This window comes from Psittacula echo, assembly GCF_963264785.1.
Source record: "Psittacula echo genome assembly, chromosome: 1".
Taxonomy (NCBI): Eukaryota; Metazoa; Chordata; class Aves; order Psittaciformes; family Psittacidae; genus Psittacula; species Psittacula echo.
Genome location: NC_137735.1, coordinates 130329081 through 130401169, shown reverse-complemented (window position 1 = coordinate 130401169; position 72089 = coordinate 130329081). Strand labels below are relative to the sequence as shown.

Here is a 72089-nt window from a genome sequence, read left to right as displayed (position 1 = left end):
AAGGGGAATCAAAACCCTTTGCCAACTATGTCAAGTGAATTGCTCACCCCCTGAGGGGAAAATTTACCACATAACAAAGCAGTAATTGATATCGATGGTGAATGTTGTTCACATTTCATTTTTTTAGACACTTGTTTTCAGGGTTGTGAGAAGCCAGGTTACAGTGATCAAAGGTCGAAGTCTTAAGTTTCCTGTAAAACAACTTCCCCGGGGCTATGCCTAATGTAGGAAGAAATTAGTGGTGAGATTTATACAAGTCACGTACCCAAGCTAAAAAAGACCAAAGATGCTAAACTAGAAGAGTGAGGTTTTCTTCTTATTTACATCCCCGTGAGTTGTAAGCAACTGGTCTGATGCTGAAGAAATTACCTCCTCACCATTTTTAGTTGGAGTAGGAAGTGTTTGGTCCATAGCAAATGCAGCAGAACTCTTATGTTCACACTTTAGATGAACTTCCTACTTCTCTCTCCTCCAGCTGTGCTCTTCTTGACCTTGTCATGAAAGAAATATTTTGCAGAAAAAAAAAACCACAAAATTACTACTGTACAGTCACAGAGAAGTGTTTGGGGGTTTGTGGTGGGGTTTTATTCCTGTTCCAGGAAAATGTTTTCTGTCAGCTCATTATAGGGAAAGGGAAAGGGAAAAGGGGAAGATCCATACAATCCATGAAATCATGTTTTTATAGCTTGGGATAAACAAACCTCAGATAGTGAGAAACTGGAAAACTAGGGTTGCACCTTTATAATTCAGAAGCCATAAGGATGGTTCAGTTATATGTATAGCTGGACTCCAGGGTCTTAGTGTTAAGCAGTGCAAGTCTTCAAATATTCCTGCTGCTGCCAGTACTCTCAGCTGCCCTCCCTCAGTGACCACTTAACCCCTATAACTTATGTAAGGAAGTCACTGCTGAGGTGGGTAAAGGTTACACCATCCAAATGTATTCTTGCAGATTAAGTTCCTACTCAATGTAATCACAGTAATGACTTAAGACACTGTGAAAGAGTATTCTACAGTCTGCTCAGAATTGACACCTTTCCATTCAGTAACAACACAGGTTTAGAAAAATCACTGCAAGTCACTGCAGAAGCCTTCACACTGAAAGTACACAGCTGTATGTTCAGTGATGCAAGTGATTCATTGTCTTGCTCATTAGCAGCTACCTTTTAAAAAAGGTCATCATTAAACCACTGTTAGGCATGAGAAAACAGAAGTAATAAAGAAGTGCTTTGCTCAGGACATCAAGGCCAATAACAGAATTGGGAGCGGAGCTTGAAGCACTCACACATCCCATCCTCAAGCCATCCCTTATGTTACATTGCTTCCTGATTTAGTGTCCTAACTGGTCTGTCCATGCTCAGTACTTCTTAGCACTCTCAACAGTTTGCTCTCATGTCATTTTGTAGCACCCAGATTGGTAAAGGAAATGCTTCTAACTCTTGCTATGAGTCTTTTTCCCAGAAATTCAATGCATAGACCTGAAATTTTAGACTACTCCTTGAAATCAGCACTTGAGGCCCTGATTGCCTCCATCACCCACCCCATGGTGGCCCAACATGCCAGACACGCAACTGCACCAGGGGACTTCCCTCCAGGGGCCGCAGGCCAGATGACAAAGAGCCAGGAGAGGAGGTTTATAGCTGAATACCTTTGCCCAAGGGAAAGCAGGCCAAAGAATACAAAATGTCAGCAAAGGGCATGTTGCCCTTGATTGAGTGGAGAAGGGCCCCCGCTGGCTGGAAACCCAGAACTAACAACAACAACAACAACAACAAGAAAATTAGTAAGGCTTGCCAGCTGGGGAAAGACACCTGGCTTGTGATCAGAGGGGCCTGTGAGTCAATTAATCCATCTCCAAGCTGGATTAGCACATTGAAATGCGCTTCCCTTCACTGCTGCAGAGGGACCTGTTGAATGAGCTGTAAAGATGAATGGAACTAAAGAAATTTCATTTAGATGAAGAAAAATGGCTCTGAAGTAGTGGGTGGGTGTTTTTTACATGCCTTATGTGCTGGAAGGATTAAGCACAACTCAGAGAATTTAGGTCATGAAGAAGCCATTTGGATACAAAAGCTTTTGAATTTGAGATCTGATGGATTTAAAATTTGTACCTAGATATTTGCCTATTTATTTATCATGCTTATAGACTAGCTGGGATGAAAGATACTGCAAATAAAGTCATAAATAAGCTCTTTTCATCCATTCTTCGCTAGCTGTATTATAACAAGTTACTGTATGTGTGTATCCACAGAAGCTGTTCCTGGGCTCTTTTGCTATTATATGGAATGGCAGGACTGTTGCTCAGGGATATCATCCTGCATTTAACTCTGGAGACTGAGACTCAGTCTCCACCTTCTCTGTCATTTCAGATCAATGGGACGTGGTCTCCTTAGATTCTTTTCAGATCATCAAAGATAGGACTTGAATGTAACTCTTTGAACACTGAGTTCAGCTCCTGCTGTTATGAGCCATCAGGTCATATAATCATTTCTAGGGATTTCTTAAGCTCCCTCTTCAGTTTTGATTTTTTAGCCGCTATTCCTGCTCTTGGTAGGTTTTTCCAAAACTCCATTTTTCTGTTGTTTAGAAACTTTTTTATGATTTCCAATGTCCGTTTATTGAGGACCATGTTACAGTCATCTGTTCTTGTGCCAGAAATGTCTTTTTGTCTCCTCCCCTCTGAATACCGTTAGGTGTCTATGGATAGCTGTCAAAAACTTCAGCTTTCCTTTTACTCAGCTAAATAAGGGAAGCCACACTGCTCTCCTCCCTTAAAATAGGCTCACCAGTCCCCCAGTTATTGCAGTATTGCAGTAGTCCTTTTCTGCTTGGAAGTCAGTACATAGTGGGGATCATCCACCATATGCAATTTCAATGTGGGCACCTTGGTTTAGAGGCTGAGAGAGGTTAGCTGCATAGGAGCATCACACTGTGGGCCTAATGTTCTCATTGCTTAAGAATGGTCCCACATAAATTCAATTTATGAGACTAGACATGGCTATTGACACTAGTGTACAGCTCCTCTTCTGAAGGAGTGCGTACACTTCTGATCATCAGTATTCATGACACAGGAACTCAGAGCTTGCAGCTACAGCTCCTGAATAGTCACAGACACCAGAATATAATCATCCATATCACTTAGTTGTAAACACAACTAAGATTTGGCCAAGATAACTCTCCCAAAGCAACTCCTGGGAAGAGACTGGAGACTGTCTCAGCACCAGATGCATCCACAACAGCCCCATGGGATGTGACAATCCATTCCTGGAGTGACAGAGATTTTAGCTATAAGAATGCAGCTGTGCCAGGTGGCATCCACACCAGAGAGTGGTCCATGACCCATCCTATTTGCTACAATAATTGCAGCCAAACTGCAATTTTAGCTATTTGGGTGATCAAAGGAATGCAGAATTAACTCTATGAGAGCAGGTAAAAGAGATTTTCAATGCTTTTGAAAAATCCCGTTTATACTGAAAGAGAGTTTTATGTACAAGAACTGTCCACAGCCCCTGGGAATTTGTTCCTCAATTCCTTTAACTGGAGCATCCTAAATGATTTCAGCTGTCACATGTCATGTCTGAGAGACAGTGAGCTTTGACACAATATGTACCTTCAAACAGATGCAACCCTTCTCTGGGGGGCAATGACAATTGCTGAGCATGATTTTCTTCTGAATAAATATGACAACTCCACAGGCAGCAGTCAAAAGAAATTAACTCTCCTTTAAGAAATTTCATATGAATCCCCTTCTTCCCTCTTGTCCCCTTGCTATCTTTCTCTTCTCTCAAGGAAAGTGACAAAGTAGATAAATTCAGGGTTTATGGCTCTGAAAAACAGTGTGGCCTAGAGTAATGTAAGCCCAACCTATGAACATCTGTACAGAACTAGGGTCACATCAGGTCTGCAGATATCTAGTCCCTATTGCTACTATGTCACTCAGTGTCTATTGCCAGCTATTACTCCTATCCATCACAGACAGTATCAGAGATAAAGAGGGAAGGACTCTCTCTTGGCATGTGTATGGAGCCTACTTTAGTGAGTATTTTGCCTTGTTGGGACTCCTAATTATACTGACACAACGGTTAAACTACGATATTTGTCACAAATTCAGGTATCTCACCTGATGAACCAGGGAGGCAATGAGAAGTGTGTATCTGCTTTTTTCTTCAAGTCCAAAGGAAAGACTCAAACCTGGTCCCAGTTTGGGGCATGTTTAGACCCCATGCCAAACACTTTTTGACTGGAGACCACCATCAGTTCTTCTTCCTTTGATAGTGTCTGAGAAGAAACAAGAGACTTACATGTAAGCTTTATGGGGAGGAGAGAATACGTGCAGAGAGGGACCAATGCCATGGACTGCAAGGAGGCAGAAGCACCTTCATCCACTTCCCTACAGGTCTGAAGAAGGCATCTCAGGACCAACCCAGCTGGCACCTTGTCCCTCCCCACTAGCTTTTTGCACCCCCTGCTCAGTACGCTGTCAGTCTGGCTTCACTTCTAGGACTCCTGTTTTTTGCTCTGCACATGAACAGTGATGCATTGAGCACTATGAACCAAGAGCCTGTGGCATAGGACTTTTGTTACACTTGCTTCTACACATATTTATCCATTCATTTCCTTTCTTGCACGCCAATTAGCAGCCAAATGCCTCTAATTTTTATAGTTTTGAGATATCTATATAGTCCTCCATTCATTTCACAGTTCTGTTCTAAGCAATATATCTTCTAGAACCTTTTTATCCATAAATCAGAAAGTAATTTAATGAAACAAATGGTCATAAATAGATACATATGCTTGAAAATAACAATTTTAACATGAAATGCAAGTAAAAAAATATCTTAATTTATGGACTTTATAAATACACCTGAGCTTACTCTCACAGCCCATCAGTGTGATGAAAGGACTCCAACTTGTCTTATCACCAGCAGTGAATATGCAACTTATAGGGATGGAGAAATGTGCCTACAGCCACACTTGACACAGAACTGTGAATTCAGTTGAGATTTCCTGATCATCAACTCATAAGTTAATCAAGATAAGAGAAAAGAGTCAATTAGGCCAGCTCTAGGAGCATGAAATAGCTCTAAATATCCCTTTATAGCTATTAAGCTATGTTCCTTCAATATGGCACAGCAAGAGACAGAGAGGAAAGGCCAAGGAAAGACAAGTGTGGTCAAGGTGATTGTCACCAACTTAATCTCAGTCAGCTTCATCTTATAGGTGTTTGCTGCCAGCAAATACAAACCACCAGCAGTGGCTGTCTGAGAAGCAAGCAGGCCCTCATTCAAGAAGGAAAAGCAAATGCATGTTTTAAACCTACTTTCAAGCTGCCTTGACCTTACACTTGTGTAAAAGGGAGCCTATGTATTATAGAAAGAAAGTGCTGTTTAAAAAGAGATTATTAGCTTGTTTAAGAGCATGTCTAACAGAAACTCTGGGAATAGTAAGGCAGTGTTTAAAACAGATTGCCTACTTCATTCAAATGCGTCAAGGAGCTGATCCAAAGACACTCAGGAACTTTTAAAGGCACTGGAGCAGGCCCATCAATTTCTAGTACTAATAGGAGCTGAGCTGTTAGCACTTTTGTATGACATCCTGTAAGAAAAAGCACTGGCATTTGGCTTGATCAGGAGAGATTGCACCATCTGTTATTGTACAGACCAAATAATGATATAAAAAACAAACAAACAAACAAACAAATAAATGAAAAACCCTGACATTCTGTCACCATCTCAGATTTAGTGAGGTCTTAAAATATTCCTGCACAGGTAGAGAATTTTGCTGGAAGAGAATCAACACAGTAACAGGCTCAATTACACCCAAATTTCTTGCGTAAGATCTGCCAAGCAACTCCTATCATCACGATTGTGAGAGCAACGGGTTTTATTCAAATTCATGTGGTATTTACTATCTACACCCAGACAGATAATGGACAGACAGCAGAACAATGATCAGCAAGTGTCTACCACTTAATTCTTGCTTTATTCTGCAGCTTGCCTGCCTTCATCTGTCTTCTCTTCTGAAGGGAATCACATTCTTTCTCTCTCAGATGGAAATGGCCTATTATAAATTCATTGCAAGTTTTCCATTTTCCATTCAAAATCATGCCAGTGCTGAAAAAAACAAAATCCCATCATACTTGTTTGTAAAATCATTCAGCTCTCTGCATATATGTTAAGCTTTCTACACTTGGATTTCTTACCCTCAGACTGTCAACAACTGCAGTTTCTAAGTAGCAAACAGAAAAGTCTATTTGCCTTACCAAAACCAATAGGTACTAAATATGGTGATGTCCTGGGTTCAGCAGTAGCAGTCATTTTTTCTCCTTCTTAGTAGCTGGTGGTTTTGATTTTTGGCCTGGGGACAGTACTGATTAAACAGATGTTGTCAGTTGCTGGTCAGAATGTTTAGACTGACCAAGGACTTTGTGAGTCTCATGCTCTGCCAGGGAGAAGGGGAAGCTGGGAGGAAGCAGGGACAGGACACCTGACCCAAACTAGCCAAAGAGGTATTCCATACCACAGCACGTCATGCCTGGGATGTAACTGGGAGTTACTCGGAAGGTCACTCTCTGCTCGGTCGGGCTCGTTTTTTCGGTGGGTGGTATCAAATTCTCTTCCCTTGTTATTTCCCTTATCGTTATTATTATTGGTGGCAGCAGCAGTGATTTGTGTTATACCTTAGTTACTGAACTGCTCTTATCTCAACCCGTGGGAGTTATATTCTTTCAATTCTCCTCCCCATCCTTCCGGGAGGGGTGGGGGGAGTAGAAACTGTGTGGCTGACTTGCCGACTGGCTTAAACCCTGACAGGTGATAAGGGCAGAGCATCCTTAGAAATATTGCATTAAACTATTGACTTGCTGCAGTTCTATTGATTTCAGTAACACAAAGAGAATATGCTGAACAAGAGAAAAAAAAAAAAAACACTAAGTAGCATCACGTGAAAGCGGTAGTAAAACATCCTACATACTCTCATCACTGTGAGCTTCCTGCAGGAACAAAGTATGTGTTCAGCCCTGAAAACTACCTCCTTTCAATACGAGTATTGGTACGCATTCATTTGCTCTAGCTATCTGAATTCCTTCGGGTTTAGTGAAGCTGTCAAAACCTTACCAGTGCGAATGCTGTTGTGTAAGTAAAATTAATGACTCCTTTTCTGCTTCCCATATTTTAAAGCCTTAAATGAGTCTTATTGCTAGGGGAAAGGGGAGGAGGAGTGGAAGGGCTGTCAAAATGGAATTGTAAATCTTTTGGCGTTTAAAATCTTAGACCTGATTGACCTCATGACGGTGCTTCAAACAGGCATTTATCTTGGTGTTGTAAAGCAAGCAAGCTATCTTTACCCAGGCATGAATCTCCCTTTGCAATCTGTTGTAACTAACTGTGTTATGAGGCTCAAGTGAAACGCTCCAGTCAAGCAAGTAAACATTGAAAAACAAACAAAGGCGTTTGCATTTATGGAAGTATTAAATGCATTTATAGTCTGTCCTTTGTGTGTGTAAGTGTGGGAGTGTAATGTGAACATAGTTGTGAGCCAATTATTAAATAAAATTGGAATAGAAGAATAATTAATGCCTATAATGGCTGGTGCTTGCCAGACTGGTGTGTGCTGAGGTTTTAGTTGATGCTTGCTGTGATATGGGGTCATGGATTAAGGGTTGTTTCTGGAGAGGGCTTTCCAGATCCCATAGCACATTGTGGGCTGCACCCTGAGATATAGGATGGCTATTTTCGGTACAACAAGGAAGGCTTCCAACAACACCCTGCTTACAGCTGCAAGATGAAGGCTGTCTCCAGAAAGCAGTGTTAGCTTGCCAAGCACCACTGCCTCCATTCTGTCTGTCTACACCAGTGGCTCAGTCACAGAGTAATTTAGGCTCAACTCAATAAAGGTTATTGACACCCTCATATTTCAGCCAGCTGCCCTACACTCCCCTACGGTCATCAGAAAGTCTCTCTCTCTAGAAAGCACTTTGGAGCAGGAGCCAGACCTAGATAATCTGAAAATCACATAGGATTTTCCTAAGGAACTTGAATGTGCCCAGAAAGAAGAGGAAGCCCTGGGAAGATGGCTAGGTTATGACATTTTCTCTACATGCTAGCAACAGAGATGACCTCACATGCTTAGTTTAATTGTTCTTCCATCAATCCCTTCAGAGTGTACAGGTGTTGTAATTCTCTGGAGAGGCTCTAAACAAAAGTTTAAAAAACAAAGTTTTTTTTAAAAAAACAAAGGTTTACTAGCTTGTGTGTGCCTAGTTCTTGCTCAACCTATTGACATACTCTCACAACTCATCTTTCTTTGCAAAATATGTCACAATATTGAAGTTAGGTCTGAGGCATGTTGCCAGCTGAATGAAATCTGGCTGAAGCCTGGAGAAGACAGGATTCATGTCACTATCCAGTGGGGCCAAGTTTCTGCTGCCATCAGAGGCATACCTAATTTACCTCCATGAAAAGAAGAACAGAGTGTACTCAATTACTAGAGTACCATTCACTGGAAGAGTGTGTAGCACATTAAAAGCATTAATTCTTAGGGCACAACTGCAAGGTCAGAAAGTAACATTATTCCTATTTTATATGGGTGCAAAGAGTCAAAGACAGAGGTGACACTGGAACCAAGCTTCAGTATACTGTTTTACTCACAAGACTAAAGCCCTTCCAATAACAAGAAGGTGATTTTGTATATTGTATTTTTAGCCTAATAAAAAAATATCTCATGGGTTTTGATAAGCTGGATGTGGGAAATTTGGGGTGCACATGAGTTTTCCTAAGAGATTTGATGAATTCAGCCTGTAAATTAGAGATTTTCATGTCAGAAAGTGCTGACGAACACCTTCATAGCAAATACCAGGATTTTCTCCTCAAACAAAACAGTTTATATTCAGGGCATTTTGACTGATTCTGACCTCAAAAGCTCTTTTCTCTTAGTTCTGCCACTGGCTATGCAGTCACTTCCCCATTGAAATTCATCACCTTTCTGGACAAAGAGCTTTGTAAAGGTTTAGTGTGTCTAGTTTAAGTGAGACAACATTTGTAAAGAGAAATGGGAAATCAATTAGCGTTTTTGAGGAGAAACAAATAAGTAACGAAGACATGAAAAAGGTTTTTGATACTCTAAATGGTGTCTACTTTTTGCAGCCATATTAGTCTTACAACAGGAACCATTTCTTCTTGTGTATAGACTGAGGTGTTTGGAAGGCAATACCCCACTGCCTCTAGCTTCTTGTTCTCTTCATCATTCTTAGACACGAATGATCTCTGAGAGTCAGATCCTGGCACTGGGAAAGAAGTGATCTTTGCTTCTTCTGCCATTGATTCACACCATAATTTGTTTTCTCCATAGCTTCTCATTGATTAAATACAAGGATGGCGCTTCTCCCTAGTCATAAAGAGACTTCTGAGCGGTGGAGAAGTACAAAATAGTCTTGCTTATCAGTTCGGGTAGTGAAAAAGAGCTGTTCACATCACCATGAAAAAAATGTTCATGAGTATAAGGGTTAGGTGTTCAAAACAGAGAAGTAACCAAAAAAAAAAAAAACCAAAACAAATGAGGTTTGCTGCAGTTTTACACCCCTGTTGCCTTGCTGAGCCATCCAGGATACCAACAGTCCCCAAGTGAAGATCATGCCATTACTCTAGAGTCACAGCATGCACTGAAGCACAGCTAATGCTCCCCTGTAATTGTTGCCTGAATGCTGAAAGCAGCCAGAAAGCCCACATGCATGCACACATATATATGCTCATTGCTACTCTTAGGCTGATGGAAATTTTATAAATGGCTAACCCTGTCTGGAACTGTATTGCTTCCAACTAAACATCAGCACATTGATTGGAGCTGCAGATCTAGTTGAAAATGGGCTCTCTGAAACAGCAGGCTTAACAGCTGAAAGCATCAGAGCTCCAAGCCTCCATGCTGGCCAGCTGATAAGTTTTTCATATCTTTTCTGTGGCTCCCAAAATGCTACAGATAAACAGGAGCAAATTCTTGTTAGTCCTGTTGACCTTTAGGTATCAATGGAGAAAGTTTTCGCCTTCTATCAGAAATGAAAATACTCAATTGATGCATTTAGACGGACCTTTAGTAGTCGTGTTAATATGGTCCATGTACTCATTTTGCAGATCTGTTTGTTCCTTTACTCAATACATTTCAATGAGAATCTTCCCACACTTGCAGCAGTCATTCAGGGGCACCGGCATACGTCTGGTACAATTGATTATTTCACTTGCATATGTGTCAGATAAACTGCTGCCCCAGACAGTAAGTGTGTCTGTGTACTCGAGGACAAGATCCAGCTCTACACCCCGGGCAGATATCTGTTAATTCTCTCTGGCTTCCTTACTACTCCTATTCAAATTCCATGTTTTTTTTAAGAGATCCATCAAATAAGAGAGGGAATGAAGGAGGAATTTACTTTTCCCATTTGAAAAATTATGGATCTTTCATTTCTATACCTTCCTACATTGCACTCACATTTAATTTCAGATCTTAAAGGATTCTAAATGAACTCCTAAAATTCAGTTTAAGCACAAAATATTCAATCAATCAGGATGAATGAATAATTCTGGAAGTTGGAGCAAGAGAAGAAAAAGGTTGCAATGTTGACAATGGGCCAGATCCACCAATGATATAACTGTGATTGGCACAAGCAAAGTCTCTTTCACTGGAACTTAATTTGCCCATTGCATTGTACAGTGTTTTATTCCTTATGCTTTCAGTCCTAGCTTAAAACAGTATATTAGTACAAAAGAACTTCTAGTTCACATCTGGGGAAGGCCTCTTCATTAGGGACTGTAGTGATAGGACAAGGAGTGATGCGTTCAGACTTGAACAGGGGATGTATAGATTGGATATAAGAAGTTCTTTACTGTGAGAATGGTGAGGCACTGGAATGGGTTGCCCAAGGAAGCTGCAAACGCTTCATCCCTGGCAATGTTCAAGGCCAGGTTGGATGGAGTCTTGGGTGACATGGTTTAGAGCAAGGTGCCTCTGCCCATGGCAGAAGGGTTGTAACTAGATGATCTTAAGGTCCTTTCCAACCCTAACTATTCTATGATTCTATGACTCAATGAACCAGTGGAGTCAGTCAAAGGTCTAATGTTGACTCTAATGGATGTTGATTTAGCACTGACAAGAATTCTTGAATTTAGCTTGAAAATGAGTTTTGTCTCAGTGTAAGAGGCTCTTTCAGTGGTGCCTGCTGCTAAATTCATCAAGCATTTGCCATCATGTGTCTCTCTCGAGCTGTAGTAGAATGGAAATGTAGGGTGTGCTGTCCTCAAGGCTCAGCTTAAAGTAAATTGGGAGTTGCCTGAGCATGAGAAAGTTACAGACAGGAGTCATGTAAGAAATACAAGTGGAGATGGAAGGACTGCTGCAAAGCCATATAAAAAATTTCTAGCATTTTCTTTGAAAAGCAACTGTAGTTGCATATGCTTTGAGGCAGGACACTGAGAGTGAGGAAAAGAATCATTTGATCAAGATTTTTGTTAAACCTCTGAGAATATCCCGAACCTGGGCTGTTACTTGCCCTTCAGCATAATCGCTGCTTACACAGACCCAGGAAAACCTTCTTAAGAGTCCAGTAGTTGAAGCCTTTAAAGAGCCTGTCTTTGATGAAAACACTTGAGCCTGTCAGCTCTTCTAGTGCCCTCCAGAGTAATCCCACACAATGGAGCAGAAGGCTGCATGGCTTCACTTTGCCTGCTTGGGACCATCTTATCCATGCAAAGAAGGACCAAAGCACAGAAGCTGGGGTTTTACTGCAATTTCTGTTCTTAGCAGCCAGCCTTGGCAGGGCTGACCACCAGAAGAGTCTCTTTTCTGTTGTCAGCTCAGTGGGTCTGATTGCTGCTGAGGGACTGAGCTGAGCAGTGATCAGTAAAGGGAACAGATCACAGACTGAAGAAATGGAACTCCTAGCATTTGCAATCCTACTGTAAAAAGCAAACTCCTACATGCAGGCACTCTAACTGCGGAGTGCCAAGTTAACTCACCAAATTCATGCTGACTAACTGGGGCATGTTGTAAAGATAAGAAGAGCATTTTTCTGTCATGAATGCAAGCTTATAGATCGATAGATCATTTGATATGTATGACTGTATCATGGATTTGACATTAGCTTTCATCTTTAGCCATGCTGACAGAATCAAAAAACATATTTATTACACTCGGTGGGTTTTAATCGACTTTGCATTCCCCTGTGTGTAGAGTTAGAACACAAATAATCTGCAAAAGACACCGACAATCTTCCAGTTTGTTCTGGTTCATTCCTATTAGAAAATAAATAAATAAATAAATAAACCAAGCAAAGAGCATATCACAGATGTATTCTTCTGTAAAAGCTTTACATAAGATTTGAAGGAGCATAAGCTAGCATTAGCCATTAGAAGAGAAAGATACAGAGCGAATGAAAAAGCCTATCCTCTGGGGTTGATGAAGAAAACAGCTCGAAGGCAGCAAATCAATGATCCCAAAATGAAACTGAAACACTGCCCATAGACAGAATGGATTTGCAAAATGTGAGTTCTTCCTGTTTCATGTGGTATTGCTTCTACTCACACAGGAGTTTTTTAGTACTAAGGCCCAAGGTCTGATAACTTACAAATAATCTGACAGAGGAATCAGTTCTTAGCCATATTATAAAGCTAAGAGTGCATGAAGGGGAATCCATCTTATCTAGACATCTCTGCTGCAGCTGTCCACATGTGAAATAACTGACTTAACGTGAGTTTCATCAATGTAGTCAATAGAGTGTAGGATGTGATATAGCCTAAAATAGAAGTCCCCTTTGGTGAAATGAACTGCATGCCAACCTCTTTTGCCTGCACTGACCTCATTGACTAAATGGGAGTGTAAGGAGTTCACTCGATGCAGAAAACTCTACTGTCCTGCTCCACAGGCTTTATTCACTGTCAGAGGAGAAAAATAGGTATAGTTGGATGCAATTTATTTCATCCTATTCCAATATCTAAAATATATTAGATTAATGACATCCTATAATTGACTAATTCCAGGAGTAAACTCTGCTCTTGGCTTACATAACAATAGACAAGGTTTAAACTTTAGAGCTTTGAACATTGCAGGGATGGAGGAGTGTTCATAACATGCTCTGGTCTTTTGAAGGCTGATTTCCTAAGGAAATAGGGCTTATGCAATTACATTAACTGTCCATTCCAATAAAGCTTGAATGCTAGCCAATTTCAACAAAACTGTACAAAATACAGACCTTAAAGACTTTATTTTGTTAAAGTTTTCCTTTGGAGGAAAGGAAAGTGGCTGAGTAAAGGAATGAAGAACAAGATTAAAATCTCACTGAAAAAGAAAGGCTGAAAAGTGAGCTTAGCCACAGTAAAAAACACCTGAGAATCCTCCCTGAAGAAAACCACAGGAAAAGAGACTTTCCATAAGGTCCTTTGCTTGGATAGGCTGTGTCAGTATTGTAGCCTATCTTACATCAGCTGGAAACTGCCAGAAAATGCATCTATCTAACAAAAAAATAATGTCCTGACCTTATACAACGTCAGAAAGAAAATACCCAAGTTGGGATTCAAGTGTCATCTGTCATGTGCCAAGCTTGTGTTTGGGTGAAATCAGTGGAAGTTGGGCTTTGAATTCACTAAACCCCAATTTCACCTCTTGCAGCCTTGTTTTAGGGAGAAAAGCCACAGGTAGGGCACTCTAAAAGCACTGAGTAGCTTCTCCAAGCCAGCAAGAAAACCTTAACTCAGAATACCTGACCATCTCTGACACCTGTGTCTCACTGCATGAGATACCTTCAATTGCAGATGAAGGTGTCTCTTCTGCGATCCTCTAGGACTTAGTGAAAACATACAGCCTATGATAAAATGTAAGCTGTTACTCAGGTATTGTCTTCATTTTACATTGGACAGAAGTTATACCATTTACCCTTTGAAATATTCTCACTTGCTTTCCCAGGACTTCCCTCTTTTTCATACATGTCTTTCATTATTGTGTGTGATTGGAAAAGACATAGGATTTTGAACACACTGATTTTGTTTTCCTGAGAAAAAATGTTCTAGCACACTCCATAGCCAGGCTTTTGGGCCTAAGCTCTGAAGGGAAGGTATTTTGTTGCTTGTTGCCATACTGAGTGTGAAAGTTCAAAAGGTCATTTACTTTAAATCTCTGTGAACAGCAGTTCTTTTCCCCTGCAAACCATTGTGTAGCGTGAAGGTCTAGGATTTTGTCAAAGATGCCATTCTGTCCCAGAAAACAAATTCAGAAATTTATCCTCAGAGTTCCTTCATGTTTCCATGCTTCCTCTCTTTCCACAATTCCGCTTTGCACAAGCACTGTCAGTGAGACCCCCAGAATTTGTCCCCAGGCTCAGCAATGCCCTGAAGCACCGCTGAGCTGCCACTGGAGCAGAGCCACTTCCAGGACTGATGTTTGCTTCCTCATTTTAATCCTTGCTTGAAGGCACATCACCTGTGATGTAGGGGTCTGCTCCTCTCAGAGCCATGGGGCTGGCATGGGGAGGTAACACCACAGTCCAAGCTTCCCCCACCACTGCATCTGCATGATCGGAAGAACAGATCCCTCCTCTCCATCATCTTCCTGCCCAGTGAAATAAGCCATGAAGCTGGAAAAAAATGCCCTAGAGGGGAATGCAGCCTGGATCACAATCTGGCATGTACAATTCCTAACCTACTTTCTTCACATGCACCTGGTCTTGTAGTTTCTCAGCTTACATTTCCCAGTCACTGTTAGAAAGGAGCATTTGGGGTGATTATCACAAAGCACCATTCATTGTGTTCCCACTGCTGCATGGATGGTTCTGCTGCTGGTATTCTTGTGGTCAGTAGAAATGTTGGCAGACACGGACCTTCTTCTGATCAAAGCCAGAAAGTACAAGCAAAACAATGAAATCCTCAGCTCTGGTTCAGTTTTGTTAACAAATACAAGCAGTGACTCTTGGCCAGTTTCTGAATTCTTTAATGTGATTATTATTCATTCATGCTGTCCTCAGTGAAATTTAGGATACCAGTATTAATCTTAAGTTGTGATGAGAATTGTCATAACAACAAAGCTTGTTATTACAAGGCACACAGGCCACACAGAAAGAATATTCAGCCCTGGCTCTCCCAAAATAAATCAGATCTAATTCCTCCTGCAGTGAGACAGGAGAACAAACTTAATGTGAACTGGTCTTTCCAAGAAATAATGAATCTCTATACAAACAGCCATGTAAAACAGCTTTAACTCTTCCTTGACCAAAACTCTGTCTGCCTCCAGTAAAGGACAAAAAGAGCACAGTTAAGACCTAGATTCATCCTGGTTACCTTTAGGCCTTTGAGGCATTGAAGTCAGGTTATAATCAGTGACTATGAGGTATAGAGATCTTAAATTGCTGTCCCACATCTTGTAGCAGTCCATGGGGATACAGCAAGCCAGGATTGCAACCTATGCCAAGACTGAACTCACAGCCTGCTTTCCCAAGGCAGGTAGTTCCTTGGGAAGACATGTAGTCTTCACACTTTCTAGTCCAGGTTGTATTTCTCCCTCATGAACTTTTCCATGATCCTAAGCCTATGCAGACATATAGCATTCGCATTGGCCATCAGCAACAGTGGAGCTGTTGAGATCCTTTTGAGCATGAAACCTCCTGCCTACCTGTGTGCTCCCTCCTTCCCTCCTTCTGTAGCAGAGGAGACAGTGCCTAGTCACCGCCCACACCCTGCCTATGTCCACCATGAAAACACATTATCTGCAGAATAGCTTTCATCTCTTGCCAACCAGCAAACCAATGGTTCACATCTGCGTGCCTGCCTTCTTGTCATTGTGGTTTTTATCCTGGATTAGGGAGCCATCTTACTGATTTCCTCTTAGATGCAAGTTTGCTTTCTTCATTCCCAGGTTACATCTTCTTGTGCCAATAACAGGAACCAAAACAAATACAGCTTCCACTTTTCCAAGAGTAAATTCACTCCTGGATGCTCAGCAGCAAACAGAACCTTTTTCTATATTACTGCCCACTGCCCACTCTCCCAGCCTGTTTTAGGTCTTAGTAGGCTTGGCATTCTTGTAAAGAAGTTGACTGACTGGACACTGGGAAAGGGTTTCCCAAGAACTTTTTATGAAGAATGAGCTTAGTGGCCAAAATGTCTCTCTCTGAATAGTTTTTAGCAATTAGTGTGTTTCATCCAAACTAAAGAAAGATTAGGATACTTTCGTCTTGCCTTATATAAGATGTGGCCATATGTAAGAACAAAGGACACAGCTTGCACAGGTTTAGAAAGACATGAATCTCCTACATTCACTGGGAATTGTTGGGATTATTCATGTTAGCTCTTCCTGTATCATGTCTGAGATTTGGCACCACGGAGTGACTCCTTGCAAGAAGCAACACAGATGTGGTGTGCTTTGTCTTACAACTCAGCTAAGCCCTTCATCTGCCTCCAGGCATGCTGATGCAGAACATTAGTACCTTTCAAGAGACTCTAAATAGGGCCTGTGTCTTTCTTTACTTTCATTAGCAAGGAATTGCCTCCTTGTGCTATCAGACCAGTAAGTATTCTGGCAAAGGTATTGAAGACCACTCTGGGCAGCCTGCAAATTCAGTTCTGTGTCTCACTGGTGGCTGAAATACCATTTACTGTCAGCACAGAAAAGACTAAAGACAAAACCAGTGTTAGAGAAATCTATTTCCTCCACCACACTGAACAGAAGGTGCCAGACCACATGTGGCAAGATCCCCAGGGTGTCCTGGATCAACCAGTGACTGGAGCCACGTTGGGCTTTCAAACTGTGGCTTTACGCAGAGAGCTGTCGCATCTCTTCTTCTATAATTTGTGCTAAGTGCCTCTTTAAATTTTGAATTAAGCAGTTGTTGCCATAGTAATAGCCATTTAGAGAAAGAGAAAGCAGTGAATGTGTTTGGGATGTGAGGTTCTGGCTTGTCACATAAAAATATGTATATGCATGCATACATGCTCCTGCGGAGCTGCATGAAAGGAGCCAAGCAAAGAGTTTGCACCAGGTCTGAGGGATGGGCTGGTAGCATGGACAAAGGAGTAATGTTTGTTCCAGGGTGCACCTTCATCTACACTGAGCTGAGTCCTAAACAGAAAACAGCCCGAGTGGTGACTGACTTGTACTCCATTTCATAGAATATACGAAGTAGAAAGTAGAAGTCATTCCCTTGGTCAGGACAAGACATGTTTGTTACTGCCTTCATAGGATATGACTTTGCCAAAACAGGAAAAATCTGCTTTAATGTGTTTATTTGTATTAAAAATAACCCTTACTGTTAGCTCTCTAACGGGAAATGCTTTCCAGCAATCTACTCCCAATATTTATACAAATTCATTTGCCAGCGCACAGGTTGCCAAAAATAAGGAACATAGGTATTGTGTTATTTCATTTTAGACCCACTTGTAAAATTTTTTGGCATTCCTAGAGCTAGTATGTCTGATGGTCATAGCAAGACAGATTCTTAACTCTTGGGCTTTATTCCTCACTTTATGCCACCTCACTGTGGGGTGAGAAACCTGTATGAGCTAAAATACCTACAGCAAAGGCAAGATCCTGCCCACATTTCCAAATATATTTCCCTGGGGACTTTGGCAGAGTTTAGTCTTCCTTTAATTAAATTTGCTGAATGAGTTAGGTGTCACCTTGATCAGCAAATGCAGGCAGTGCCTGAAGTTAAATGCTTTGGGAATTTTCATCCCGAGAGTGAGTTTTAGGTCTCTATAGCACTAACTGATGCAGAAGAGCAGGCAGTTTGCATTACTCGCAGGGACCTGAATTCTGTCAAGGCCCCCAGATTAGGCTGATTGTGAATGGCCTTTTTAAAGGCCATAAATCCATAGCAGGGTATCCAAGTTTGAAAAATTTAGCCATAAACGTGCTGTGGCATACCTTGTCCATCTGTGAGCTGAGACAAGGTCATGGGTCAGAATTAAACATTACTGGGTTCCTGTAAAAATGCATGATTTGCGGTTTGAAAATAATTCTGGGCCCAAAAGAGGGACATAAATGTGTTTTCTAAGTATAGCTCTGTGTTGTTGGTTGTTTCAAAGTGAATAGAAACCACCAGCTCCTGTTCCTTGTTGGTTATATTTCCTGCTTCTAAGGGCAAGCCAAGTGAATGGCAGGTCTGAAAGACTGAGGACATTTCTTCCATCAAGCTTCCAGTTGTACTTTCTGGCTGAGGCAAGGCAGTCTTACACATTTCTTTGCCAACTGGAAAAGAAAAACACAAAAAGGATCTCTCTAAGTCAGCAGAACCCATAGGTTTCACTAGTTTACTGATTTACAACAGTGGCAAATCATGTTCAGTAGAATTTTTAGAACAATCCAGTTCCTGTAGATAGCTGAGGCCAGCTTTTGTTTCCAGTAAACTTCTGTGACATTAGTGATTAAAACTATAAAGGCAGTAAGCACAATTCACAATCAATTATGTTTTATTAATGGTTTTTTAATACACGCCACGGCCCAGTAAGCATGAAGCTGTTCAACAGCATTGTTCTAAAATCAGCTAATAGCAGGATGTAATTTGCAGCCATCTCTGCTCGCTTACCAAACACTTGCTCCGTTAATTGTGATTTCACACTCTACTGAATGCTGTAGCCTGGAGGTAACATTCATGTGATGGAAGTTGCCAATTTGGGCTCTGATGGGGGGAAAGGATCATTTCAGAAGAGGCTATTGCATTAAGTTTTTAATCCTTTTATGTTAAAAAAAACCAAACCAACTCAACAGCAAAAAACTACAACCCACTGCTAAACAAGGCTTTCTTTTCCTTAAAAACCTGAAGAGTTTTTCCTTCCTTTTATCCCTTCCTATTGCTCTCTGTTGTTATCAAGAACATAAAAAACCATAGGACCAGTAGGTGAAACTCTGTGTAGTTGTGCACCTACCTTGATCACATACTGTAGATGCTAGGTGAACTATTCTCCCTAAAGCAAGTGCCTATGGTTTCATTAGAAAGATTTTTGTGCCTTTGGAGATCTCCAGAAACACCCTGTGTCTTTTTTAAGTAAGAATAGGCAGGAGATTCTCCTGGAGAAGGTCAAAAAGATCCTGAAATATTGTCATATGTTAAGTATGCAAGTTAGGCATATTGAATCTCATCAGTAAATGGTCAGTGATGATGAGACAAGAGTTCAGCTCTGAACAGCCATAGACAAGGCAACATCTCCTGCTTGGGGGCGTTTGCAGTGCATGTATCAGAGGGAGAAATGCTGCCTCATTTGACAAATAAGAAGAACCAATTTAACTTTGAAAATTCCCAGCTGAATGTTTGGTACTGCTGGGAGCCACGGCTCAGACTAGACAGGGATGGGAGAACCAGTCTGGGAAGGTTTTTATTTGGCTTATGACTAACAGATATAGGGGTAAGAAGGAGTCGTGGAGGGGGCTTTGCCCTCTGCTGATAATCACTTTTGCCATTCCACTTTCTCCTATCCTGACCAGTGATTTCAGGAGGCACCTGGCCAGGTTTGAATGCCCCTACTCTGGGGTCCAGGCCAGGACCGGCTCTCATTACAGTAGACTGGATGGCAGCAGAAGTCATCCCACATACAAATGAAGAGGAGAAAACACACTTAGCTGCTTTGCAAGGCCTGTATGACTCTAAGGCTGGCAGCCAGATTGACTCTCAACAGAAACAGCAGTGAGAAAGGACTCTCTGCCCTCCACATATGCAGAGGCTCAGCCATATTCTGGCCACGTTGCTGCACTGTGAAGGAAATGTCTTGGCAGAGGAGTGATGAGAGTGAGATCTGGCAGCTTGCACTGATGCCATTTGGAGGGAGCCAAGAATGCACAGGCAGAGCACCTCACGTGGAGCATAAACAGAAAGTCATGGAGAGATCTGGGCCCTATAGATGTGGCAGAGAGCTGAAAAGTGGTTATGACCGCAAGACAGAAATGATCCCTGTCTTTTAATGAGGGCATTAAAAAACATGTCTAAGAATCAAGAAGGAAAAGCTAAATACTTGTCCATTACCTCTTTCAGCCAGCCTTTGACATTGCTGACTTTAGCACAGCAGTGACTTCCCTGCACCACCTAGCAGGAGTAATTGCTGTGACACCCACAGGCCACAGAAGCCAGCTGCTCCTTTGTCCCCAAAGTCTTTACATGCCCACTTTTTTTCTTCCATGTCTCTCTGGGACCACACAGGAAGACTGACACTAAAGTCGACTAACACACAATCAATAAGCAGACAGCACTTGCCTGTTTGTTGCTGTCTCTGCTGGTGTGCTTTCAGCTGTCACCAATGCCTGGAAGAAATAAGCAGATGGATAAAAAGCAGTAGGATTCAGCTTAATCCAAAGAAGGCAGACGGGGAGATGGTGGGACTTTCAAAGGTCTAACCTTGCATTACATCAAGATCATTACACCACAAATAGTCCAGATGGTACAAAGCCTCAGGCTCATGGCTGGACTTCTCAATACTCTTGAATATACTTATTGGCAAAGTAGAGCAGAAAATCTAACGAGTTTGGAGACTGCATAGCCTGACCCAGATCTTTAGGTCTGGAGGTCTGCTCATTGCAGCTCCCTCTCCTGAGAGCAAACTCACGTTAGAAGGACTCAGCCAGTGCCAGATGCACTCATATAATTTATAAAAGAGCAAAGACCCATGTTTCTGCACCACATTAATGTCCAGTAACTTCCAGGGGCTCTTTGTTCCTCACCATGCTAAATTAATAGGACTTGCTCTAATCTGTAGGGTCCTTTAATATCTAGAAACTTCAAGAGTATCACATCAGAGACATCTGTTTTCCTGTGTGATTAATATTTTAAATTCTTTTTCTGAAACACGATGAATATATTATAGATCTCTGAGGAAAGGGCTGGGCATCTGTTGTATGTTGACATTGTAGAAAACATAAAGCATCACTTGTTGGTGCTAGCACAGTACAAACAGTAATGCAGTGTTCTGGGGTTTTTTCTACTCATTCCAAAAGAAGAGAACATAAGTTTGTATTTTAAGAGGAATGGTCTCCTTCTACAGGAACATATTATCTCTTGCTTTATATGTCATTCTTTATATTGAAATTTCACCTAAATTTTAAGTTTTCCAAACTCTTCTACCATATGCTGGGAATAGGATGAACTTTTATAGCTATGCTACTGGCAGTGGTAATTGCATTAATTAACGTTTGTCATAAATGAATTTTCAAGTTTCAATGAAAGGCACAAAAACACCTAGCTGTAAAGTTATTTTCGTCATTTCTCACAAGGAAAGGAATTAAAAAAACCTGAGATATAACAGCCAGCAATTGAAATTTAAATCACTTAGATTCATTTTCAGCAAATTTATGTGTCAGCACCTGATTAGCATTTTATGAAGGAATTTTTTCCATTTCCATGGAAGAAATTTACTTATTTTCTCTATCTTGCCATGTTTTCTGCAACTTTTTTACTTTATTTTTTTACCTCCTGATTTAAGCTATCAGATTTCAGCCAGCCAGAAACAGAACGTGAGCACTTTGTGTACCTGACACATATCTGCCACTGTAGAGGTTGAGTGCCTTTACAAATGTTTTTCTTCCAGAGGTGACAGCATCTCTAATTATAATTGGTAAGGGGGCTCAAGCTTGTCCGTCACTTTCTTCTGACAAAGTAAGACATCTTTCAGTGCAGTTCTCATCAGGCAATAAGGTCAAGCACTGGCAGAGCACATATAAACGTGCCAAATGTGTTGGATGAGCAATGCTGCTCTGCAAGTTATCCATGATATCTAAGAGAAAGAAATCATTACATTTAACTTGTGTTGGTCTTGAAATATGCACCAGAATTTTGAGCCAAAATTGGAATTGTTTTAGAAATATGCTTCCCTTGGATAAGATTTTTAGGGCACAGCAAGAGTTCAGGGGAAGGTGTCTCTCTGATGGGGTCTCCCGGAGACAGATCTGTTGATGATAGAATCAACTTCAAAGTTGTAATATGCCACATGAGCACAGGTATGGGGAACCTCCCCTGTGATCTTCCACTGAGCACACTCTTTTTCCAAAGGAAGTTTTCTAAAGGTGGTAGGTGATACCAAGTTGCCATATGGCTCCTGGCACCACAGTACCACATTATAGTCCTGAATAATGCAGCAAAACTCCATGACTGCCAAGAGGGAGCCACCCACAATAAAGCTAAACATAATCTTCTCCAACACCCACGTCAGATCTTGTTGAACCTTTTCTCAGGAAGATGGGTACACAGATGAGCCCTGAAAAATACTTAAAAGGGGAACAAGTGGGGGGCAATTTAGGATATAACACATAGCAGGAGTAAGGGGAAAACCACCCAGAGTTTTAGCCCAATCATATAGGTTGTCCCATTTGCTAGTCAATAGTGTTGAAAAATAGTTAGGAGACCTGAGGTGCCTCGCTCTCAATGAAGTTGCCCATGCCATCCTTATACGTGGAAAATTGGGAAGTCTATGGCTTTTGGATACAGTGTTGGTGATATGGTGAAAGGTATCAGTAAAATTGTCACTGATGTATGAACAATCACACTCAACTTACAATTCATTTGGCTAAATGGAAGATTCAACTGCACTTCTTTTTTGTAGTCTAAGACCCAGAAAAATAGATTGAAGACACTTAGCCTAATAAGACTTCACCCCTGAACTGATAGCACAGATGGAGCTACTCTGTGAGCTTCAAACAGAAACCTTACAGAAGATCAGAGCTGTAACGTGAATATAACCCTGGAAGAAAGCCACAAAAGACAGATTTAGTTTTGGAGATGATACTGGGATCCTAAATGTAGAAAATCCATACATTCTCTTTCTCATTCTAGCTGCTTTCACAGAAACAAGGATGTGCACATCCTTAGTAAATAAGCAAACTTACACCAAGAACTACTGGATTTGTGCAATCAACTTTTTACAGGCATAGGAACAGCATACCAAAACTGACTGTTCAGACCAAGGGGCAAGGGTATTTTCAACAACAGCAGCACAGCTGCCATTTAACACAAGTAAATGAGTTGCTTTTACTGAGGGAAGTGCTGGCACTGTCTCCTGAGAGCAGACATAGCTCTCCCCTGAGGACCTTTGCTGATGGAAAGAGAAGGGGCTCTGGAGTGCCAAGTGAAGGTGTTTCACAGGTGGAGCACTGCTGGCTAAAGTTCACATAGCAAAGTGAAGGGCTAGCAGAAACCTTCTGAGGCAGGCATGGAAATCTTTCTCCTTCTGCCTGTTTCTGTTTATTTTTCATTTTGATATATGGATCACTTCTACACCTACACTCTACATCTGTTTCCACCAGGGACACAATGCCTATAGGGCTGGAGTGTACACATTCTTAAGATTAACAGAACACCTAGAACAACGCAATCCTGCCTGTAGTTCGACTTAAAACATTAAATACAAATGAAAAATAAAACGGTTGCAGCTTGGTCAACAGGTACTTATTTTTGAAACATGATTTTAGTAGAAGAGGGTACCACAAAGCCAAATTGGCATGGTCAACATAGCAAAATCAATTCTGATAGGAAATGGCAAATCCTGACTGTGGGGTGCTACCTTCACCATGGTTAATGGGAGGAATATGGGCTGTATCAGTCTGCAGCAGGTACAAAATATTTGTATGTATAGTTGTGAGTTATACAAGCTGCAGAGAAAGCATGTAGGAGGTGCATGCCAGAGGGAACAGGAGAGGAACTGAGTTGCTAGCCCATCTTTGCAACCTGCTTTAAAATAACCTCCGCTCTCCACGTCAATCTGTCTGTTCAGTGTCACCATAGTGATGCTGCACATCGTCCACCCAAATCTGCCTCACAGCTTCCTTCAGGAGTCCCACCACCGAGAAGCTGCTGCTCCTGGAAGCATCCTTCTCTCTCGGCTCAAAGGGGAAACCTCCCCTGACAAACCAGCCTTCACATTAATGCCTCTGCTCCCTGACCTGCACACAGCACCTTTTTTCCTTGGCAGGACAGCGCAATGCCACTGCATGGGCAGCAATGCACAGGCTACCAAGTCTACAGAGAGAGAGAAGCACACTTGATACCTGAAGCTGTGTTTTTGGTAACTGTCTTGTGTTTATAAACAAAGAATTTGAACACGTAGAATAGGATGATTGTGTTTTCCTGGAAACCCCCCATTGGGCACCCCTTACCTTAGTGTGTCCCCAGACAGACTAGGTTCATGGGGCTGTCATTTGTGTTCTCCAACTCAGGTAGGGTTCCTACCACCTCCTCCCTTCATATCCCTCGACACATTCACACCGGTGCCCACAACATAGAGTGTCAAGGAATCCCCACCTTCTCCAATAGCTCCTTGACTTCTGCAGGGACTGATCCTCTCACAGCAGAGTGTCATTTCAGTTTCCCTCTATAGGACCACTGTAACAAGCTCGAGTGATAAATTATAGAAATCCTTTGCATTCTCTGCAGGGAAAATCAGCTCTTTCTATAGCATCATTCATTTTACATATGTGCTTTTTATGTGCAGTGTTTAAATAATTTTTGGTACCTTTTTAGGCTTTATTGCTGACATATCAAAGATATGTAGATCCCTGAGACACAGATGTGATGCTAAGTGGACGGTGACGCCGTTTGCATAAAGCATTACCTATGGAGAAGTCAGAGGGATAAGAACAGCCTGCTAGCTGTTCAGGGTAAATCCACAGGTCCCAGATAGGTTTTAGGAAAGCTTATAGAGGACCCTACTTAGAAGCTTTTTCTCCAACAAATTTACTTGTTCTTGGTAATGTTGAAGGGCTGTTGAAAACAGGCTGGGTTTAATATGACCTTATAAAAGACTCATAAAAGCCAGGATAACTAATGGGAAACAAGGGAGATTTATTGTTAAAGTATAAGAGGAGCACTGAAAAAGATCAAAGTGTGATTCTTGTCTGTGCTGATCACCTTAGGTAAATTATTCAGGAACAGGCTTGGAAGAGACATCAGCTGGCTAAGGAAGCCTGTCAGAGTCAGCGCCTCAGTCGGAAGCAGGGGGTGCAAGGCACGTTTGAAACATGTTCTTCAATTCCTGAAGGGAAGCAGAGACCTTTTCAAAGCCTGATAGCGATTGTGAGTGTTGAGCAAATCAAAATCTGAGCTTAGACTCTTCTGAGAATCTCATTTCATCTTTCTGTACCTTTTCTTCCCCAAGCATAAAACAAGGAAAATAAATATTTTACTAGTGTTGAAATGATAAATGTATGAATATTTGCTGAGATACAGTAGTGACAGAAGCTACAGAAGAGAAAGGATATTGCAATAAAAAAATCCCAAGTCCTGATTTTATCCGAATGGTGGATTAGTGATGAGAACAATAAAGTCAATTTATCTCAGTAATCAACCACACAACTATTTATATGACACATGCCACCTTTTTGTCTGATTTTTTTTTTTCTAATAGCGTAGTATCACCATTTTATACGCACTGTATACACCCGAGTAATATTTGGTATAGAACTATGTCACAGAAAGTGACTGAATACATTTGCTTCATTACTCCTCCTAATATTACTAGCAAATATATTTCTAGACCTGATTAGTAAACTACAGGTGATCAGCAAACTGCCTTACTTATAGATCACTGAGATGATGAAGCTTATTTCCCATTGACATATCACTTATTTCTGAATGAAAAATTCTGCTCAGACTACGCACGTTACTTAGATAGCAGAGAAAGATCTTTAACAGTTCATCTGACACATTATTGATTTATGATAGAACAATGTTGGACTAAATATGAATAAAAAGCTATTCTGTTACATGACTTGGTACAGCAACGTTAAAATTGTACCAGGATAAACAACTGCCTCGCAATAAGCGTGCTTATCCATCATTCAGTGTTAAATCTTAATTGTTGCTTACTTCAATTTCTTTGTGTTAAGTGTTTCTAAATTATAAATAACCCTGCAATACTAATAATAATATATGCTCTGTGGAGGAAAAGGTAATTACATAAATGAATTATAGAAGTGCTATATTTAAATATTATCACACTTAATTTATCTGAAGATTTGGAAAGCAGGGCAGCCACTTTGTGATATTTGAAGAGATACTAACAAGGAGTCTATGGAGTAAATCATACATCTATGTTGCATAAATAGACTTCGTAGATGCACATTTAGTTAAAAAAAATGTTATAACATGATCTTCACTCTAAGGCTTGACTTTTCTCCTTTTAAGGTCATTGGCAAGCTGTCTTGACCTTACTGAGAGTAAAATCACACACCTACATACATACATCGCTGCTTTGTTCTCCCTTTGATCTGAGCACAGAACTGTGATTAACACTAAAGAGAGCAAGTCCAGCCATAAGCATTTTCATGCCCTAAGCAAGCATCAAGTAAAAGATTCTTCCTTGTCATGTCTCTTCTTTTTCTCTTTCGTGTCTCTTACTTTTTTTACCTTTAATTTGCTTGCAAGAGAATATTTCATGCCTCAAGGAGGGATGGTTTTGTGATTAAGAGATTTCTCTTATCTTTTTGCCCTTTCTAATTCCTTCTTTCTCTTCTTTAGAGGTCCAGTGGAAAGACGTGTTGGCTTGTTCTTCACTGGCTTGTGGGACAGAACGTCAAATTTGGCAATGGATCGGAAGGACTGAAGAGCACATCTGCTCCCACCAATGTTTCTTAGAGCTGCTAAAACAGGACCAATGAAGATGTTCACTAGGCTCCAAGTCCTTGCACTAGCTTTATTTTCCAAAGGAGTTTTCCTTTCCCTAAGTGACCACAGCTTTGTAAGGAAGGAAATCAAGATAGAAGGGGACCTGGTCTTAGGTGGTTTATTCCCAATCAAGGAAAAAGGCACTGGGATAGAAGAATGTGGGAGAATTAATGAAGACCGAGGCATCCAGCGCTTGGAGGCCATGCTGTTTGCCATTGATGAAATCAACAGAGACAACTACTTGCTGCCAGGAATTAAGCTTGGTGTTCACATATTGGACACATGTTCCAGGGATACATATGCCTTAGAACAGTCTTTGGAGTTCGTCAGGGCATCATTGACTAAAGTGGATGAAACAGAGTACATGTGCCCTGATGGCTCGTATGCCATTCAAGAGAACTTACCACTACTCATTGCAGGAGTCATAGGCGGTTCCTATAGCAGTGTCTCCATACAGGTAAGTCACAGGGGCCCCATTAGGTGAGAATCATTTATCTGCAATCATTTATCTCTCCTATGAGAGAACCACTGCTTACATAATTTTATCAATAAAGCAAGCCTTAGCTCAATCACTTCACCTTAGGGATCAACCTAGCATATAATTTTTCCTGAATTCAGATTAGTCCAATTCACTCTTTAAAATGCTTACTGTTGTTTAAACCTCTGGCAGGTGTTCGCATCCTCTAGGTATGATGTATCCCAAGAGTATCTGAAGTTTCCAAAAGCCTTAGCATTAATTTTGACCATTGCAGTTCGTAAGACTTTCGCAGCTCTGAGCTCAGATCTCTGCTTTCACATCAGTAATAAATTATATCACCGATATATCTGAATGCATGTATGCCTGCCATGCTGCATGGACATAACATTAGTCAATTAAGAGGTAGATATTTAAAATTAAAGAAGAAATCCTGCTGCCTGGCAGAGTGCAGTGTAAACAGTCAGAACTCCAGCACAGAAGATACCCTCAGTATATCTTGCTCCCACCTTCTGGCACATTGCAATTGCAGCTTTTGGTTGTGCAGTAACAGTCCCAGACAGGGTGTCAGTAAAATTGCAAGTGGGTAAAATGCTCCATATATCCTTCCAACTACGGTTTTTATTACATGCTTGGTTTCAGTTGCAAGGGGCTAAACATAAAGTTGATTCCTTTTGGTCTTGGCTTCCCATTTTTTTATAAAGTCATGATAAAATTTTTAGTCCTGGGTATTTTTTTTCCATTAAATGAACATGGAAAACGTATGTGCCCTCTTTTTCAGCGCAAGTTCTGTATTTCTCCTCTCCAGACCAGGTACTACTTTGGCAGTGCAGCCTAGGATGTTCTAAAGCTCTTCACCAGTGCCAGTGTGCATTATCCATGGGCAAAAATGCACCCTAGCTTCACTGAAGCTGCCAAATCTACATATATCTCATTATTTTTTGTTAAATTAAATAAACCAGTCTGCATCATTCATAAACACAAGCAAGTGGTCTTTTAAGCACAGATTTAGGTAGGCTAAGACCTTACATCTAATATCTCTTATTGGTCAGCTGTAGGTTTCCAAAAACACAAAACCTTGACAGTGTTGGATCACTACGAGCAATATATTTTTCCAGCTGAGTACAGGCTGTAATTACTGGGTCAAAGGGGAAAATGTTCTTTTATACTACAGACTATCACAGCACTGACAGCTCACAGAGCTTCATTTACGTGTTCCATAAAGAGGCCAAGAGTTCGTCCAATGCTTATTTCAGTCAGAATTACATTGTGAAACTGACTACTGCTCTTATCAAGGAATTAAGTCATATCAGCCTGAAAGCATGTCCAGTTTCCAAAAGACGTGTATGAACAAGGAAGAAATATTTCAACAAATTACATTTTATTCACTTTTGTGTTTCAGTCTGTGGCTTGTCTGTATAATAGCGAAAACGTGGGCAAATGGTTACCTGTATCACAGGACAATAGTTTCTGCAGAGCGGAACCTCAGCCATCTCTCACACTAAGAGTGGGTTTGTCACACTCTGCACCAGTTAGCACAACAGGGATGTATCCTTCACCAGTTACGTGGGTCTGATCTCTTGGAGAACAAAGAACAAGGAAGTTCTGGGGCTGGAAAAGAAATGTTTGATGAGGAGAAATAATAGCTACAAAAGCTTGGGCAACACAAGCTGTTAAGGAAATAATTTTTCATTGTCTCTTCTAATCAGACAAAGGGTACCTCAAATGAAACCAGCAAATGGCAGGTTGTTGTTGATGTTAAAAACTAAATGATTTTGAGAAGTGACTAAAAAAATCAGGAAATTCTGTATGGATAACACCTTTAGCTCAGCAATTCCCAGAGCTGCAAGTATCTTGGGGTTGGCAAACATTTTGAAACATCACATGCTTGCTCTGTGCCACTGGTGGAGAGGTGGCGATGGTTTTGCTGTACCACTGGTTTAGTCACTTCTGATCAGCCTGTTTCCCAGTCCACCCTAAAGTCAAGCGTGTCCAAAGGACACAAAGCCATGAAGTAGCCTAAAAGGTACAGCCGTATAAGCAGCTACAGCTGACAAAGTGATATAGGTATTTACTTCCCAGAAACCCTGAGGTAGTCATGCCACACTCCTAACATGGCCTTGGGCCTCTTACACTATCTGTGCCTTTGAAGCCAGCCTCTGGTAATCACTGATGCAAGACTAAATCCATATCTGAGGCAGAAGACTGTATGTGGTACACCTTGGATATACAGAGTATATACAGATGCTTCATATTCCAAAAACTTGGGTTTGGAGCAGCTGCAAGGCAGAAAACAGAAGTCCTGATAAAGGACTTTCAGTATATCTGATAAATGTCAATATAGCTGTATGCATATCTGTATGTCACCCAATTTCCAGAACTTAAGAGGAATGTTGAAACAATAGTTATACCTAAAATTACTCTATGGCCTGTACAGCTTCCCTATAGTTGCCAAGAGTTGCTCAAACATAAGATCTTTCTTACAGTTCTTCATAAAAAATAAGGAAATAAGTTCACAAATCATTCAATGCATCATTGAGCATTTTGCAGCTAGAAAGGAAGTATTCAGTTGATCATTTTCCCTTGACACAGACTGGGTTGGCCTTCCTTCAGTCTCTCTCTCATAGCTTTCTTTTAGATTTCACACTGTCTAGAAAAGATGTAATTAAGCCACTCACTCCTTCTGCGCATCTTGTAAGATAGCCAGTCATGACTTCTGTTTCAAAAGAAAACTCTTGTCAAGAATGACATTGCAGACTTAAAACTGAAGATGTAAGTACTTCAGAATATTAAAGCAATGCATTTTAGTGCCATGCCAGAAGAAGAGATTACCACATTTCATGTTGCCTGTATGGAGTAGCTCCAGTAGCAATCACTGCTGAACAAAAAGCGACCACTAGGTACATGTGCAAAGCTGAGAATTAATATTCGCTATGCTTTCAAACAGCACTCAGGGTGTTGGGTGCTTCCAGATGTAGCCTTGCCAAGCACTCTTATTTTGCCTGGGAGCTGTAAACATCATAACGTCCACAGCGCAGTTTCTTAACTTTAAAACAAACCATACTGAGCTCTTCAGACAATAAATTTTTTCTGCCTTTTTTTTTACCACCTGTGAAGTTGCCATTGCGTTGCAATACTTTTTCTTCTCCTCCTTTCAGCCTCCCTCTCCAGATTTTTGTCTGGACAGCTGTCTGCCATATCGCTTCATGATGCTCCTGCTGTCAGATTTCTGCTTCTTTCATTATCCTTCCACCAAGGAAAAAAGAATTTGCTGGTAAATCAGCAATGAACACCTTCCCCACTGAGTCAGGATGTGCAATAAGCATTTTTTGCACAGACTAAAAACAACAAGAGAATGCAAAATGCTTAATTATTTTCTGGTCAGACCGGGCTATTATAGTTAATGATGATCTGGATAATTAGGTTTTAGATGTTGTGTTTAGATTAGAAGTGAGCCCAATCTGCACAGGATTCTCAGTCAGTGAAAGGGCTCATGTAAACTAAAGCTGTTTTCATAAAATAAAATTTTAATCTTAGCTAAATTTAGGACCAGAAGGTAAATCCTCCAGAGTTTGGAGGACTTTATTTTGCTTTTCATTTCATAGAATCATAGAATAGTTAGGGCTGGAAAGGACCTTAAGATCATCCAGTTGACCTTATTTATCCACTTTCTCCTAGTTTACAATAGAAGTTTCAATTTTCCTTGAAGATGTTCAATGACATCGTAAAATTAAAGAAAAAGGCACTGTTCATTTGCACGGAGGAGCACCTGCATAGCTAATCCAAGCGCTATGTTTAAAATACTTACATCAGCTCTGTCAGCAATATGCATGCGTAAGCAGAAATAAGGTTATTCCAGTGCTAGATTTGCTCTTCTCTGTTTCTGAAAACTGGACCCATCTTCTGAAAATGGAGATTTCGGTCCATTCCCTGCAGTCAGCTCTTAGAAACATGAAGACATTCCCTTGGGTGGTCTAGCCTTTGCATTTCCATATCTACTATATTCATGTAGGACTTTGTCCCTGTGTAAAGTTTCCTTTATGCTGCCAACCCACAAGACCTCCAGATCATGGTCATGAAAGTTGCTCCCAAGTTAAAGCCTCATCCATAAAAAATGACAGAGCAGAAACCAGTACCAAGCTGTCTTCTCTTGAATTCCTTGCTGTATCTCAGATAAACTGCAGCAAAACCAGTGGAGAAGGTTTAAAGGTACATTATTGCTATCACAGAAGCTAAGACCTCTCTCCCAAGTGAGTGACCATCTGACATGAAATTCAGAATATGTGCTCTATTACTAGCAATCTTTTCCTTGCTATCATTTCTCCACAGCCACAAAAGTCAGCCAAGTGCTCTTGGAGCCTGAAAGCTAATCACGTCCATTTCTTTCCTCCAAGAATAAACCATCTTCCAAGCAGAGTCTTAACAATAGCCTGTGATTTTGATAACCACCGAAAATAGGGCAAAATCCTTAGGAGAACTACATGCAATCTGCCCCCCTTCCCCCATAACATGTGGGATTCTATCCCTGCGTGCATGGATCAAACAGGGAGATGGATCAAACAGGACAGGAGAATTGTGCAGAGGACTACAGGGGCTCACCAGGTACCACAGACCACGTATGCCATTTGTGAGGTGCTTATAGATGAGCTTTGCACTGACAGCCTCTGGTGATTTTGTGCTTGTAAATTTAAAACAGAGATTTTCAAAGTACCCAAGCAGCACTGGACACATCTTCCCTTGAGATTTCAAAGCAATGTGAGTTACTTCCCTCTGGCTGGTCTCTTTGCAAATCTCGAGGTAACTGATTCCATTGCAATTTAGTTTATTTGGTTTGGGACAATTTCTTTTAATTCAGCATTTTCTCTTTTTCCAAGGGGAAATTATACGACTGTGTAGGGAGGGGTAAGTAATACATGAGATCACAGGTTAGAAAGAAGGAGCCCTACCACGTTACAAGTGGGAAAGGATATGAATACAAGAGAAAGTGGCCAAAAATAGGAACTAGTTAAGGATATCTTGACATCACCCTCACCAATTCTCTGCCTTCTGACTAGAACTTATGCATCATTTAATGAGTCTCAAATAACTATATTTATCAGTGGTAGCTCTTTTAACTGCAGAAGCCATTTCATGCTTTTAGAACCAGCAATCTCAGTTTAAATCCCTTTTCTCATAATGCGTAAATGTCTCTCACAGTCAGGTTCACCAACTCCAAGAGAAGAGTTTCACTTCTCATGCAAAGCAAGGTCTTCTGCACAGATCTCTTCTCAGTGTGCAGGCTTAGTGCTTAGCTTACCTCAGCAGTTAATGCTGTAAGGAAGCAGAGTGCATATGTGACAGCTCACTGTGTTATACCCTGCAGGAAAAAAGAGAAAAAAAAAACAATTCTCAAACAATTCTTCTCTCTGAGTACAACGTTTCTCTGCATGTCCTTCTTGGTTTACTTTTTCTTATACAGGACACACATATAAAACAGAAATTCCTGGGTCTTTTGCGGAAATCCTAGTTGTTTTTCTGGCAGTATGCTTTCTTTCTGATGTTCATTTCACACAGGCAATTATTCCACTGCTCAAACAGTGCTTCTCTGGATGTGACAGCTATTGAGTCCACTGCAAATATTTAGCTATATTTTTCCCAGCTTCGTTGCCAAAATTTTCAGGGAAACAAAGCTAAAACAATGTTGTCTTCTGCCTTCCCCCAGTAATAAAAAAAAAAACACCAGACATTTTTATTTGTTTGCTTGGTAATGAATTTTTTATTTCTGAGTTACTTCTTGGAAGAAATTTTGTTAAGGAACAATGCTCTTTAACTAGTAAACAGTTCTTGTAATACCAAATACCAAATCACAGACCTGCGATGTGACACAAGAGTACTCAGTAATGCAAGCCAGGCTAGGACTTCTAAATAGCTTCACTGCTTCTGGCTTAGTTCTTTGAACTGACCTTTAATGATTAAAAGGACTGAGATACCAGCACTGACAATGCGTTCCTGCGGTCAGAGCTTGAAGTCTAACTGAAGCCAAATGGTCTAGTGGAAGGTGCTCCTGCGTATGGCAAGGGGAGTTGGAACTCAGTTATCTTTAAGGTCCCTTCCAACCCAAACCAGTCTATGAATCTATGATTCTATAGTCATGGGTAGGAGAGTCTGGAACACATACCCTACAGGAAAAGACTGAGGAAACCAGGTGCACTTAGCCTGGAGAAGAAAAGGTTTGGTGGGAACTTAATATCAGCTTTTCAGTATATACAGGTTTGTTCTCAACAACACAAAGCAAGTGTCCTTTACTGAGATGCGTGACAAGAGGATGGGAGAAAATTGCTATACATTGAAAGAAGGGAAGTTCTAAAACTTGACATCAAATGTACAAGCCAGGTGCTGGGAGCAGGCCCGCACAGAGAGTAAACTAGAAAGGCACTTCGTTTATTCTTTGCATTAGATTTATGCCCACCACTTATCACACACTCACACTCCAGCCCATTCAGAATCAATGTCTCTGTCCTGCTTTTCTAAAATGACATTTTCTGCCAAAATTTTGCTAAAATGTTTTTAGATTTAAGAAAAAAGGAAAAATCCAAATATTTTTTTTTTTTTAATTCTTTAGCTGTATTTTGGTCTGCAGCTGCCCAAACAATAACAAAAAGCCCACACTGAAAATTATCATTTAGGAACTACATGCAATGTACAACAGCAGCAACAAACATTTCTTCAAAGCAAGAACTCAGTCACTGTGCTATAGCAATGATATAGACATTAGGAAATCCTTGGGATATGGCTTTGCCATGGTCTTGCTGTGGGAATCAGCACAAGCAACTTATACTCAGGAAACTTTTTCAGGCAGTTACTGAATCTCCATTAGGACAGATTGCAGTTCAGAGGGACAGGGATTTCTCCAGTTTCTCGATAGAGACAAATCTCCTGTACCTCAATCCCATTCTGTTCAGCAGCCTAATTTACTGTTGAAAACAGCCACAGGAGCTCTTGCCTGTCTCAGAGGAGCTCTGTGAAATCAGATTCATTAAACCGTGTTAAGTGCCATGAGATTCTCACATGGTGAAATTATAGCAGTGCAGAAAGCCCTGCCATCTGACAAGAGGCCCCCTCTGTCCAACAGATGTGTGCAGTTCTGGTGTCCTCAACATAAAAAGGACATGGAACTGTTGGAACAAGTCCAGAGGAGGGCCACGAGGATGATCAGGGGACTGGAGCACCTCCTGTATGAAGATGGGCTGAGAAAGTTGGGGCTGTTCAGCCTGGAGAAGAGAAGGCTGCGTGGAGACCTCAGAGCAGCCTTCCAGTATCTGAAGGGGGGCTACAAGGATGCTGGGGAGGGACTCTTCATTAGGGACTGTAGTGACAGGACAAGGGGTGATGGGTTCAAACTTAAACAGGGGAAGTTTAGATTGGATCTAAGGAAGAAATTCTTTACTGTGAGGGTGGTGAGGCACTGGAATGGGTTGCCCAGGAAAGCTGTGAATGCTCCATCCTTGCCGGTGTTCAAGGCCATGTTGGATGAGGCCTTGGGTGACATGGTTTAGTGTGAGCTGTCCCTGCCCATGGCAGGGGGGTTGGAACTAGATGATCTTGAGGTCTTTTCCAACCCTAACTATTCTATGATTCTATGACATACATTTATGTATTGTAGTGAGGAAACCCTATCTTTCTAAGACTTCTGAGATTTTCCTTCTTTCCAAAGTGTTCCATATGCTCCTCTGTCCTGTACACATTCAAACAACCCATGTAAAAGCCTCTGGGATGGTAAGAAGGGAAATTTTAACCAAAATCATCAGAATAAATCCTACTGCCAGCAAAAATGGTCCTATGGAGGACAGGCAAAATGCTTGATGAGATTCAACAAATCAAAAGACAGACTGAGATTTCTGAGACATGTAGGTGTTATGTGCCTGACCCCATTTATGAGCAAGACTCTTGATTGGCCAGAGATATACTCAGAAACCAGGTTCATGTGTTTGATAGCTGTAAGTGAATTCATGGCTTCTTGCAGGTAGCTATTATGAATCCATTTCCACTGTTATAAATGAGATTGGCAATTTCCCACAAGTGTTTGTACTGCCCCTGATGCACAGGGAAGTAGAAGCGACAGACATGGCTCTAGCACCCTGAGAGGGACATCAGCCTCCTCTGGATTTGTCCTGGCCCCTTCATTTGAGGGTTTGCTGTCTATGCCTATGGAGGACATAGCTCACACTCAGCTTTCTGCCGTGCTCATGGTAGCTCCTTGTGTATTACTCTCTGTCCTAGAAACTGGGTGAGAGCCAGGTCTGCTTGGGAAGTGGACACTTCAGCACAGGACAGTGGCTTCGCTAATAAACCCAGCAGCATGAAGGCAAATAAAGGTTTCCCATCGTGCTGGAAGCTAACTACATCAGCATGCTTTGTTCACAGCAAGCTGTGCAAAGCAGTTGTTTTCAGTTACAGATACAGAACTTCCAGCCTTATTTTCAAAGGTGCTGAGTGTCTGCAAAACCAACTTGTTTTGACAGCAAAAAAAAACCAGGCTACTACTGCTACTTAAGTGCCAGCATATGGATTTCAGGCTCTAATTGCATGCATCGTGGCTTGATTAAATTGTTGCCTGGAGCTTTGCCAAAATAGATTATTTCACTTAGCAAAAGCTGGATCTGCACTGTACTTTTGAAGCTGTAGTATACATCCTAAGGCAGCACAGAAACATGGCATAGGTACAACTCCAGTGGTTCAATCTTGGTGCACACAACTCTGATTCATGTTTCAGCGTCCTCCTCTATACTGAGAAACTGCAGAATAGACATAGCCTTAGGTATCAGCCCCTCTGTAGAACCTATTACCTGTGTCTTGCTGATCGTTTAATCAGGGTCTGATTTTCAGAGTCAGATGTTCAGATCATGCAAATTATAAAATCATAGAATACCAGACTGGTTTGAATTCGAAGGGACCTTAAAGCTCACCCAGTTCCAACCTCCTGCCACAGACAGGGACATCTTCCACAAGGCCAGGTTACCCCAAGCCCCTGTGTCCAACCTGGCCTTGAACGCTGCCAGGGATGGGGCAGCCACAGCTTCTCTGGGCAACTGGAAAAAGGAGCTGTTCTGAAACCAGCTAGTGCCTAGAATCAAGGTGTTGCATTATTCCAGAAAATCCTTAACTTTAGAATTTCCAGAAATAATAACAATACAGCTTCACTGAGCATCATGATCAGTCACAGTTCTCAGAGAACATTGGGTCACCATCCTCTATGATTAATCGAGATTTCCCATATTATTTAGGTTCTGGTCTATGAAAAACCTGCCATCCAAACAGCTTTGCAGCGCAGAACATCACAGCAAGGAGCAGTGCCACAAGAAAGCTTTCTTCTCCCCATAGAGCAAGAAGCAGAATTGCAGGCAGCTTGCAGGGATGCTAGAAGATAGTGATCTCCAAGGCTCAGGGCCCCCTTATAAAATGGGAGAGTAGTTCTGTTTCCCTGCATATGGATACTGTTGTTGCTTAGACTAAAAGAAATAATAAAAAAATAGAAAACAATAAAAATAAGCAGTAAAAATAACAAAATAATAAAAAGAATAGAAAAGCTGCTATATTTGTTAGGAATATCTTTTTATGAATTGAAGGCTTGACTACTTGCTGGATAGCACTGTTATAGCTAGAAAATTGACTTCTTTTTTAGCCAGTCTGGGGGAAGAAAGTACAGAATATGTGTGCATATCTTGATTATGGTTTAGCTCAAATAAAATAATTCCTGCTAGAATAAACTGAGACAAGAATAGCAATTCCAACCCACATGGTGCTGCGGGAAATGTTCCGGAATAGCTATACAGAGGACGTTCTCACTGCCAAATCTAAGTGCTCTTTTTGAGTGAGGCCATGTGAACCAAACCATGTGGATATGTGGGCATGTAATCAGAAGTTGCAAAGCGGCTTAACAATGCTGAAAGCATCCATTGGACCTTGGTGACAAAACAAGCCTCTCAGCCTACCCCATTGCTCTAAAGCTGTTCATTTAAACCACCACAATGGAAATTAAATCCCACATAAGGCAGTTTAATACATTACGACTGAGCAGGGTGGTTAAGACACCTCAGCTCTTTCCTGAGGAACAGTAACTTGTTTATCCAGAGCACTTCCCAGCTCTGTGCCTATATCCATAGGCAAAACAGCAGAGCATTAGCCAAAGCTCCATCAGAAGACTCCTTCCAAACAGTGTAGAAGAGGTTTTATTTTGGTTTAAACTAAAATAAACCAGTCTCAGTGGTTCATTTTATGAAGGCATGTTTCTGCTCCCCAGATAGAGCTGAGATGCCAAAGCATCCTATCTGTTTTTCCAGGACAGGAGGACAAGGAACTCCCCAAATCCACTGTTCCAACTGGCCCAGGGGTTGTGAAAGGCACTGCACATGTACGGTTTGGCAGCAGAATCTGGCCCAGACAAGAGGTTACAGGTATTACAGGAAATTGAGCCACTAGTCCAGTGTCTGCATTACAGAGAAGATAGCATCCAAACTGATACAATCCCAAGCAATATGGGTTGCCAAAAAGCAATAATATTCCTTCGGCTTTTTTTACCACTGTCTATTTTGCTACTGGTGCCTGAGACCAAAATTTGCCTTGTTCCACAGCATATTTTCCAAAATAGCCCTTTGCATTTGAATTGTCACAAATATAGAGTGTGGTCAGAGCAACATTGGGGAAAATGTGAAAAATAAATTGACTGGGCAATATTTAATAAGTTTGCCTTAGGAATCTCAAGTACACTATTGCTTTTCAAATAGTTTTGTCAGGCTGTACTCCAAGAACAGCTTTAAATTTGATTTACTGGACACAGCTTCCACTTACCAATAGCAGAACTCCAAAGTCTTCCCTTTGTCATATAAGAAGCAATCATAGGAAAAAAATGCCATATACTTTCTTCATTTCTTTCCAGCTATAATAAGGAACTACACATCTGTGAGAGTAACACAGTAGATCTGGGAATATTTAAGCATTGGACATAGCATCAGATGAAAATTTAAAAACAAATCAACAACAGGACTATGGAACACATAAATCACATAAGAAGGGCAATTAGAGATTATTAAAGGTTTTCATTATTTATGAAAAGCTGTAGGTCAACATGACGTTGTGCAGTACTTGAGGAGCACAACCATGCAACAAATGTGCCATCTCAGGGGCACTGCACTCAGAACCGCTCAGAAAAACTGAGTTTGGAAGAGTAAATTTAGGAGAGATGGGGACTCAGAGCTTGGACAAGTGGGGGCAGAAAGTCCTGAGACAGCTCTGTACATGTATAACCGTGATATGTGCATAAAGGGGAATTTATGTCTAATTAGTGCATTTGGTTATCAAATACAATGAGTCTTGGAGAAGAAAAATTACACTATGAGCAGCAGTCATGCATGTCCCCAGATCTTAGTAAGGAGCACAGACTCTGACTGAAGTATATTGGCTTTTGTATCAAATTCTCTGTTAGTTTAAACAGTTTGACACAAATAAAGGTCTGTTACAGTCCCAGTAGGATCCTGGGAGTTAACTGGGCAGCAGAACATCTCTTCTGCTTATGCACAGTGCATTGCTCTCACTGGAGCCTGTTACCAGCATCCTCTACCAACACCCTTAATCTGTGACTGTGAGAACACCTCTTGTTAAAAGACAGTTTATGCCTTTCCCTTGATTTTTCTGCTGAGTTCTATGGATACCACCCTTTAAAAACCTGTGTTCTCACCCTTCTCTCTAGGTGGCAAACTTGCTCAGACTCTTCCAGATCCCCCAGATAAGCTATGCCTCCACCAGCGCCAAGCTGAGCGACAAATCCCGCTATGACTACTTCGCACGGACAGTGCCCCCGGACTTCTACCAAGCCAAAGCCATGGCTGAAATCTTACGGTACTTCAACTGGACTTATGTGTCAACGGTTGCTTCAGAAGGAGACTACGGGGAGACAGGGATCGAAGCCTTTGAGCAGGAAGCTCGCCTCCGCAACATCTGCATCGCCACCTCAGAGAAAGTGGGCCGGTCCAACATCAGGAAGTCCTATGATGGCGTGATCAGGGAGCTGCTCCAGAAACCCAATGCCAGAGTGGTGGTGCTCTTCATGCGAGGAGATGACTCTCGGGAGCTCATTGCAGCTGCCAACCGCTTCAATGTCTCCTTTACCTGGATTGCCAGTGATGGATGGGGAGCTCAAGAGAGTATTGTCAAGGGCAATGAGCACATAGCTGCTGGGGCAATAACCTTGGAACTTGCTTCCCATCCAGTTAAAGAGTTTGACACGTATTTCCAAAGCCTCAGCCCTTACAATAACAGGCGCAACCCCTGGTTCAAGGACTTCTGGGAGCAAAAATTCCAGTGTAATCTCCAGAACCGTAAACCACATAAAAAGGCTTGTGACAAACACTTCACCATCAACAGTTCCAACTACGAGCAAGAATCCAAGATCATGTTTGTTGTGAATGCTGTGTATGCGATGGCCCACGCCTTGCATAAAATGCAGAGGACTCTGTGTCCAAACACCACGAAGCTCTGTGATGCCATGAAGCATCTGGATGGCAGGAAGCTGTACAAAGATTATCTCTTGAAAGTAAACTTTACAGGTAATAACTTCTGGTTTAGTACATACAGAATGTTACCATAATTCATCAGTCACGGTGAAAGCCAACTGAATTCCCATAGCACATACTATCAGAGTTCAGACCAGGGTGGTACCCAGGCAAGGCCATTCCTGACATAATAAAGGACAAAGAAGAAGGACAGGTTGCTTGGTGAGAGCTAAGAAAACAGCTAGGTTCTCCTGTTTCCAGCAGTAGGAAAAGGTGGAGGTGGCAACAGCTGGTCTTGGAAACATTACCCTCCACTCCCTAAACTTCCACACACCAACTTCCGTTTCATTCACAGCCAGTTTGGCTTCAGGTAGGCATGTCAGGAGGCCAATGATCATTTCACCACCTGTTCCACTAAGCAACCGCCTGCTGTGCCTGCGCCAAGACTTGGTCTTCTCTTCTTTGTTCTGTTATGTGGATTTATATAATAGCTGGACCATGGTCAATGGCCAATGTTCTTGCAATAGTAAAGCAATAATTTCTATCACAGAACCAGATCAGTATAAAATACTTAAATAATGAGATAGTGCTATTACCTGTGTTACAGAACTTTAGGCTTGCTGACAAAGTATGAAAAGCTAGATTAAACATGTGAAAGAGACTTGTGGAGAGATAGTGGACTCTCTGGCAATGATAGGAGCAAACTTCATGGGAACTGTCTGTGCAGCACATGACACCTCTGTAGTTTTGCTATCACATATGGCTGAGATTAGGTTTGTTATTAATATTACATTGTAATGAGGCTAAATAAATCTACAGGGGAAACAAGTAAAATGTAGAACATCATGTATTTTTCTTCTTACTTGTTGAACTTTCTTCTGAAGCATCTAGGTTGAGGTTGCATTTCTATGTATTATTAAACTGATATTCTCAGCTGACTTAGTTGATGGTAAGGAAACAACGTGCTGTGCTTTGTATGAGAACTAGCTCCAAGAGGAACTGAAGGATAAATATGTGTATGATACAGCACACTTAGTCCCAAGAGACCCTCAATAATGGTAAACATCAATAACACTGGAAATTATGTGGAACTGTCAGATTTGAGCCTGAACTTTTCCATCCTTTAGAGGTCTTCTCAGCTCTTTGATTCAGACCATCTCTAGATACCACCAACCACATCCCTAGTGCTTGTCTCACTCTCAGTGGAATACAGCTGGTGCAGCGAAATACTTCATTTTCTTGTATACCTGTAGGTACATCTCCCAGCTCATGTTGCAGAGCCCATTAGGACCCCAGGTCTCCCCGTATCCTGCTAGCTGACTGACTGTTTAGAGTACATCAGGGATTCTTGCAGCCCATGTGTCTGGACTTCTTTACAATAGAAAGGGGCAGATGGAGTGGTCACTTTATGCATCTTATCTCTCAGAGGGAGGATTGAGGAGAACCCAGAATTTTGTACATACTCTGGTAATATAGATTCAGTCACAAAGAAAAATAATGCTAGTGCAGATGGAAGTTGTGGTGCTTCAGAACCCTCACTTCAGTGGCATGCAAAGCAGTTGAAACCACGTGCCTGGGCTGAGTAACACAGTGCTTGTGTGCATCATGCTGTTTGGTCTTCTAAAGACTGCTGCATCAGTAAGGACGGTCACATATCATGACATACGCAGATGCAAAAGCACTGTATACATATCATGTGTCATGCTGTAATTGCATTTGATGTATTTATTAACTTGACAAGCAGCACAAAACAGAATGAATCAACCTTTTACTTTTTAGACCTATGGAAAATAAGGTCCCTCTACACAGCACTTAATACATAGAAGCTGTTTTCTCATTTGCCTACGCTTATTCTCAGAGATACTTGAATGTCTTCAGATTGTTGAAATCAAACTTCACAGAAGCTGGGTTCTGCCGTGCTGGTTGCAAGGGCTGGCAGTGGTATGAAACAGCCTGCACCAGCCAGGGAGACACTTCAGAACAATAACAAGCCACCCAAACAAACAGGCATTTCAATAATTTAAATTTTAACTATTTTGAAACTTTTTATGACACTCCAGATATTTTAATAGGCTTAAGTGCATACACTCTTACTAGAGTCCAGCTTTAGCCTGTCACTAAGCAATCTTGGTTGCAGTACATGATTCCCAATTGTTTTTCTATAGTGCAGGGATTTTTTAAGCACCCAAGCATTTTCCCACTCAGCATTTAGACATAAAGTCAAAATAACTTTCTTTGACCAAAACTCCAGGGAAATATTCATTTAGATACAGATAGAAAAATCCGTTTTCACTTAGACTGAAATATCTTCCATACTTTTTATGAATTGGAAGTTGAAGCTACTCAAGCTGAAAAATAAATAAATGAAAGCCTCCCAGTTTGCAATTTTGAAAACAGAGCCATATTAATATGTTTTAAATTAACCTGGAAATCTTTGAAACTCTGAAGAGCTTTAGTTTCAAATCATCTTCATTTCCAATTTAAAACATTAAAAAACCTGTCGTGTTCTTTTCCAATGGTCTTGTTCTGTACTTTATATAATTCTTTTTTCTTTTGTTATAAGTTCTCCCATTATAATGTTTTTTAATGTGAGTTATTTTTTGTGCAGATGAGTGATTTCCATATAGTGAGAGAATCAGCAAATCTCCCATGCCTTCTTCCTTTCAAAAAGTGAGAAATTTTAATACATGTAAGTCTTGCCATTCCCTTCCATAGGACCAAGAATTCATCTTTGCTCCTTTCTGGTTGAAGAAAGCCTCTGGGTATGATGTTAATACAATATCAGGACCCTGTTGCATCGTACATTTTATCAACTATGCTCTCATATTTCCAGCTCCAAATCTAAACATGTATCCTCAATGCAGAAAGAGGATGGCATGGAAGCTACCAGCCCATCAGGTACACTGCAACCAAGTCAGGCTGTGAATTTTCTCTCTCCACTACTCTAGATAATGGTCCATGCCCATCAGAAGGTAGCAGGCAAGAAACAGAATAACAGTGATAGCCATATTTGCACACACACAAACAGCTATTTAAGCAACACCTCCTCTGCTGAAAGGCAGAGGTACACATAGATGAACTTGAGTGCATAAACCTGCAGCTTGCCACGAAAGAAATCCAGCAAATGACCCTGAATGTATTGTCCCAGTTTCCAGGAACAGGTGACTGTGCATTTCAAATACATCAGTAAATGATAGGGTACATTTATACAATTGGTGTGGGGCTCTGCAATTTTAGACCTTTACCTTACACACCTGAATTAGTTTTGGTTAGTCTCTGATTACAGTTAATGGAGGGGATCAGCAATTGCAAAGCCCACGTGAGATATGATTTGCCCCAACATCTCTTGCTGTTGACTACAAATGGAACATAGAGCAACTAAGATTCTCACTTGCCATTTAAGCTGAAAGCCTGAAATGAGACTCTCAGGAACAGCAATAATGGGATCTGTAGGGAAATACTCGGGGACCAGCTAACAGCAGGGTTGCAGTAGAGGACTGGCCAGGATTTGAGCACTCTCATTCTGCCACTGCTGCTGACATGCTGTGACAGCTATTTCATTAGTATCTCTAGAGTCCTACTTATTTCTCCTACTTCTCATTAAATTGAAATAACTCCATAGAACTGCAGCATAGCACGAAGGCAGAGTGAGATTTCATTCCTTATTGTCTGTGAGATACACCAAGCACATAATTTGCTTGCAAGTTAGTACTACATATATGACAAATGTAGTGATGTCCTCAATTTTTCAGTAACAGGAAAAAGAACTGCCTGTGCCCGATTGTCACTTCAAGCAGCAGGATCTGAGAAATCAATGCCCAGCCCCTAGATAAACACACTCACTTCACCTCAGAGCTTGTTTGGCCTTTCGAAGAGGTATAGTCTGGTTCATCTTCTTGATCTTCTCATCCTCTGTGTTCCCTCCTGAGGGCACAAGTGCAGCACTTGATGTTCTGAATCGTGATGCTCTTCTGCTGATAAAGAGATGCTAGTTCAAGAGGCTGTTAGTTTGTATTGCCAGAACAACAAAGAAGTGCTGAGCAAAAGTGGAGGGCTCCATGGGAGAAAGCACAGAGTAAATTCAACTTCTCATCAGCATCCAGACATTGTGTGGGCAGCAGGAGGCTGGATTTAGGGGTGTATGCATGTCCACTGTCTTCTGCAGCTCTCTGAATTTCCACAGCAAATGGTAGGAGGAATTTGGCTAAAGTAGTAACCCTGGAAAACAGATCATTAAAATTCTAGGCAATGCATCTGTTTATAATACTCAGTGTCTTTTCCTTCTTCTTTCTTTCTCCACAACTACCAGAGTCATTGTCATGTCAATCCTGATATTATGTTCAGAAATCCAGTTCTTCTACAGCAAAGCCTATCTCATCCAACCTAGCTTATACTGGACAATATGCTCTCTTGTGGCTAACCAGAATGACTATTCAAAATGAGAAAAGGGTTATAAGTCAGGTCTGATTTGTCCCCTTCCATCCACTGTACTTGATGTTATAAAACTGTTATTCCTGCGTGGTCCTAAGTTTCTGTGTGATTTTCTTTCTCCTCATTCTGCCCTAGTCATTGAAATTGAATATTTCATATTCAGATAATAAGAAGTGGAGACACAAGCTTGAGTTCTCATTCATTCTTGAACACTGGTGAATTCCATGGTGGGAACATAAACTTTCATAGACCATTTCCATCATAACAGTTCCACCCAAGTAGGAAAGAGCTTAAAAGTCATGTTCTGCAATAAGCAGATGTCACTTCGCTGTTGAGCACAGCTGCATTGTGTTATCGATGCTTTGGGATCTGGCCAGAAATGTTTCTTGTCAAAAATCCACTTTGAAGCTCAGTGTCCTGCCAAGCTGGCACGGAGCAGAGATCAACAATGATGCATCTGCTGCCACAGGCAAATTACAGATGCAGAAACTTCAAAGGCCAGGTACAGATTTACAGCAAGGAGTACCTGTCAGTAGATGTGCATACTAAGGCTAGAGCTCACCTCGCAGGCTCTGCAGCAGACGGCCCTGCTACTCCGCCATCTCACCCAATGAGCTCCTATTCTTCAGGTCAGATCCCCCTTGCCTCCAGCACTCAGTCAGCTGTAAGGTCCTCCTGGCCCTCCCTGTGATGCTTTGTCATAAAATGAACCAGAACACTGCTTTCAGGTGAAGGTAAAACTTTCATGGGCAGAAGGGATCCAATACCTTGTTAACCATAAAAGTTTTACAAGCATAGTTCATGATGGATTTGTGGGCAATAAACCCAAGGAAAATGTAGAGCAAATTACCCAAGATATTAATTAAAAATATACGTGAAAAAGATGTCTGGGATTTATGGGAAAAATTACGACCTTTTTTCTGGGACCACAAATGTGTTGTAGCATTTAAAAACATGAAAGCAGCTAATGGACAATCTCTGAAAGCACACTTGAGAGTTGCTATTTCAGAGCAGAGGAACAGTTGAACTTGCACACTATCATCCTATATTTCTCTCTACATTAGATTTACATTGGTATATACACACATAGAGCTATAGTGAGATTTTGACATCCTGGTTTTCCTGATGACCCCTTCTACTTTCTCCTGCATTCAGCTGCCTCTTTGTAGACCTAGCTCCTGATGGGGATCTGCAGTTTCTTTCCTTTGGGCAAAATTACCCTTCCAGGAGTTTCCTGGGCAGAAATCTCTGCTTAGCCTTTCCTGAAGCTTTTAATATGTGTATATATTAATGTACTTTGTTTATATACATGCATATTTTCATGCATATATCTAATTGTGTAAAATACAAATTCATAATACATGGAATCATAAAGTTAAAGAATAAACCAGGTTGGAAGGGCCCTCAGGAGGTCTCTAATCTAACCTCCTGCTAAAGCAAGGTCAGCTGCACAATCAGACCAAGTTGCTCGAGGCTTTATAGATGTAAACTGCTTGAAATTAAAATACTATGGAACCTTTTCATCCTCTAATTTAGGTTTGAGGTGTCACGATGGCAAACAATTTGATCTGCATTCCAAACGTGTTCTGTGCCATGTACTGCACCATGTAAACCGGATACTTGGGCTGGCAGCAGGACACAGATGTTATCTCTAGGGCACATCTTCCAAATAAAATTATCATTAGAACTTCAGTTCATGGCAGATCTGTGACCTACCTGTAAGTGGTGTCTGTTATCTAGCCAGAGACCATCATAAAATGCTGCTTTTCCATGTTTTCATTTGGTACTAATTAACAATAATTAGGTTGAGTGAGCAGCAGCAGAGGTTGAATTGTGTTCTTGCCTCTTGAGATGATCTCCAGCAGCAGAGGTCAAGGTGTGCTAGACCATTGCTTCCTATCTAACTGGGAAGCAAGGTCCTTCTGCCTGCTGCCACCACTGCCACCCCTGCCTGACCTGGGCACTGAGCTCCCACAGGCAGAAAGATGGGAAATGCAGCATTAGCAGGACCCAGAACAGCAACAACTTTTCTTCAGAGTCCTCAGGAAGACTCTGGAAGTCTGTTGTCTTTGGCCTTTACCCAGCTGGGTGCCATTCCTGGAACGTCTGCAGAAACCACAGGCTAGCAATGGCCCCAAACTTGTTATAGCGGTATATTTAGGTGAAGGTGCTTTGACATCCCTAAAATAGCAAATAGCTTTTCCATCACAGTTTTCTCTGCTTGAATATTTATACAACCCACCACTTCAGCTGAGCTGTGAAAAACTGAACATTAAATTATATAGCCAGTGGCTTGTATATGGCTTATAGTCAGCTGCTTTTATCATATCAATAATGTAGCCTTTGGGCATCTTATAAATCTCTGGATTGGGTAGCACTTGTGCGGGTGTATAAATGAAGATGAGATCAGACACCCTGTGTTTACAGAGAAACTGAAAATCTGAGCATTCCTCTCAATTCTTGTATCTGGGAGAAGGAAGGCTTGGTAACTTAATTTCTCTAATTCCTAGAATTCTTATTTGCCTGCTGCTTGTTTTATAATAGATATCATTTCATCCTTTGTTTTTCTGGCAAATGTCATGAGTCCCAAACACCGAGGTCTGCACAGTCAAAGTGTTCAGGGGAGCAAGAAGAGTTGTACAGCCTTTTCATACCCAACCATGCATGATCTCTTTTCCAATCCCACTTGTCTTTGCAACAGGGAGACAGCTCAGGACATACCATGGAGTTGTAATTTTATCCTTCATGCAGATTTACCTGTCAGAGACATCCATACATAAGTGAAGAGATGTCAGGTCTGCTTCTTTCTCCTTGTGACCTGGAAGGATATGATATCATGAGATAAAAGAGCTTCAGTCAGGATTCTTACTCCTTACATTTTAACACCCTAATTGGCTCTGGAAAGTCAATGGGAAGACCGGATTCTTCTCTATTACCTGCTATGGAAAAGCACTTCAGTACTTCCAGAACTAATCTCAGTTGGTCTCATTTGCATGCTGAGATGCTATTTTAGGGGCTGAAAAAGGAGGAGGCTGTGCTCAGAATACAGCCACGGTAGTGTTAATGAGGATGAGAACAAGGACATAACAAGGAGATTGCATAGGAACACACAGGAACAGTGTGACACACAGTTTGAGTATTCCCTGCATGTCCAGTACTGGACTTGCAATGAGTCCCACTGAAAACCGGTCTTTTCAAAAGGTGATGAAGAAAACTGAAGAAAGTCAGAAACCCAGATGCCTAATCCCAAAGATAACTAAATATTATGTTATTTTTATCAAACTTCTATTTTTGTTGGCAGCTAATAATTATACTACAAAGGCAGAACTGAAAGCATAATGTGTAGAAAAGTTTTTTTCTCCTGAAACAACCTTAATATGACTATATTCATGGAAGACACATTTGCTTCACCCAGTACAGCACAGTGCAAAGACATTCTCAAGTTAACTGTCTAAACAGGAATGGGTACCAAACCAGTACAGCTGCATTCACTTGACACTAACGTTTGACCCAGCCTAGTGCTGCAATCTAGACATGGATCTTGATCTGAATCCTACAACGCTTCCACGTAGCATATTTCCAGGCAAACCTGTCATAAGCTGACTGCTGTTCTTGTACTTGTTAAACTGCAGCCCAGATGAGCATGTGAATATATTTCAGCTTTCTGCAAAGCCTGAACTAGTCCCTTCAAGCTTGTCTTGCCCATTTCTGACTCACAGTGCAGAGAAAATCTGCTCAGTAGCAATCACGTTTCTCTATCTGAAAGAGAGAAAGGAATTCAACACAACCTCAAGACATCCCTCATATGAATTTGTGCACTAACACAGATTTTCCCCAAATATTCACAACTTCCCCTTTGTGCAAATGGTTACATGAATCAATGGAATTACTACATGAATTAGGGCGAAACTTTCAGAGGAATGACTGAATGGATTTCCTACCACAAATTAGACTTTCTTATTCATGCAAGTGTTAGCGAGTATTTTCATTAAAACAATTACTCAGGCCATTAGATCATGCCTACCTTCAAAAAGAGAATTCACAAAGCAATCAGCTGTGCATTTTCATGAAGCAGAAATTCCTTTCATATGAGTACCCTTCACAACCTGACCTTCTACACAATTCCCATTAATGGCAAACTGAATGGACCTGGCAGACAAATGTCTTAAACGGTGACTTTCTTTCATTTCTTCGTCTGTTTAGAGTCATGTTCTAAACACCTCTAAAAGCACCTTGGAGAATGTCTGCTTTGGCATCACTGCAAAATTTATGGCTATTTTTTTAGCAGATATAGAATATAATGTGAAAAGATATTTCATTGCTGTTATCTCGGTGAGTCATTTCCTTTTGTTTCCTTCTTCCTGCCATGAAAATGTACTTTGTCTGAGGATGTAGCAAGTGAATACAAAGAACACTAAAATTCTTCAAAGCAGGGGAACAAGACACATATTCATGTAAAGTGGTATCAGAAGCCGAGGAACTTCGAACAAAAATGTCCACAAAATCCTAGATGTAGCATGGCTCAGGGACATGAGCAATCCTTTGATTTGATTTCTCACCTCTTGCTCCAGCCATGGAGAAGTGAATCAAGTTCAACTCACTTGCTCACTATTGAGCTGCTAAGGGATTAAACACTAAGCCAGAATGACAGTATCTCCAACTATATGTCATAAAATAATTACCAAGATCATTAAGTTTGTTTGTAGGGTCTTCACATCAAAACTCACAATTGTTTCTTTAGCGCATGGGAAGAACAGCACAGAACAAAAAGCAGCTGTGATGTACAGAGGTTAATGTATCTCACACAGGCCCCTGCCCCATCAGTCTCATATCCACTTTTCATCTCCTGCAGTTTTGCTTTCCTTGTTACAAGCCTGTCTTTCTACTTGCCAATATATGAATCATCTCATCTCTTCCAGACTAACAGCACACATATATCTAGTATTTTTCATATAGAAGAAATTCAAGAGTACCTCTGACAACTGAGAGACATTCACTTTCTAAGTGTGTATGTGTATGCTCCTCAATTCAATACGGGTTTCTTATAGTACATTTTCCTATTTGCTGCTAAACACAGATTCCAGACAATTTTATGGACAACAGAATAAGCTAATGCGGAATTCTTTTGTACATATAAAATATTTACCACTTCTGCTGCTGAAATACGAGGTTCAGCTAAGAAAACACAGTAGTTTTAGCCAAGGAAGGAATTGGACCATGCTCAGTGGAAACCGTGAAAGCTGAGCAAAGCACAGCCTTGTACAAAGACAGCATGTGCCACAGAAAACTCATATAACTCTGTAGCTAAGAGCGCATGGACTTTCAGGGTGGACTGTGATTCTTAATGGCCACATCTGACGTCACTTTGACGCTGTGACTCTGTATCAACCACATTGTAGTATGGGAATTTTGGATCAGAAAACACACACTCAGGCATGCACAGACACGTCTGCACATACCCATACTCATAAGAGCACTCATTTGCTGTTCTTTAAAATCTGAATTTACTTAACCCAGTTCTACAGTAAAAGAGAGCACTCGATGTAAGATTGTTAAGTTTGCATTTGTAAGGAGTGAACAGCAAATCACAAAGCAGCAGCCTTTCTTTGCCAAAGGGGAGGGAGGACCTCCTGGTGTTTAAGTAGTAGCACTGACGAGTTGGAACATTCATAATCAGGGCACAGTCACAGAGTGATTTTTCTCAGTTTTCCCTTGTTCCTTTTCTTGCCATTACTGTCCTTGCAACTTCTTACGTCTTCTGTCTTTTCACTATGTTTTGCATATGCTGTATATATGCATCTCTTCCTATTGATTATAATCTAAAAACAATCCCTACCTCTTGCCAAGGTTGAATTTCTGCAGTGATTAGTAGCTGACTGTTTATGTGTGGCTCTGGAGCCTCAAGCATCTTCCTGTCCTTCTGCTATAGAACTCGCCTGCTCTCTTCCTGTGGGAACACTTTCTTTGCGGCTCTTTATCTTTTACAGTGGGTCTTTAATTAGCTACAGAAGACTAGAAAGTGCTTGATCATATGCAGAAGTGCACTGGGTGGGTTTGCTGGACCCTTCTAAGCAACAATGACATAGTTGCCTGTGACAACAGAAAGTTATGCTCTTGTGATCACTTCCCTTGCCATAAATAACTATATACCATGTACCCCTACAATTAACCTTTACCTATAGTTTCTCCAGAAGCAGGATTTTTCCATGATACTTATCTATGACCCTGATGGATGGAGCTTGGTAGCTGAGATTGGCCTGCTTTGCCAGAGCACATCTGCACCAGACAGTGGCAAACAAGACACTGTATGAAGCTGCTATTGGGAACTGATGAAAATGTGCTGAAAAAGTTTGTTAAACTTCCCCTATTGCATCCGCACCTCTGTTTGAATAAATAGCTAATGGCTACTTAATGGTCCAGTAACTGAAAAAATAAAAAGCCCATCTTTAAAGACTCTTTAGACAAGAAAATATCTCTAGTCAGATGAAGGTTTGAGGCAGTGCTGTTAATGTCCTTTCTAGATCTCTGAAACGTTTTATCAGCCTGAGCCTATCAATGTGTCCCTGCTTCCACCATTAAACAGGCAGATAAATCAACATTTTGTTGTTACGTTTTCCCCTGTGCTGCAGAGATTGCTGTTGATGTTGCTGAAGTGATTTAGTGGAACAAAACATTAGCAAAAATTATTCTCTGCTCCCAGATTTATCTTTTCTTCCTGCGAGCAGAACAACTTTCAAGTAGTAATAGGGGATTCGGCTTGCATGTTATAGGATAATGCACAACAATAAACACTATGGGAAAAGTGACATGCTACCTTTGCAGCTGGTGTGTGATATGCATGAATAATCCTAAAAGCCAGGAGTTCATATCCTTTATCTCACTATCTTTTTACTGAACTTCACTGTTGTGAGTAGCCCACTTTCATCTCTCAATTGACTGAGTCAGCAGTTGGTCATACATGAGATATACTCTATTAAAAACTGACTCAACCTGTCATTTTAGTAGATGTGCATTTCTAGATGCCACAGTATTATATGGAAATCAGTAGAACGAAATCCACACTCAAACCTTTAGAAAGAAAGGTATGTGGAGGGCTTTACTGAAAACATTAGCTTGAAGATTTCTCCATCAGTGGCCAAAACTCAAGCCAGCCAGTTTCTTTGGCACAGCTCACTTTGTGGTCTAATAACTGGAGAATTGTCAATGGAGAAAACTAACTCCTGAAGACAACCTGATTTAGCCAGGGCCCACCTTTGGAGGTGTATATTTCTCTCCACTGACTATAGGAGCTATATACCAAATATAAACACTTTAATAAAGTTTAGGTTAAAGAAATATAGGCCACTTTTTTCATACACATATATTCACAGAGAAAACCAGAATCTTACACCATAAAACATGTGAAGCATTTACATTTCCAGCTGAAGTCCAAGTCTTCTCTTCCACCAACATATGTCAGATATGCCAAACGCTATAACTAAGCTGCATAATATGCCTGAGCATAAAGAATTCACCATGGAATTGTTTCTTTAATCCAACTCAAAAACAGCTCCTATTTTCCCCACAAAATGTTCAATACATTTGAGCTTCAGTTATTTCAAAACTATGTTTTCCTTAGAATTCACTACTTATGGTTTTATTTTCCTACTGAAATACAATTTCAGTTTGAAAATTACCTCATTATTAGCAATTTGTAGGGTGATTGCTGAGAGTTTTCAGTAGCTTCTTAAGAAAAATAATAGCATAGGGTTGTAACAGTGTTAGGAATAGGTAATACCTTTATTAGACTGCCCACATATCTGGAAAAAGCAGAGAAGCTTTTGGCATAAAATCTCTTTACTGTATCTTGCCTTGCATCTTGATCAGACCTTGTGTTCCTAAACTCTACTTTTAAAGAAACGAACAAGAAACTCCCAGCAGTTACTCTGCAAATGGATAGTAATGAGGCTGTTTGCAAAGTGAAATTGTGTTTCCAGGAGGAAATAAAATCCTGATAATCTGAACTCCGAGCAGAGCTCTTCCTTCGAAATAATTGAAGGTCATATTTATTGAGCACTATTTTTTTTGATGACCTAATGAAAGCTTGTGCACTTCTTCCACCTATAGGCTAGCCTAATAAAAAGTACTGCCTGTTTTATGGGCTTGAAATTTCTTGAATCACAGCTACAGTATTGCTAGCACTAAATAATAGTAGTGCATTATAAGTAATTAAATCTATGTGAGCCTACCTGATCTGGGAGTGTCTTCACATCAAGTTAATTAAGAAATAACAGCCAGAGGGTCTGTTTCATGGTTCATTTGGTTCTGATCTCTAACGGCAAACTATCTAACTAAATTATTCAGAGCACTGTTTGGAAACACCTCTCTAATCCTCAAGTCCCCACAGAGGAGAGGATGTTTTAATCAACTTCCTTTAATATCTTATAACTGAATCTATTCATATTTCCTTCAGGCTGATGGAGAAGGACATCAAAATATTAGTAGGTATTCAACACTTCCTTAGCTATTAGCTGCCATACACAATCTCAGGGTGGAATTAGCACATCATGGAATGCTGCCTCCAAACCAGAAATATTCGTGCCCACGTGACATAACCAAGCCCTTTTCTTAGTCCAAAATTGAATTTTGGCGAAATCAAAGCACAGCTTCAACCTCTGTCATCTGCACCCCAGGTGTACTGAGAAGAGAGGGGTACTGCAAGGCATCAGTTCCAGTGCTGAGGTTAAATGAGAATGTCCCTCACCCAGAAGTCCAAATAGGACACAGGGAACTCATAAACCCAGTACTAACAGAAAGTCTCAACAAAACCCCCAGCTATGAAAGCAATGTTAACTTCCAGCAACGGGCAGATAACTCACCAGCCAACTCATGTTTTCTTCAGACCAAAGCATTGCAAGAGATACCAAAGACCAGCTCAGAAGTTATAGCCCCTGCTCCCGAGATTTTGTGTTGTCACTCTAACAGTGGCCATAACTCTTCATAATGGGAACGGGCTCCCCTTGATTCTGTTTACAAAATAACTAACTGGCCTGAGGGAGGAGTTAGGCAGTTTAAAGTCATGGTTTAATTTCTTTTGTAATTGCAAGTTGATTGCCAGTATAAATTACCTTGCATGCATTTTGCCTCTTGTGCCAGCTGTTTCCTAAAGTGGATAATCTTAAATTAAAAGAATGGTATCAGTTGAAAGGCATAGCTGTGTTGGAATCTTACAAATCATTCATTTCAATTATCAACCTAGCAGACTTCTTAAAAAAAACAAAACCACCTCGGATGCTTTTTCATTTATGTTTGATTTATTGTAAATTTGAACTAGTGCAGCCTTAACCAAAATACATATAATGACTACAAACCATTTATGTGTTTTCTGCCTTCCATCTCTCAAAATCGAAATCTCTTTAGAAATCAGAATTTTCCTTTTAATTCCTTATATTTTGTTAAAACAATGAGAGTGATTTCATCATTTCCTTGATGAAGGTTTGTAACTTAGCATCTAGTTCATCATCCCAAGTCCTAAAGACCATACATATGCCCAAAAGATACACAAGCAAGAGGACAACACGCACCTGAAAATGTAAAGCGCAATGCTCAAGGCAAGAGTTTCCCAGGACAGGCAACTGGGGAGCTCTGTGTTCAGCCAGGCCGAACATAATGACAGGCTCAATGAATTCGTATAAACTTTCAAACCTTTCTTAGTTTATTTTGCCAGCATTCACATTACTTTTCTCCTGGCCTGTTCTCTACAATAGCCTCCGCAGCAGCCACAGCAGGCTGAGCAGACAGCTTGTAAGAGACACCCCTTTGCAGGTACATTGCAGAGAGCTTGTATGAGTTGCTATCACTTAGCACTCCAGCTGTGAGCCTTTCTGTTCCAAATACTGATGATATTCATCTCACTTTACTGCAGATACATAAACTGTAGGTGTATTTTAGCTAGTTACTTTCTATTATTATGGTCAGCAGAAAAAACATAGGTACAGTTCAGCTATCCTAATACCAACTTTGAGGTGAACCCTAGAAATGCCCATCCTCTTTTGTTAAGACGGAAGCTAGGGATAACTAACTCATACGCAGATACCCACATGAAAGATCCATGCAATTATGCCTAAGGAAACATTTCTGTCTCTGACTAGTGCAAATACTGTTGTGGTCTATGGCATGTGTGAATATTTCCTACATAAGCAACTTTCTAACCTGAGAGAGAAACTATTGAGCTGAAAAGAAAATCTGTAGAGATAGATAGGAAAATTGTATTTGTAGAAGACTAATCAGTCTCACTGATTTCTTGCAGGAAAAGAAGCAATACTGCTTACAGAATCACAGAATCACAGAATAGTTAGTGTTGGAAAGGACTTTAAGACCACCTAGTTCCAACCCCCCTGACCTAAACACATCCAGAAACGATGGTGCAGAGGTTAAAAGTGACTACTTGTCTCTGTGAAAACTGATATTTTAAGCCTGTTCATTATTTTTTGATTGTGGAGAGACACAATCTAGTGACACCTCACTCTTAGCTTTCCCTTTGCTAACTTTTAAACTGCCAAATTCAACATCCTTTCTGCCTACCAGGTGTGAAAATAGATGTGTTATGCTGAGACAGAAACAGAAGTGCGTACATCAGGTCTTCATTACTTGGTCTGAATGTTTGGCCAAGCAGGAATAAGTCGCTTTGACCTCAACAAGCCATATCTAGCTAAAAATAAAAGAAAATGAAAATATAAATGCATTCTCAGTATCCTTTGTGATACCATTCAGGAAAAGGCATCATAAATGCAGATGAGCCCACTGGACAAACACACCATATCCTTTTATATTATTATCAAGGCTCTTCCTTACAGGGCTTTAAAAAGACATTGCCCAGGATATGTAACAGGAAGGAGTAGGGGGCATAAAAAAACCCTGTATTTTATCAGTTACATAAATAAATATCTTGTTTTTCAGTCTTCAATCAGAAGTTCAGAGTTTTTGCAGCACCATCTAGTGAGAGTAAGGAGGTTTTACTCAACTTCTCAGAAACTTCAGCCTGTTCTCTCTTTCCATTTGCATTTCTTTTTAATCATGATCTCCTTATAGTCTATTGGCTGGAAGTCTTTGGAGCCAACAAGCTGTTGAAGAAGCTGTCTTTGGTGCACACAATAGTCCCTTTTATATTTCTTTTCGAACTACACAAAATCCCACAGCTTTGCAAACTACCGAGCTGAAAAACTACAGAGCTTTCATCAAGCCTTGTTATTAATGAATTGCCTCCTAGCTAGTGAGCTGTGCCTCTGATCTGTACCTTGTTTTGAAAGAATGCACTCTGCAAGCAAAGAACAGATGAGTGTTTTATCGGATGTGAAGGATGTTCTCATATGGAGGCATACCTGTCATCATTCTTACCAGGAAGTGTTACTGAGGATGTTTTCTGTAAGACTACATCTATGCACTCAGCACTGTGCCAGACACATGCAAAACTCTATGCAAAATATCCTTCCTGGCTGAAAGAAGTTGCTTGCAAACAAAACTCAGTCTGATTCCAAGCCGGTTAAAATGACATCTTTTCCTAGGCTGCACAGTGACTTAAAAGTTTCCCAGTGCCTAATTAGAATGAGAACTGCTTTGTTTTCCTCATTTACACATCCTTGGTTAAAAAATCCTGGGGCATTTTTCAACCAGCTGAGCCAATGTGTGGAATCAGAAGCTTTCTTAAAACAATGTTTCAGCCCAATAAGAAAAATTTTGCCAAATAAGAAAATAAGAACATTCTGATTTCTTTCATGTCATCAAGACCTGTACATCACAATGTACTGACTCCAAAAATAAGAAAAATTTCCAAATGAAAGTAACTTATCTGCTTCTAACATCACAAAAGCACATACTTGCAAGCTATGTCATTGTTGGAAAAGATGATCCCACTGTAGGAAAATGGAAACAAAATTACTTAATTCACTATATAAAAGCTCTGATATTATTTTATGTTCTTATCCATATCTGCTACTAAAGCAGTCTTAAATCTACAGTCTTTCCTCTCTTATCTGAAGCTGGAGGAGTTTGTCCTGTACTTACACAATGGCATCTTCTCCTCCGATAGGATTTCTTCAGTGAGCTGTCAGAGGTGGGCTGCTTGCACCATGGCTCCATAGGTTTGTCTTCCGCCGCATAGCTGAACATCTCTCCTGTTCTCATAAATGTCACTGCAGTTGCATCTTTATTGCTGAGCTGCTGCAAGCTGGAGCACAAAACACTACTGATTTATCTTTAAGTCATTTTTAATTATCCTTTTGTTTCCTTGATAACTTCTTTTATAGAATTTCCCTTGGATAACTGCTTTGGATAAGGATAATTTATTTCATGAAGTGCAAATGGTGAACTAGATTCAAAGATGTTGCTCAAAGGAGACAAAGTTTGTTTGTTTGTTTGAAAACTCAGATAGTTTTCAGTTAACAGCATGGGTAGACCCATGTCCCTCATCATGGTGTTGGTCAGTGAGAAGAAGAACATGAGCCAGCAGTGTGCACTTGCATCCCAGAAAGCCAACCGTGTCCTGAGCTGCATCAAAAGGACCGTGACCAGCAGGTCAAAGGAGGTGATCCTGCCCCTCTACTCTGCTCTCGGAAGACCTCGCTTGCAGTATTGTGTGCAGTTCTGGTGTCCTCAACATAAAAAGGACATGGAACTGTTGGAACAAGTCCAGAGGAGGGCCACGAGGATGATCAGGGGACTGGAGCACCTCCTGTATGAAGAGAGGCTGAGAAAGTTGGGGCTGTTCAGCCTGGAGAAGAGAAGGCTGCGTGGAGACCTCATAGCAGCCTTCCAGTATCTGAAGGGGGCCTACAAGGATGCTGTGGAGGGACTATTCGTCAGGGACTGTGTGGTGGTAGTACAAGGGATGACGGATTCAAACTTAAACAAGGGAAGTTCAGGTAAGATATTAGGCAGAAGTTCTTCCCTGTGAGGGTGCTGAGGCACTGGCACAGGGTGCCCAAAGAAGCTGTGGCTGCCCCATCCCTGGCAGTGTTCGAGGCCAGGTTGGACGGGGCTTGGAGCAACCTGCTCTAGTGGAAGGTGTCCCTGCCCATGGCAGGAATGGAACTGGATGAGCTTTAGGGTCCTTCCAAACCAAACCGTTCTGTGATCCTATCTCCTAAGAGATGAATCCAAAACAGTTTAGCTATCACTCTGAAATAGACCTTCCAGAACTACCCGTTATAAAGATTGTAGGTTTACTCTCAAACGGAAATGTAACTTCAAAAAAATTCTCAGTGTCTTAGGACATACACTCACATCATCTCTGGGAAAATCTCCTATCACTACACCAAAATTATTCTTTTTACTCTGAAACAGAAAATCCTTTTTTATTATGACACTATATTCTTGCCTGTGAGCATCTTATTTTTATTATTATGATTGCATCATATTTTCTGAAAACATGACTTTTTGGCAGCAGCTCTACAGGATCTAGAATATGTTAGTAAATATCAGTTAAAATGCCTTAGTGATTTTGTATGTAATCAGTGGTCATATTAATTGCTACCACCAATGGGCTCATTAGTAGGCTTTGGCTCACTATACTTACAATTTAGTCCATCATTATTTTGCTAAATGATTTTATTCTCTCCATCTGAAGGACTGTGATTTATTTTCTTCTATCAGCAGACACAAAAAAATGAATGTTTCAAGCTACAAGCTGTGGTTGACTTCAAACATATTGTCCTACAAAAGTCTTTCCTTCGTATTTGTAGAGTGGGAACAGCCTCACATAAGGCAACATATACATGAGCTTCAAGCTAACTATACATAAGATTACCTACTTTGCTTTCTGGACTTACCTGCAAAGTCCAAGGCAAATACTTTGCTCTATTGAAATGATAAATGTTCTATTAGAACTGAGAAGATGCTAAACATGTCACACAGGGAGAACCCTTTCCTGAGAAATGCCGGTATTCCTGATCCTCACATAACTTGCACTGGGGTGCTCATGCACTTGAAGCTATGCACTTCATGCAACCAGTCTGTAGTTTGTCTTGCTTACTTGCAGCTCCTTTGGTATCAGAAGTCACAGGCTTTCAGCACACCTCAGGAGCTGGCCTGTATAACACTGAAGTGAATAAATTGGCTGTTAAAACTGGGCTGCTGTGTTAACAGCTTCTACAATCTATATAAGTATTATGAATAATGAAGTAAGACACTGGCAATGACAACGCATTATTGAAGAGCTGTTAAGTGCTGCACTATGATTTCATTTTAATGCTGCTCCTGAATGAGAGAGCTTGCATGCCTGTACATGAAGAAGAGGAGAGAGAAGGAAAGTTGCTTAATATTCTTCTTATCGACCTATACTGTTAATTTATCCACTTGTTTAATGTACAGCATGCTATTTCCAGAAGGATTGGACATTTTGGGGGGTATTATGCTGCTTTTAATTTTTGTGCACTCGGAGGTCTTGTGGGGCTACACAGTAGTACCACTAGATGCCAACAGTGAAGAACAAGAGCAAAAAGTCCTCTTACACTTCTTGGATTACGAAGACCTAATCTGTAATCCTGCAAACCAAGGCTGTCTATCACCGTGGTTGACACAGGGGAGGTGCTAAAGTGCAGGAGAGGGTAAGGATAAGAATAGACAGCATCTTGTCTTAAACCAGGATGATACTATAACCCAGAAGAGACTATAGGTGGGTGTAAAGTATCTTCCAACCTTACCCTAAGACAAGAAGAATGTTGGGAAAGAAATATACTTCAAATCCAACACTTGAGGCTTCTGTACTAAAAACAACTGTCCCTTTTACTGACCTTAGTGGGAGTACTGCAAAATAAGGCAACACTGCAGGAATAAAGGTGGAAGTATTTGGACTCAGTGTTTTATAGAAGCTGAATAAATCTATTGCAAGAAATCCAGAGTATCTGGAGGTTGAAGTGGCGGAAGATATTACATCCTTATACGATATTGCTCATGCTCAAGCACAGCATAGGCACAGATGCAGGGAAAGAGATTTATTCTAGCAATGACAGTGGAACCACATGTGTAACCAAAGACACTGGGGAATGAAATCACCTTTATTGCTCATCAATGCAAAAAAAAAACCCTTTTGCTTCCTGCCTATAAAGCTGTTCACCTTTGATGTTGCAGTAAGTGACCAATAAATCACATGGTAAATGCAATATTCTCCTACATTTTTAATATTTCTTCATTCCCTGCATGAATGGAAAAAAAAAAACAAACCAGCTCTCCAGAGTTTACCAGTTGGAAGTGCTGCAATATTGATTTCACAGAAAGTCACAGATACTGTTTGTGTTTTTTTATAGCTACTCCCCAAACTAGATATAGGACCAAAGCAGCACATGCTGAGAACCTCAGACCAGAAAAGAAATATCAGGAAATAGTAAAATTGGAGCAAAATAGATGGGATTCAAAACTTCCTACAACACAGGGAGAAGTGAAAAATGTATAGTAAACAATCACTGAAGACTTCATGGCTACTTCTCCTTCATCTTCAGAATGAATCCTCTATTCAACTGCATTCTGGACTGTTGGCCTCAAAACTGCTATTCATTGATCTGACCATTTAAATTTCCTTACCTTGTGACAGCTGAATTTCACCAAATAATGTTGAGTCTCAGTTAGAAGCAAACCTCTTCCTTTCAAATGAAAATGTAAAAGGTAGCAGTAGTGCATAATGCGGGGGAATAATTGGAGAATTCATCTCTATCCAGAGCAAAAAAAAGCAAGGACTTCAGTAATCTAACACTTACAAATGTACCTCATGCAGTAAAGTGAAAGAGTTCTATTATCTGAGGGTTTTTCTTCCAAATTCATAAATGAGACAGATAGGGACCTCTCAACTTACCTGTTGGCACTTGAATTGGATTCTCTAAGCTGTCAGGTGTCTGTGCCTGCCAAACGGATGAAAAATGTCATCTGCAGCTTTGATAATAACATTCTCTATTTCTTTTTCTTTCTTTCTTTTCCACAGCTCCATTCAACCCCCCCAGTGATGCTGACAGTATGGTCAAATTTGATGCCTTTGGAGATGGTATTGGACGTTACAACGTGTTCAATTTCCAGTACACTGGAGGCAGATACTCCTATGTGAAAGTTGGTCACTGGGCAGAAACTTTGTCACTTGAAGTGGACAATATCCACTGGTCCAGGAGCTCTGTTCCTGTCTCCCAGTGCAGTGACCCCTGTGCTCCAAACGAGATGAAGAATATGCAACCAGGAGATGTCTGCTGCTGGATTTGTATTCCCTGTGAAATCTATGAGTACCTGGCTGATGAATTCACTTGTGCAGACTGTGGGCCTGGAAAATGGCCCACAGCTGACCTGACTGGCTGTTACGACCTACCAGAAGACTATATCAAGTGGGAAGATGCTTGGGCAATAGGTCCTGTGACAATTGCATGCCTGGGCTTTATTTGTACTTTTATGGTCATTGCAGTGTTCATCAAGCACAACAATACTCCCCTGGTCAAAGCCTCTGGCCGTGAACTGTGCTACATATTGCTCTTTGGGGTCTTCTTGTCTTACAGCATGACTTTCTTCTTCATAGCCAAACCTTCTCCAGCTATCTGCACCCTGCGTCGCTTGGGGCTAGGAAGTTCCTTTGCTGTCTGCTACTCTGCCCTTCTGACAAAGACGAACTGCATAGCCAGAATATTTGATGGTGTAAAGAACGGTGCTCAAAGGCCTAAATTCATCAGCCCCAGCTCTCAGGTCTTCATCTGCCTGAGTCTCATTTTGGTACAGATTGTGGTAGTGTCCGTGTGGCTTATCTTGGAGGCCCCTGGCACCAGGCGGTACACTCTTCCTGAGAAGAGAGAGACTGTCATATTGAAATGCAATGTCAGAGATTCCAGTATGTTAATCTCCTTAACATATGATGTAATCCTCGTAGTCTTATGCACGGTATATGCCTTCAAAACAAGGAAATGTCCAGAGAACTTCAACGAAGCCAAGTTTATCGGTTTCACAATGTACACAACGTGCATCATTTGGCTGGCCTTTCTCCCCATATTTTATGTGACATCCAGTGACTACAGAGTAAGTCTTTGGATCTCTGTTTCCATAAATCATGTGCAGCACTTAAGAGGATTGTGTTTACATTCACTAAAAGCTTCTTTTGTTTCTTTTTTCTCTTGGATCCCTTGCAAACAAGGCATATTAATGTCCACCTAAGGATATTACCAAGCTGTAGTTTATTTCTAAGATGGTCTCATTTCAAACTAAGCACGTGCAGTTAGAGGTGGAAGGGATTAGTGCTACCAGCCTGATTGTGATAGAGGTATAGAGTATGGATTAAGTATTCGTATTGGTACATCAGTATGTGAAGTCATGGTCCTAACAAAAAAAAAACTAGTAGATCATGAGCTAGAATGAGTCACAATAAGTTATTTGGTAGAGGTGGGCTTTAAATTAAAAGCTTAACTAACTAGCTTCCTTCTGCAAAAGAATCTGCCACTCAAACATGATATTTTCTTCCAAATAAAAAAGAATTTCAAAATTTCCTATTAAACAGGGTTGTTTAAAAAATAAAAATCCAACAAATGTTATGTTTGAATATAGAAATTTTTATTCTTTCTATACTTTGTAAGGGATGAAACACACACCCCACTGAGCAGAAAGAATTAGTCACCTTCACCAACCAACTTAAAAAATACTAAATTGTTTAAATTGTCACATAATGTTGCAAAGATTCAAGTTCAAAAAACCAATTTTTTTTGACAGAAGTAAATTGTCTCAGAAAAAGATTCAGATCTGCTCCACTGGAAGTCTCATGGTTATTATCAAGTGAGAAGTGACTGCTGGACTTGGTCCTTACTGCAGTTTGCAGTGAATTAATTCAACTTTTCGCCCAGAAGAAAGGTAGATTAGTTTAGGGTCGTATTATTACCAGTAGTACGTACATGAAGTAGCATGTAAAACTGTGGAGCTAGTAACACCTCTTAACATACTTTTGGCATGACGACCCTGGAACAGCATGTTTAGTACTATTTTTCTCAGCTTAGGAAAGGTACTGAGAACCTGCAGAAAACAAGGATAGATAACAAACGATGCAGTAAGACACGCAAAGTGACAGTAAAAGAGCTAAATATATTCAGTCTAGACAAGACTAAACCCAGGGAGACATGATCACAGACTATAAATAATTTCAAGGCAACAAAAAGAGAGAAAGGGATTATCCAGTCTCAGGAGAAGTTAGAATGGCGAGCAATGGATTGAAGATAATGAAGGAAAAGTTTAAGGAAGGCACTGGGGAACAGCTCTGGACACCCAAAGTAATCAGGAAGATGGACACAGAGGGTAATATCAATGCAGACAGTCACGTGAATGGGCAGCACAGACATTAATGCTCAAGAGGAACATGACTTGACTCCTCAAACAACATTTAGAGCCTTATCTCCTGAGTGGGATTTTCAAGACTGGCTGGGGTTAAACCACAACAGTCCTTTGTGTCACCCAGCATGGGGCACAGAGGTGATTCAGATGAATGCAGACCTGACCAGAGCGTGTAAACCCAAATCTGCTATAAGGAATTAACCACAGCTGGCATCAAAGTACCACACAGCTGCTTGATCACTCACCTCACTGGGATGGGGATGATAATCAGAAAAAGGTAAAAAGCTTACCTTGAGATAAGAACAGTTTAATAATTGAGATAAAGTAAAATACAGTAATAATTGTGATTAAAAGGGAGATAGCAAAAAGAGAAAGAGACACAAAACTCAAGAAAAACGTGATTCACAATGTGATTGCTCACCACACACTGACTGATGCCTAGCCAGTTACCAAGCAGCAACTGGCCCCCTTCGCAGCCAACTCTCCTCAGTTTATATACTGAGAATGACATCATATTGTATGGAATATCTCTTTGTTCAGTCTGGGTAAGCTGTCCTGGTTGTGTCCCCTCCCAACCTCTTGTGCACCCACAGCCTCCTTGCTAGCAGGGCATGAGAAAAGTCCTTGACTTAGTGTAAGCAACAACTAAAACATTGGTGCCTTATCAGCATTATTCTCACATTAAATCCAAACCACAGAATCATACCAGCTACTATAAAGAAAGTTAACTCTATCCCAGACAAAAACAGGACACTTCATCAGTTCCTCAGTTCCCTATTTTAGGAAGTTGACTTCACTGTACTCCTGCATTGCCTCTGCTGTGCTGTGTTGTCGGTCCATTAGGTATCAGGATGGTTGAACTGCCCCAAGAAGATGAGGGCCTCCTAACATGAGACTTCTTCCAGTTGTCTGAAAAATACCTCTTCTATTTCTTCCTGATCATATAGTCTGCAGTAAACACCCACTACAGTGTTGTTCCTTTAGATTTGCTCTCTAATCCTGACCCATAATACATCAGCTGGCTCAAGACTTATTGATGGCCAGAGCTCCATTCACTGCATTACTCTCCCACACAGAGTGCAACTCCCTCTCCTGTTAGGGGATTGCACTTTATGTGCAGTACCAAGGTACTGACCTATGCTATAATTGAAGCTGTCTAAGTAAAACAGGAGCCATCTCTCTGCTGCCACAAGTCACACACTTCCAGCCTTCATCACTGTGGGACTCTCCATTTCTAAGCTCAACAAACAGGCTGCCTAGTTCTTCTCTAGTACAGACCAGGCTCTTGTACCTGCAGAGTGTCAAAGAAGATCTATTCCACCTTGTTCTCATTGTGTCTGATGCTTCAAAATCTTCTGAACTCTTCCCATAGCTCCTTAACTCGACAACAGAAATCCTCCACATCTCCTGCAAAAAAGTCCCCCAGTCTCTCTTAAGCATTCCTGAAAGCCCAGAGATGCAGAGCTGCATCCTCCCTCAAGAGTTTAGTCTGATAATTCTGATATGCCAGGGATAGTTGCCCTTGCTGGCACTGGGGACCATGCCCTGTGACATCGCCCTTGCTCTGTACACAAACACAGCCTTCAGCAAAGTTTATAGCCTTCTTCTGTACATATTTCTTCATGCTGCTGAACTACTAGATGCCCAGCACCTACAGTAGTCCCTTTCCAGCACCTGCAACAAGAGTGGCCAACCTTACTTTATCAAGAGTCAGTTCACGCAACAGCTCCGAGTTGGTCAAAAACAGCTGACAGAGCTCCTTAGGAGCTGGAGGAGGTTGCTAAAAGTCACAGCCTCCTGCAGCAGTCCTCTCACGGCAGTAGTAAGGCAACCTGATGTTACTTGAAGTGTTCCCAGGAGTCCTCCAGTGGTCCCAGAAGGTCTAGAGGAGCACAAAGCACAGGCCAGAGATTGCTCTGCAAACTGTTGCATTTGGTGGTTGACTTTTAGCTGCTTGTCAAAAAATGAAGAAGAGCTCATAGAAAAGATAAGTTTCTCTGATGCCATTGACTTTCATGCAGATTCACATTGGTTTCAGAATCAAAGATATGATGAACCTGATATAATTAAATAAGCACGCATGACATAAATTCACAGCAGTCTGAATATCAAGCATGTTTAAGGGAATTTTCAACCTGATCACCTTAGACAAAATCTTAAGTCAGTGTCAGTGAGGTCAGGTTACACATTGAACCACTGAAGTGACCTGGGTTAAAAGGAACCCTGTGGGATGCAGCTATTTTTAACCCAAACCATTTCATTGATTGAGTGTATAATTATATCAGCACAGCTGAGCTGCTCCACGCAGCAAACACCCCAACAGAGCAGAGTGGGGAGGAAGGCTTTGTTGGTGAAGAGAACCTACCTAGAAACTACTACCTTCATTTATTCTTGTTTTGTAAGAAAACTCCCAGTCTTGTTATACCTGTAGAGTGCCCAGTTCAATACCTACCACAGACTGCTGCAGAGCCCTGTGGGCAAAATGCAGAGGAGTGATGGAGAACATGCAGCTGGAAGCATAAGGTGTTCCTTTCTTGTGTTTTCCCTGTAGGGTTTTCCATGTTCATTCACCCTGAGAAACCTGAGTACCTTTTCATAGTGTTTGTCACATCTACCTTGCGTAAAGAGTGATTATTATATGGCCACATTAATTACACTCACTGCTGACAAAGCACTTGGTGCTCAGTATATATATATAAACCAACAAAGTCTATTTCCTACTCTGTTTTTCATTTTGCACAATTACTTCTGACAAGGAGATAGGAGAAGCTTTCCCATGGAAAAAGGATAATCTCCAAGGACTGCAGGATTGTAACTAAGGAAAAATGAGCCATGGATGTATAATCATTCACATCAAGCCGCAGAGTTTAAAAGCAGTTTAATTCAACATCTTAATTAAGGAACCTGCTTGGAAGAAAAGAATATAAACCGAAAAAGAGGCAGTAAACTGGCATCTAGTTATACCATTGAACAGTAAGGAAGAAAGAGTGCCAGCAAAGTTACTAACAAATGCCCCATGGCAACTACTCTAAAAGCCCTGTAGCCTTACAAACAATTTATTTCTGAGCCCGAAAAACATCTGTTCAAAGTCAGGGCATCTTTCAGACCTAGTCTGACAAATGTCACCAGCTCTTACTCCAAATCACACCTATATTTCTGCAAAGAATTCTTCAAGTTCTCTGATTAGGATTGAGGCTGGAGACTAAACTTGTTTTCAAACGGATGCTTTGCATGAGACATCAAATGTAAACCCACATAAAACACTGTATGTGCAAGCTGGTTTCCACTGCAGTCAAAATGTCTTTGCTCAGACAGATGCTGCAGAGGATTTCTTGATCAATTTGGAAATCAAGGACATGAGACATGAGAGAGCAGAACGATGATTTCTGTACTAAAATGAGGAAGAACAGAGTCAATCTCGCATTGCTATGCACAGACATGAGCACCATCAGCACCATGCACCTCACTCATATGGTCCCAGGGTTGCAGAAGATAAGGAAGAGTCAGATGTTCAGACCAGCCTGCCCCAGTGCAAACCCCCGGGGCTGTGTTTCCTACTGTTGTATGATAATGCTTCTAATATTCTGCATTCCAGAACCTTCCATACTGAAACACAGTGCTTTGCGCCCACTCTCTCCTAGGTACAAACCACCACCATGTGCATCTCTGTGAGTCTGAGCGGCTTTGTTGTGCTGGGCTGCTTGTTCGCCCCCAAGGTGCACATCATCCTCTTCCAGCCCCAGAAGAACGTGGTCACTCACAGGCTCCATCTCAACAGGTTCAGTGTCAGTGGGACCGGGACCACTTACTCCCAGTGTAAGTAACCTTTCTGTAAGGATGTGGGTTTACATAAAGACAAGGTGGGTTTATTACCTGTCACAGAAAGACCTTTATAGACTGAACTATGCACCCTGTGGAAGCATCACTCCGTTTGTGTCTGGAGAGAAAAACCCATCTCTGTCCTATGGGAATCGGCTCAGAGCCTGCCCTGAAGCTCACTGAAGTCAGCAGAAAGCTTTCGGCAGGCTCTCACTCCAGCTTGCACAGAGCAGGCTGCCTGTAGCTTGCTGTCATTTGCAACAGAGACAGGACAGATTGCCCTGGAGTATTCCTGTCAAAGTGACACGCTGGCAGGACCTGGGTCACAATGCGGCATGCTCTCAATGGCTGTTGTCGCCTGCATTATAAGTAAAGGCTCCAAGACTGCAGCAAATGCGTGCAAGGAATGTCATAAACTGTACCTGTATGTAGAATGTGAGCAATACCTATTGTAAGTCCCAAAGCCATGAGAAGCAATCAGTGCTCTGTTGCAAGAATAGCTCATCTGCTCTGCTCCCTCTTTTCCTTCATCTTCAGTCTCTTCATCCCAAGCAGATTCACACCTGTGATTCTGTTTTGAAGCTGTTACTCCTTTTCTGGGTGAGTTGCTCAGAGACTTTTTTGGATAAAAAAAAGAAGTAGGTTACCTATATGTTTGTTGTTCTTTCTCTTTGTCAAGCTTAACTAGTCAAGGATGGGAGCACGCAGCACCTTGTTCACAGAGTTCTGTGGACAGCATGTTTGACCTGGAAAAGCTAATTGAAAAGCTAATTATACACCTATAACGAGGCAAGGACTAAGAAACAGAGGAAAGGGGGGACACAGAGCAAGGCTTGCCAGCAAGTTCACACTAACCTAGCCTCAGGTTTTTGAGTACTAAAACCTACATTTTAAAATTGGCTGGAAACCTTTGGCACTCCAGATTTCAGAGAGAACATGGCAGGAACTTGGGACCCTGCTGTGTATCACATTGTCAGGGATAAGGAGGTAAAGAGATCCCAGCTACCTCTGGCTCTCTCACTCCAAGCTATATTGTGTACGAATGTCCAGGGTCCCTTAACAACAGAGCAGTCATGTGTCTCTACACGTCCTCCATTTCACCGGTCAGGACAGCATCCAGCCCCAACACCAGAAACTGAAATCTCCTTGATATTTTGGGAAATTTAAACCAAGAGAGATCAGATGGCACTAAGTGCTCAGAGTGCTGAGCACCCCCAAAAGACCAGTGGATTCCCAATAGCCTTTAGAAGTTTGGTCTCTTGACAAAACAGTAAATCCCATGAGGTTATTTTCATCCCAAATGAATTTTGTACAAGTGGTATTTTCAAGGTTTTTTGTTATCTCATAATATGGAATAAGCTCAGCCAGAAACAATCTTTATTCACAGATACTTTTTTATAGGATTACATTTTGGAATTGGGGGGGTTTATTATAATGGCTGGATAATACATGTATGTGTTCACGCATGCATCCAACTGAAAGACAACCTGCATGCACATTTTTACATTAAAAGCCTGCTTTTTCAGGTTTATGAATAGCTTTAAGGCATTAAAGAAAGCATAAAAATCCAGGCTTAAAATCTTTTGCCACCTCATTGTTTAAAAGGGTGGCTGCAGTCTTTTACTGCTTGCACCTAGCTGCATAAGGGCTGCTCATCTTTCTTGGTCTTTCCGGACCATGGCAAAACATGGACCTGGAAGTAGGACTGATAGGTCCAACACTTACAGTGGAAAAAGCCCTATAGTTGCCATCTGGGATGATTATTTGGGAAAATAACACTGAGCGTCTATCAGAATGCAAATATTTTTAAGAAGGAAAATTTTTCCTTACTCCATTCCGTCTATTTGTAAATTATTTTAAATACATTTTCTTTTTCTTTTTCTTAGCTGTTTCATCATTTAGAAAACTCAAAAAAATGGTTGTCATCCATATTGATTCTAATCCATGCCTTAAATATTCCTCTCCTCAGTCCTGGGGCTGTCGGCTTGTTTTTATTTTGGTCTTGATGGTGTTTTCATCATTCAGAAACTGCTTAATATGAAACTGATCAAAATTAGCTTCAGGGCATCCTGGTAACAGCAACATCCAAAGAGCTAATTCTTGTTCATTATCATAGAAGACAGGAGTACCCAATTTGCTTGAATGGGCAGTGTGTTTCTTATCTCTACGGATTCCCACCTCCATTGCATCTCAGGGCTGTCATTACCTCTTCATCAGTCATTAATGCCACGAGCATAGTGGGTTCATGAACAGCAAGTGACTCACAGGCAGTTTTTAACACAGTTCCTTGAACAGTAAAAACTGGTCAAACAGTATGAGAAAAGGTAAGTGACACTCGTGATGCTCTTGGGTAGGGTTAAGTGTTAGCTCTAAGTGTGTATTGCAACTACATCCTTAAACTGAGCAGCGCTTAGGGGACCCTGAGTCAGTGGTCAGCCATATAAGCTGCAGTGTAGTAGTGGTCATGAGAGCTAAACTGAGCACCTTATGTAGTCTGAATACAGCTCCTTTTCTTTGCTACGTGCTCTGCAGGGAGCACATAGTGAGGTGAATACTTGACTGCTAAGTGAGGAAGTGGCTTAGAGTCATTGAGCTTTGATCATTTTGACAGCTGAAGTCTAGACTGCAAAGGAATACAGATTTAAGTTGAAGAGAGGCAGAACATATGTGTACCTGGGTATATGACATATTTGAAATGTATACATCCATACACATTTATTTGAATCTGAAAATTCATGTTTGGCAGAGTGCTGCATGAATTCTACTTCCCCTGCAGAGTTTCCCCCATTGGGATGTTCTCCAGTTTTTCTGTGGCCTGTTTTATGGGCTCATGGTCAGCATTCATAAAACTTCCCAGAGAATGCAGTACTGATTTAAGCACATACATGATTCAGGCTGAGTTTTACCTCCAAAAGATGTCATTCATCCAAGTCAAATCCACATGGAGAGCTGCACACAGATTTGAGCTCCTCCAGGGGTCAGAAAAAGAACAGAATCTACTGTTATAGTCAGGATGGTAAATTTTGTCTCTCAAAATTTATTCTCCCAGCCCTTGTTCCAAACCAGCCTGATTTTATACATGATTTTATACATGATTAACTCATAGTTGTTGGACTGTGAGCACAAGTAGAGAAGTGGCACACAAACAGTGGGTTTGAATCTGCCTGTTCCTGACTATGTAGGCATGATGCAAGGTGCCCATGGCAGGGCTGGGCTCTTGCATTTTACCTCTGGTTCTTTGCCTTGGATTATCTAATCAAAATGAGGGACAGCCAGGAAAGAAGAGATCAGAAGAACGAATTCCAGCCAAATCAAGGCTTCTGGTCGTGTCACACTTTTGTCGTTGGCCTCAACACAAGGCAAAATGGATGTGAAGTGTCTCTAGCAGATACAGCAATATTTCAGGAAACCCCTTGGCTGTTGCTATAAGACACAATATGAAACTCAGAACCCTGCAGGGCCAGCAATTAACACTGCTGAGGTTTCTAAGGAAAAACACAATCATGGGTTGCCCAGGGAAGTTGTGAATGCTCCATCCCTGGTGGTGTTCAAGGCCAGGTTGGACAGAGCCTTGGGTGGCATGGTTTAGTGTGAGGTGTCCCTGCCCATGGCAGGGGGTTGGAATTAGATGATCGATCTTAAGGTCCTTTCCAACCCTAACTATTCTGTGATTCTATGATTTGTACTGTCTCAGAGAGAGCTGGACACTCAGTGTGAACATTTTACTCCACACAGCAGAGTTAACTGCGTCTCTGCACTACAAGAGAGATGTGTGCTGTGAAGGAAGGCTGGGAACTCAAAAGCCAAAGCCACTCATTCCTCCCCTATCACCATACTTCTCTGCCCAACTTGAACACTCTCCTGACCCAGTTTATGGCAGTATTTGAGCTATTCATGCTTTTCAACGTGTTGAACTTCAAAAAAACCCTGACGCTAAAAAAATTGTGGGTGGGTGACCGATGTTCACAGAAACAAAATGCTTTTGCCTGTAGTCACACTGCAGCAGAACAAGGATTTGAATCAGGTTTCCTAAGCAGCACTGATTTTTCTATTTGTCAACAATAAGCAGAAATCAGACTATGAACAATAATAAAAATTATATAATATGGCACACATCAATGTGTTGCCATATTATAGCCAATTAAAAACTGAATACAAAACCTGATAGTTCATTTTCACAAAATCATAGATGCCCTGTGACCTTTTACCTACAAGGACTGCTTTCAGGTATGTGACTCACAATACATATCCAGGTTGTGAGAGATCAATCTGTATCAACCTGATACGGAGCAGGGGCTCATTCTTAGCTCTTCTATTATCAGGAATATGTCCTGCCCTATGAGTAGTAGGTTAGTCCAATAGGTGCCTCTATATTTCTTTTATTAAAGCAGTTCTGTTTTCCATTAAATATTTATTCAGTCAATGAAAGAATTAGAAATAGTTGCTTATTTGAAGAAATAATGCTTTGTTCTGAAAATGGTGCTAAGCACCTTTAAAGAACCAGTCTGCAACTGAGAGTGTAGCCACTTTTGGAAGGTTGAGCATGCCCTTGTCAGCTGCATAAATTGCTTTTTACACTGGATGATTGAGTTTACCAAGTCAGTGCTTGCTGGGTGTTTTCTTTGATGAAGGCATCACATTTATCTGGGTCAGTGTTATCATTAACCTAATGTATCTTTCAAAAAACAGCTTTATGGTGCCATGAGCAGAGATGTCACAGAGTATCTGAAAACACATTCTTGATGCCTAGTGGATAATTTTAACAAAGATGGACAAACCAGCTCTCTTCTAAATTAAAGTCCACAAGGCTCTAGCAGTATGGTAATATATCCTTCAGTCAAAATACAAATACACTTAGGAACAGATTCTGATACTCAGATTCAATTGCTGTATCCTTGAAGCCGTGATAACCTGTGGTATAAAATATTAGGCAATGTAGACAAGGATATCAGAATCTGGGCCTCACATCTGGATGCGCATTGAATCCCAATCCAGAGATCCTAGAAATGGAGGGTGTTGTGGCCAGAAAATATTCTGGGATTAGGTGAGAAATAATATTGCTTTCAAATCCAGTTAATTCAAAAATCTCTTCACTTCATCTAACATGTACTTATAATTCTTGTACTTTAAATTAAAAATTAGATTAACACACAGTCTTAATATGCAGAGATGGATCCTCTCCTGGATTTAAAAATGCATACATTTTATTTTGGGAATGTCCACTGCAGCTATAGGAAAGCTCAAAGGATCAGACCTTAGCATTTGCTGTTAATAAAACACAAAAGATCCAGAAATTCACTTTATTCTACAGGGATACCTCAGCACCGCTCTATTAATATACACTACCATGCAAAGTGCTACAAAGTGAGACCCAGTGGTGCAGTATCATCAAACGAAAATTCATATATTCTATTCAGACACTTCTTGGAGAAGCTTAGTCACCCAAAGGGCTCTCAATGGTCAGCAAAGAGAAATCAGGTTCCTCCAGAGGATACTGAACTGTCTTGTACCTCCAGCAGCTCAACTGCTGACACTGTCGTCTTGGTTAAAATTGAGTGAGATGCTCCAAAGCAACATAAATTCTTACCCTGTGTCTTGTAATTTATTGCTGTCCTGAAGTTAGCTGATTTTCCCCTCTCTTTCTCTTTCAGCATCTGCTAGTATGTACGTACCAACCGTCTGCAATGGAAGGGAAGTTCTGGACTCCACCACTTCATCTCTGTGATTGTGACTTGCGGTTCAGTTCTTGAGGTTTTAGACTGTTAGGCAAAATTTTGCACATGTTGTGCACTTTGGAAAACACCAGAAAACAGAAGAAATCAAAACAAATTAGTACCTTTTTTTAGAAACAGTGTAATAAATTATTTTTGAGGATTGTACAGTATATAGTGATGTTCTGGAACTTTTTAGACTGATTTTAGCCTTT

The 72089-nt window shown here is 41.0% G+C and overlaps 1 protein-coding gene across 1 annotated transcript; it reads left to right on the top strand.

The window, feature by feature from the left end:
- Positions 1-26558: 26558 nt before the first annotated feature.
- Positions 26559-71888, top strand: GRM3 (glutamate metabotropic receptor 3; the record flags this gene model as incomplete). The annotated part of the gene is made up of 5 exons (XM_080623205.1): positions 26559-27056; positions 38800-39655; positions 59982-61048; positions 65986-66160; positions 71815-71888. 5 exons carry the CDS (start codon positions 26559-26561, stop codon positions 71886-71888), a joined length of 2670 nt encoding a protein of 889 aa, XP_080479331.1.
- Positions 71889-72089: the final 201 nt, after the last annotated feature.